At 37.9% G+C, this 55,775-nt stretch overlaps 1 protein-coding gene across 2 annotated transcripts; it reads right to left on the reverse strand.

The window, feature by feature from the left end:
* Positions 1-17,942: 17,942 nt before the first annotated feature.
* On the reverse strand, positions 17,943-38,725 carry LOC149840840 (Transducin/WD40 repeat-like superfamily protein). Of its 2 annotated transcripts, none has more exons than XM_090003372.1 (4): positions 38,336-38,725; positions 37,531-37,712; positions 37,253-37,448; positions 17,943-19,133 (listed from the first exon to the last, which is right to left on the reverse strand). In XM_090003372.1, exons 1-4 carry the CDS (start codon positions 38,456-38,458, stop codon positions 18,111-18,113), a joined length of 1,524 nt encoding a protein of 507 aa, XP_089859498.1. In that variant the 5' UTR covers positions 38,459-38,725; the 3' UTR covers positions 17,943-18,110. The 2 variants fall into 2 exon arrangements, with proteins under 2 accessions (XP_089859498.1, XP_089859499.1); XM_090003373.1 differs by having other exon boundaries at positions 37,253-37,458; positions 38,336-38,669.
* Positions 38,726-55,775: the final 17,050 nt, after the last annotated feature.

Genomic DNA, 55,775 nt, shown 5'->3' on the forward strand with positions numbered 1-55,775 from the left:
ACTTGTGGTTTTTGGACCAGTTTGATGGCCAGCCCGTGAGATCATATTTTTTTCTAAATATAACAGCAATCCTGCCCTCATTTTTGCAACAAATGACCCACAACCACTTGACAAGAATCCCCAAACCCCCACGGTTAAGGGGTTGAGAAAAGGTAGACCAAATAACCAAAGGGGTGAATGAACCCTTTGATTTGCTTGACCAAATGAAGTTATGATGCCACTCTCATGAGGTTGTTCTGGGGATAAAATCCAAAGAAAATATCTTCGGGCTAAGCTTATAGAGAGTAGTCTGTACCTATAGGTATTTTTCTCATCCATCAAAGACTAGATCGTATACTTTCAAGCTGGGCATGATTAGGGATGTAAACGGTTCAGATTCGGATTTGGATAGTGAAAATCCCATACCAGATCTGCTTTTTTACATGTAAGCGGATTTGGATATCCATCAAATTTGAATATTTGTTTGATTCGGTCAACGCAGTGAGAGGATAATTTGATCTCATACCGCAATTAAATGAAAACCGCATTCACATCCTATTATATATCTAATCTAGTTTTGGTTACCAAATGCAACTAAATGGAATCGAATTGAGTGGAATATCCAATAAAATTCGATTTATTGACTTCCCTTGGCACAATGAAGTAAACGTTGGATGAACTCCAGTGATTGTTGCTTAGAGCAGATTCAGAAACTCCATAATTTTATTGGTTGAGAGATTGTATGATCCACTATTGGCTTTCTTACATAAGCTCCTACCATCTGAAATATACGGACATATATTGGTTGAAGCTTTAATTCTTGCAAATTACCATTTCCTTAAGTTCAGTAAAAAGAAAGTATATGGGCTTGCCAATGGAATTACAACACACCGCCAGCCATTATGATGATGTAATTTCTCTTCTTCACCAGTATGAACACTGTAAAAGAAAAAGGGATGTTCTAATCTCTACTAGGCTCTTTATGAGATTGAATGATGGGAGTATAAGGACCCTCCTATTTATAATCCCAAATGTGTCTCTTCTCATCATATAAAATACCCCTTCAATGTGAAAGGATGTACCTCTTCAATGTGAAGAGACACTTAACCACCATGGGAAGACACTAGAACCGTAAGAGTTGCAACTCTTGAACTCTAGCACTCTTTTGCCAAAAGGTGCAACCTTTGGCTTTATCACCTCTTGGCAAGATGCCAAGAGATGCAACTTATGTCAAAGGTGGCAACTCTTCATCTCTACATAATATGGGCCACACTACATCAATCATTGAGGCCCAACAGTTGCTTCAACAAACCCAAGCACAAGGCTTGGGCTTGGGCTTGGCTTGTTTAAACAAATGAGTCTAAACTTAAGCACAAGGCTTGGACTTGGCCTGTTTATGGAAATGAGGAAGCTCATGCCGAGGGTGAGAAGCTCAGCTCATTGTGTCAGCCTAATTATGGAAAGGAACAATATGAAGGCATGAAGAGTTGAGTGGAGATCCATCAACCATGCTTTCATTTTGGACTTTACATGAAAAACATGTATTGTTGTTCTAATGAAATTTTTTCGATCTCCATTGCCCCTTTTTCCTTTTCCTCGATTTTTGGTTTATAAAAAGTGAATAAGGGAGACTTGGGGTTTTTACACTAATGAGCTTGTGAGTGAATGAGGTGGTTTTTCCCGAGTGCAGATCCAGTGTTCAGGTAGAACACCTTATAAGATGTTCCCCTAAACCCTCATTAAAGAGGGAGCCCAATGTACCGCCCTCTATTAAAAGAGAGTGTTTGGCTTGAATACAAAACCATGCCTCGATGTCCCCCCGCTATCCAAAAAAGAATGTGGGTTTAATATCATGTCCATGTGATCACCTAAGCACTACACATTGAAAGAATTAATTATGAAGCTAGATATTTTTTTTTTAGAAAAAGGCAAGATTATTCATTCATTTTTAGATAAAATTAAACATATTCAGTATACATGTTACAATTCATAGTTTACAATGTATTCTTCTTCAAAGTAACAAAACAATGATAATGACTGTGAATGGGATCTGCTACCCCACCCCCACCCTCCCATACTACAGCAGCAACTCAACTCATTCAGTATTGTTGTTTTTCCTGAGTTTCAACTTGACAACCTGATAGTGTTCACTTCATATTATGCAAGAAACCTTTTGCAAGCATGATGTCACCCCATGAAATGTAACTTTATTTCGATGCAGCCACAGTTGCCTCCATACAATCAGCACCCAATTGTGCATTTGTAGTCGCCCCTGCTGCCTGCAGGTGGTGGGACAAGAACAGGTCATGCGGGCTCGCACAATGTTGAGGAATGGTTTTTCTCAAGCATAGAGGTGCAGTTCAGAAATCTATTACATTGGGCAAACAAGTGTTGTAGGCTCTCCTCAGTCTGTTCACACAAGCGACATTGTTGGGTGTTCAGCCAAAAAATGAGAAAAATTGATTGGAGCCAAGATTAATTCTTGATTCATTCATCTCAAACTAATTTATAGCTGAGTACAATATTCTAGGTTCATTGAAATACGCAGAGATAATTATAGACTAGTCACAACATTCTAGGTTCATTGGAATACTCAGAGATAATTCTAGACTAGTCACAACATTCTAGGTTCATTGGAATACTCAAAGATAATTCTAGACTAGTCATAACATTCTAGGTTCATTGGAATACTCAGAGATAATTCTAGACTAGACACTTGCCAACTAACTCATTAACATCACTTTCCAACTACCTAAGTTAGCACATTACTCAACATATTCCCCCCTTAATGTGTTGCTCTTGAACTCCAAGCATTTCACGAAAATAGTTGAACTTGTCTTTTGAAAGTGCCTTGGTAAAGATGTCTGCAACTTGATCTTCACTCCTGCAAAATTTTAGCTCAATTTCACCTTCTTCAATTGCATCTCGAATGAAATGGTGCTTGATGGCAATGTGGCGAGTTCTACTATAATAAACTAAATTTTTGGCAATGTCAATGGCTGATTTGTTGTCACATAACATCACTGTAACTTGCTTTTTCTTCTCACCAATATCTTCAGGAATTCTCCTAAGCCAAATGACTTGAGATGTTGTCAAACTTGCTGAGACATATTCAGCTTCAACGGATGATTGTGCCACACTTTGTTGCTTCTTTGATGCCCAAGAAAACACACCTGAACCAAGTGAAAAACAATAGCTTGAGGTGCTCTTCATATCATCATGACATCCATCCCAATTACTACCACAATAACCATGCAAGTTTATAGGAACTCCTTTGCTGAATTTGATGTCATAGTTGAGTATCTCTTTGATGTATCTTAACACTCTCTTGGTTGCTCCAAGATGCATTTGACTGGGATTGTGCATAAACCTTGATAATAAGTTTAAAGCAAACATAATATCCGACCTTGTAGCTGCAAGATAAAGCAAATTTCCCACCAAACTTCTATACAAAGTAGAAACAACTTTCTTTTCTCCATCTTCTTTAACAAGTTTTTCACTTACAACAAGTGGTGTAGCCATAGGCTTGCAATCATCCATGTCAAACTTTACAAGAACATTTTCAACATATTTCTTTTGACAAATAAGGACTCCATCATCATATTGATAAATCTCCATGCCAAGAAAATTATGTAACAATCCCATATCATTCATTTCATATCTTTTCATCATGTCTTTCTTAAAATCAGCAATCAACTTCTCATTGTTACCGGTATAAAGTAAATCAACAACATATAAAGCAACAATGAGAATGTTTGAGTTACCTTGAGTCTTCACATACAAGGTTGGTTCACTCTTGCTCTTCTTGAATCCTTGATCCATGAAGTAAGAATCAATTTGGCTATACCAAGCCCTTGGAGCTTGCTTCAACCCATACAATGCCTTTCTTAACTTGTACACTTTGCCTTCTTCTCCTTCTTTGACAAAGCCTTGAGGTTGTTGAACATACACCTCCTCCTTCAATTCTCCATTCAAAAATGCAGATTTGACATCAAGTTGGTAGAGATTCCAACCTTTTTGGGCTGCCATGGCAATGAGGGCTCTAATTGTGTCAAATCTTGCAACCGGTGCAAAAGTTTCATTGTAGTCAACTCCGGGCTGTTGTAAATAACCCTTAGCAATAAGTCTTTCCTTCTTCTTTTGAATTGAGCCATCAGGATTCAGCTTGACTTTGTAAATCCACTTGACACCAATGATTTCCTTGTCTTGAGGCTTCTCAATTAGCTTCCAAGTCTTGTTCTTCTCAATTGCATTTATCTCCTTTTCCATTGTCTTTCTCCAATCCTTTTCTTCGTATGCTTCTTCAAAATTTTCTGGTTCAAGAATGCAAAAGTTGCATCTTGCATAGACATCACTCAAACTCCTCATTTTCTTTGGAGTTGAGCTTGAGGAACTTGAGCTTGAACTTGGAGATGAAGTTGGGCTGGTTGTTGGAGTTGAATGATCATCACTTCCTTCTTCATTTGCTGAATTTTCTTCTTCATCATGATGCCAAACATCCTGCTTTTCAATCTTTTTCTTATCCCAATTCTAAGCAGTATTTTCATCAAATAAAACATCTCGACTAATAATGAATTTGTTAGTCTTCAAATTAAACAATCTATAAACTTTTGACTTGAAACTATAACCAACAAAAATATATTTTTCACTTACTTCATCAAGCTTGTACCTTTTTTCTTTTAGAATATGAGCATAGCAAATGCTTCCAAAAACTTTCAAGTGTTTCACTGAAGGCTTCCTTCCACTCCATGCTTCAATTGGAGTTTGATTCTACACGGCCTTTGTGGGACTTTGGTTGAGCAAATATACAGTTGTATAAATAGCTTCGGCCCAAAATTCTTTTGGTAAACCTTTATCATGCAACATAGATTTCGCCATCACCATCATTGTTTGATTCTTTCTTTCAAAAACTCTGTTTTGTTGTGGTGTGTAGCCAACGGTCAGCTGCCTTTCCATGCCTTCATCTTCGTAAAATTCTTGGAATTTGTTTGAAGTATACTCCTTGCCACGATCACTTCTTAACGTCTTAATGTAGTGGTCACTTTGATTTTCAACAAGGCTTTTGAACTTCTTGAAAATTGAAAACACTTCAGATTTTTCTTTCATGAAATAAACCCAAGTCATTCTTGAAAAAATCATCAATGAAAAGGATGAAATACTTGTTACCTCCATGAGAAGTGGTTCTCATAGGTCCACAAACATCCGTGTGCACTAGCCCCAAAATTTCCTTGGCTCTCCATGCAACTCATTTAAGAAATGGTTGCCGGTGTTGTTTTTCAAGTGCACAACCTTCACACACTTCATGTTTCTCATCAATCCTTGGTAAGCCATACGTCATCTCATTTTGTTGAAGTACTTTGAGGCTATAAAAATTCAAATGGCCATACCTCTTGTGCCACAACCATGAGTCTTCAATGACATGTGCTTTCAATGCTTGAGTTCCACTATATTTGAAGTTGATTGGAAAACTTCGATTGGTTTGTATTTTGATTTTCATTACAAGTTGTCTACTATCCTTTTTGTCATAGATACAATGCTCATAATCATCAAAGTTAAATGCATATTTATGCTCAAGAAGTTGTCCAAGACTCAATAAATTTTGGTCCAAATCAGGAACAAATAAAACATCATGAATGAACTTCATACCTTGCTTGGATTAAACTCCAATGGTTCCCAATCCTTGTGCTTGAGTTATGACTCCATTTCTCATCTTCACTTTTGTTTTTACAGATTCATACAAGTCCACAAAAATGGTTTTATCTCTTGTCATGTGATTGCTACAACCGCTATCAAGGTACCACACATCATTCTTGATTTCGATGGCCATGTGACAGGCATAGAACAAGCTTCCTTCCCCTTGTTTTTCTTCTGAAAATTATGCTTGTTGGTTGGTCTTGAACCTGCAATATTTCTCCAAATGGCCAAGTCTCTTGCAATAATAGTACTTTGGTTTGCCTTTGTGCCAACAATCTTTCTCAAGATGATTGCTCTTGCCACAATGGCTGCAATGCTGCAAATTTTCTACATTAGAGGTTCTTTGAAAGTTGTTTCTTCCTCTTCCTCTTGAATTTCTACCTCTACCTCTTTCACGGCCATATCTTCCACCTCTTTGTGAGTCTCTTCCTCTTTGATAGCAAGTAGAGGTCTCTCTTTCATTGGTCTTGGGGTTGAAATTCAGATTTGATTGAAAAGCACTTTCAATGGATTTTTCAGCATGTCTAGCCATCCTTCTCTCATGAGCCTTCAAGGATCCCAACAACTCTTGGACACTCATTGAGGAGATATCTTTTGTCTCTTCAATTATGGACATCATTGGATCAAATTTTGGGGGTAAACTAACAAGAATCTTCTCTATAATTCTGCTTTCATTAATTTCTTCACCAAAGGTTTTCATTTCATTTACAATTTTGGTGATCTTTGTGTAGTAATCTTGAATATTTTCAACATCACTCATCTTTAAATTTTTAAGCTCTCTTTGAAGAGTTTGAAGGGTGACATTCTTTACCTTGATGTTTCCTTGAAACTTCTTTTGTAGAATCTTCCATGCTTCCTTGACTTTTTCGGCTCCCATGATTCTTGAGAAGATATCCGGAGTCACACCTTGTTGGATATATAAAAGAGCTTTTGCATCCTTCTTCATATTCTCCTTGAGAGATTTTTGCTCTTGATTGGTGAGACCTTCTTCACCTTCTGGTTCTTCATAGCCATTTTCTACATATTCCCACAAGTCTTGTGATATGAAAATTGTTCTCATTTTTACAAACCAATGGTAATAATGCTCACCAGAGAATATGGGAATTGGAGGACCATCACTAGTATGATTGGCCATCTTGTATAGATGAAAATTTACTCAATTTTTTTGGTTTTAGGGGATGAACAAGGCTATGGAACCGGGCTCTGATACCAATTTTGTTGGGTGTTCGGCCAAGAAATGAGAAGAATTGATTAGAGCCAAGATTAATTCTTGATTCATTCATCTCAAACTAATTTATAGTTGAGTACAACATTCTAGGTTCATTGGAATATGCAGAGATAATTCTAGACTAGTCACAACATTCTAGGTTCATTGGAATACTCAAAGATAATTCTAGACTAGTCACAACATTCTAGGTTCATTGGAATACTCAAAGAAAATTCTAGACTAGTCACAATATTCTAAGTTCATTGGAATACTCAGAGATAATTTGACACTAGTCACTTGCCAACTAACTCATTCACATCACTTTCCAACTATCTAAGTTAGCACATTACTCAACAGACATCTACTCAGAATGTGCACTCCCCTACATTGCAAGTTATCATCAGTTTTTGTCCGGCCATGGAGAAGTAGCCAACCAAGCATAGCACGCTAAGGCAGATTGTTCTCCCATAAGCTGAGATTAGGCAACCATATCTTGGATGGCTTATCTGTAGCCCTGTTGTAGGATGCCACTATGAAATTCCCATATGTTGTGAGCACCCAATGTAACCGGTCATTCTGTATATCAAGTTGGTTTCCTTACACTAATCTTAGTCGTTGTTGCAGTTGTAAAGTTGTGATCTGGTTAAAAGAGCATCTGACTTGAATTTGCCAACCATTCACACCATACCAATAGTCCTTGATTGATTTTTTGGTTCTCCTAGTATATGAAAGAGATTGGGGAATGTATGTCTAAAGGGGCTTTCGCTAGCCTATGCATCTCCTCAAAAAAATTGTGCAGCTTCCATCACCCACTTCCACTTTTACATTTTGCACAAAAAACTTCAGTACCTTCACCAAACCTTTCTAAAAGCCTGACCATGTTTCCTATTTTGTGTTTCCAACCCAGTTCCATGGCCAACGTTTTATAACGTATTTGCAGTAAAGAAGAGTGAAAATTGGCTCATCCCCATTTGCTATCAACCACCACCATTTCACCTATAGTGCAATGTTAAACCGACGCAATTCCTTGATCCCAAGTCCCCCTTGCGAAAGTGGCTTAGTGATCACTTCCCATGAAATTAGTGCCATGACTTATTTTTTCGATTGACCAATCTATAAGAACCTTTTAATAACCTTAGTTATTTTCTTCAAAGCTAATGTCAAGATTGCAAATAGGCTCATGAAATGGTAGACAACCATGGTTAGTATAAGCTTCACTAGGACTACCCTATACCCTAGCCTTCCAAGAGTCCACCTTGTTCCTTACTTTATCCTCTACCTGAAACCATAGGGCAGCCCTCGTAACATCCTTACGCAATTGGATACTTAGGCACTGCATTGGCAGGTCATGTTTCTCACTTTAAAAGATATGCCTCTCCTTAGTCATAAGATAGCCATCATCATCCTCATTAAAAAGACAAAAATTGCTTTTTCTTTTGTTAATTTGCACCTAGAGATTTCTGAAAAAACCTTTAGGATGATTGCTAAGCTTTTCATGTTCTCATCACTTGCCTCCTAAAAAATTAAAATGTCATCTACAAAGCGGATATGCGTGAAGTTTTTGATACCCAACATCACCACCCCTTTGAACAACCCACTTTTGCATGCTTGACTAAGCATGTAATTCAGACCTTACATGGCAAGGATAAAAAGCATGGATAAGATTGGGTCCCTTTGCCCGAAGCCTTTCTTGGGCTTGAAAAGGGTCCCTTGACTACCATTAATACAAATTGAGATTGAGGACCCCCATATTGTGATTACCCACCGAATCCACCGCTCGCCTATTCCCATTCTTCTCATGATATGTGAAAGAAAGCTCCAACTTACCGTATCGAAATCCTTTTGTAGATCCAATTTTAAAAGGAATGACTTTCTTTTTGACAAAATCATCGAGTGCACTACATCATGTGCAAGTAGACATCCTAATGAATCCTTCATTTGGGAACAAAAGCAAACTGTGATGGGCCTATCACTTGGTGAATCACCTGGCTAGGACTTTTGTGATGATCTTCAGAGAGGTGCCCAATAGTGATATAGGTATGAATGTGTCTACGTCATTTTCACCATGCTCTTTAGGCACCAACACCATGTATGACCCCCCCCCCCCCCCTTACCTAGTAAGCATGCATTCCAGTAAAACTTGTCAAAGACTGCCAAGAATTCCTCCCTACATGTTGATCAAGTCGCTTTAAAGAACTCAATCAAGGACCCATCTACCCCTGGCACTTTATTACTCGGTAGTTCCCTGACTAGTTGATTAATCTTGTCCGCAAGAAACTGACCATTTAATGTGGTTTGTGCTCTCACATCAAAAGAACACAGATCAACCTCACTCAAGTCAAAGGAAAGTAGAACTATCAAGGATGTGAAACTTTCCTTAAAAAATGTTGTGACTTGCCCAATGATTTCCCTACTCTCGTATGTGCAACCCCTTATTGACATGGATGAATGAAAATTTTCTCGCCTTCGCGAAAAAGCATACAAATGAAAGAACTTAGTGTTTTTGTCCCCGCTTTCCCCAACTACCATATTCGTTTGCAATACTTTGAGCTCCTCTTCTCATAATGCAATTTGTTGAAAGTGTGCTGCCCCTTCATTCCTGGACCACGCTATGAGGTATCGTCTAACTAGATCCATTCGTTTCACAAATCTAAGGGCCACTTGGGGTTGCACCCTCCAATGTCTCAAATTTTTGACAAGTTGTTGGTCACTTAGCCACCATGACTCCAGTTTGAACTTGCGATTGCTAGGCCATCTAATCCCCCATTTGAGTGAATTTGAGGTGTGCTCAGGTATGATAATGGCCCTATTGTTGTTCTTCCATCATCTAGGCCCTCCCACCATTCTCGCTTGACAATGAAGTTGTTAAGCTTCCTCAAGCAAGGGTTCCTCCTCTTACTCAACCAGGTAAAGAGCTCGCTTGATATGTGCAAATCCACCATGTCCCGTTTTTCTAAAAAAATTGCAAAATTCATCAAACTTGAAGTATATCATTGCTTTTTATTAGATTCAAACGTATGCAAAAGGCAATTAAAGTCTCCTCCCACACCAATTTTTAAAGGTCAAGTCCCCCAGCCCTTCGAGCATATCCCAGAAACATCACTTAAGATTAGATGTTGTTGGGTCATAAACTGTAGTAAGAGTTCATTTTCCCTTGGAGTTGTCTAATTTGAAAAGCCATAATATGAAGGCGTGAAGGATCATAATTTGATGCAAACGGTCGGGGCCCACGGCAGACAGCCTTAGAGCGCACATCATGGTTGCTAGTCATAATATGATTGATACCAAAAGTGAACATTTGTCAGTGAAATCACCAGCCAGTAGGTTAAAACAGCAACTTGGTAGCGCACAACACTATGGAGACCAGTCAGGGGTTCCGCAGCGTAGTAGCTCCAGCATGGGCCAGCCAAGACACACACGATCAACTAATAGCTCGGTGGTGAGCATAAACCAGCCTGCACCCAAGCCTATGAGGATGTTGGCACTGTGCATGGTAGATTTACCTTGACTATGCATGCTTTCCAAAATCGATTCATACTTTCTCTATTCTTTGATTCCATTGAGCTTGCTTACCATAGTCTACCCATTCTGATCTTCAGCTTGCATCTTTCCTAGTTTATAATCAACCTTACCTTGTTTGCTCTTTCCTAGTTCATACTTGTTGGATTCAACCTTACCTTGCTTGTTCTCATTCTTACCTTGCAATGTAATCTTACCTTGTTTGGTTTTCAATACAGACTCATTTTAATCTGGAGTTCTTATCTTTCCTACAAGAGAATGATTCAAGATTCAATCAAGGTGTTGACCTAGATATGGATCAAGATGGCATCGACCTGGATCTGGTTGTTGACCTGGATCTGGATCAATATCAATCTTATCACTCCCTCTCAAACGATGTCGTCTACACAGGCTAAGTTTGTTTCATAGATCAATGAACTGGGCTTTGGTTATAAACTTGGTAAAAATGTCTGCAAGCTGCTATTTGGAAGTATTTGGGAACAGGGTTCCTTGTGTCACTTTTTCACAAACATAATGATAATTGATTTAGATCTTGAGCGAAAGCGTCAACTAGGGCAGTCTATATATCTCTTGACATTTTCAAACCAACCACTAGGCCAAGGACGCTCTCAGAAAGAGTCTCTGTGATCCATCCTCTGAGCTATGCAAGATATAAAGGATTTAGTACCTTCAAAGCTTCTTGTTTTCTTGAACAATCTACTTGATTGTGACCTTAGGCAGGGTATGTCTCCATTGATGAAACCATGCAGGTCCAGGCTTTTCACAAGTGCAAGGACCTGCATTTTTCATAGCAATAAGTTATTATGGTTGAGTTTCAAAGTCATGAAATTCGACACATTCAGCATGGCCGGGTATGAGAATGGTGAAGGAATCGGAGATGCGAAAAAAGAAGCCATGAAAAAAATAATGAAAGAGGAGAAAAAAACATGTTGATTTAACGTGGTTCGGTCTATGCGACCTATGTCCATGATCAGAAATATCCATCTCTTCACTATATGTTATTAGTCATCTCATCCATTATTTTTATGCAGAATGAGCTAAGTAAAACAAAAGGCAAAATTTTACAAATGAGAAAATGATATTGGATCCAAAATCGGTAGAAATTTTTTTTTGTCTCTACCACTATCCGTGTCTTATAAGACTGCCTTTGGCATCCCCTCCATTTTCTTAATTTGAAAGTTATTGACAGAGGAAATGTTGGAATTGTGAATGGTAGATTTACCTTGATTGTGCATGCTTTCCAAAACTGATTCATACTTTCTCTATTCTTGGATTCTATTGAGCTTGCTTACCATAGTCGACTCATTCTGATCTTCAGCTTGTGTCTTTCCTAGTTTATACTCAACCTTGCCTTGCCTTGCTTGCTCTTTCCTAGTTCATACTTGTTGGATTCAACCTTACCTTGCTTGTTCTCATTCTTACCTTGTTTGATTTCAATCTTACCTTGTTTGGTTTTCAATACAGACTCGTTCTGATATGGAATTCTTATCTTTCTTTCAAGAGAATGATTCAAGATTGAATCAAGGTGTTGACCTCGATATGGATAAGGATGGTGTCAACCAGGATCAATATCATTCTTATCAGCATGCAAATGCAAAAATGATAAAATAAGATTGGTTAATATGACAAGTATGAACATGAAATCTTGAGGAGATAGGCGTAGGAGGAAGAAGAAGGGTCAAGAAAAGAAGAGAGAGAAAGAGTGGGAGAGAGAGATTGGCTGACCGGGCTGGCACGGTTGTGCTAGGCCTAGGCTCTGTTCAAGTCAGCCCATTAGGCTTGTGGGCCGAGCCTATATACTATACATATATTGTATATGCTAATATATATAATTAAAATGATTATATATATATATACACACATAAAATGATCATACTGTACGACAAAAATGATGCATTTTTTTAAATTTTTAAATTCACCCGTTGTCTAAATTGGCAATTTTTTTATTATAAAAGGACCTTTTTACCCTTCACACAAGTAAATTTTCTTCAGATATGTGAACTTTCTCAAATATCCAAATACGCAAATTTTCTCCTATATATAAGAATTTCTTCATATCCATTTGCAAATGTCCTTCTGCCTATGTCGCTTATGTGATTTTATTAAAATGTGGTTCTTACATTTTTTAGACATTTGCAATCATGAGTTGCGAAGGTTTTCAAAATGTGTGTACCTTTTTTAACTAAATACTCTCACATTTGTGAATGTCCTGACCTTCGCATGCGAATGACCTCACACATTTGTGAACATCCTCACATATTTGTGAACGTCCTCCTGATTGTGCTACTTATATACTTTAATAAAAAGAGTTTGTACATTTTGAGGACCTTTGCAACTCATGGTTGTGAATGTCGTATTGTACTTACGAATGTTAGAACATGTCGTGCAAAAGGCCTCCTTCCTGGTATTTGCAAAAGTGCCGCTAAAGATAAAAAAATCTTTTAGTGGCAGTCATAAAGCACCACTAAATCCTTTAGCGCCGCTTCAAAAGTATCAATAAAGCCTTTAAGAGAAATTTTATATATTGAAAATAAAATTTGCATACTTAGGAAGAAATTCACATATTTGAGAGAAAATTCTTATATTTAGGAGGAAATTCACATATGTGAAAAGAAATTCACATATTTAATAGAAAATTTGCATATGTGAAATAAAATTTGCATATTTCGATATTTGGGAGAAAGTTTCCATATCTAAAGAAAATTTTCTTTTGTGAAGGCTAAAAAGGTCATTTTATAGCTAAAAATTTGTGAATTTAGACATTAGGCAGATTTCGAAATTTGTAGGGCATTTCAAAAAATGCATCATTTTTGGCATACATCATGATCATTTTTCATATGTATATATATATATATATATATATATATATATATATATATATATATATATATATATATATATATATATATATATATATATATATATATATATATATATATATGGGCTGGGTCGAGCCAGCCCATGTCGGCCTGCTTTGGGTCTGTTCGGGCCGAGCTTGTGTCTAATTTATATGCCCAAGCCCGGCCCATGAAGGGGATGTAAACAGTTTGGATTCAAGTCGGATATCTGAATGAATCCGAATCTATTTACCAGATTTGGTAGCCAAAGTTGAATATGGTCAGTAATTGGATTTGGATTCAGTGTTAAGTTTTGCATCCAAATCCAACTAAAATCCAAATCTGAATATGTACATAACTTTTTTTTTCATATGTAAATGCCAGTCAGGTTTGGAGATTCTATGTATCACTTAGCATAGTCCCATAGTCTACGCCATGAAGCAACTCCATTCCTTAATGTACTCTCAATTCATAGTGTTTTCTATGAGTGTGTATCAAGTCAGAGCGAGCTCTTACAGTAATCCTTCAGAGCTCGTTCTGATGCCGTTCATCCAGGTGATGAATGGCATCCCAAATACCATGTGTTGAACTATTTTTTTCATCTGTTCATTTTGCTAACTTTAGATGTTCATCTAGGGCATCAACAGCTGTATAAAACAATGTGGGACACATCTAGAAGACACAGAGTCCATACATGGTATTTGGGATGCCGTTCATCACATGGATGATTGGCATCAGAGTCAGCTCTGATGGATTACCATCAGAGCTCGCTCTGACCTGATATGCACTCTTCTATTCTGTGTCCCTTTGCTTTTCCCTATATCCTAAGCTAATGCAATTTCGGTTCATAACCATTCTTTGGACCTGATGTCAACCCAAATATGATTTGATAGAACCCAAGCTTGTATTTAATGTAATGGGTGAGAAAATTAATCCCGGTTAGGTTTGATAAAACCCAAAACATTTGGTTTCCACTCATATAGTGGAACTTTTTGTTGGACCCTATGGAGCATCATTAATGAATAGGGAAATTTTCAAATACTCAAACTTTTTGTTCTAATTCATGTGCACAACAAAAGTTTGAGAGTTTGCAAATTTTCACCAAAGTTTTACCTAAGTTAATTAAATGGCACCCAGTTTAGTTATCTCTAATAAATTCTGTTATATACTTATTAAAATGACGGGTAAACCTGTCAATGACCTTGACCCTAGAAATTACATTTACAACCCAAGGCTAAGCAAACACCCCCCCAACCATTTTTTTTTTTTTGAAAGTCAAGCTGGGGTTGGGCAGCCCCCTACCAGTTATACAACGATACCAGTGGGATTCAAACTTGCAACGTCCCAACACAAGGTGGCGTGCACTAGCTGGTAAACAACCCAACCAATTTACTCACATCCTTAACCCATGATTTTGTGCTAATTAAGCTCTTTAATTAGACTAGTAAATGCTGCGATCAAATAAACAAAATCATCCGGATATCAAGGACCCATAGTTGCCTCATGCTCTGCTAAGTATCCATTTCAGTTGGACCCAATCATGGACGTGGACCGTGCACTGTTCTACGTACCTTTCTCTCCTTCTCTCTAACCCTCCAAACTATAAGTGCATCACCAACACACCCCATTGCTCTCTCTCTCTCTCTCTCTCTCTCTCTCTCTCTCTCTCTCTCTCTCTCTCTCTCTCTCTCTCTCTCTCTCTCTCTCAGCATAATTAACCAGGAAGAAATAGCTAGCAATGGACACTTCATCTAGCATCAAGCATGCAGGCATGGCAGCTCTCTTGCTGATATGGCTGGCCATGGTGGAGGCCTCAATCTATCGGACCATGGTACGGACCACCGAAACTGGGATCAACAATGATGATATGGTGGAGTCTGGCCCTGATTGGGTAGCTCCATCCGAGTGCCAATTAGAGAGAATGGATTTGGATGAGTGAAGGAGGTATGTGGAGCATGGGAGGAGTGGCTTGCTCATCATGCTGGCCTCCAGGAGTGGCGGAAGCAGTGAGAGGGCACCACGCCAGTGCTCCCAACAACTCAGACAGACAAGGGAAGAGTGCCGGTGCGAAGCCATCAGGCAGTTGGTGTCTGGAAATCAGAGGTGGAGGAGGGAAGGTGTGGAAGAGAGAGGTAGAAGGGAGGATGAGGAGGGCTGAGAACCTCCCTAGGACTTGTGGCCTTAGCTCCCAACGTTGCTCCATCCGTGCTAGTATAATCTCTCTCTCTCTCTCTCTCTCTCTCTCTCTCTATATATATATATATATATATATATATATATATATATATAGAGAGAGAGAGAGAGAGAGAGAAAGTGGTAGCTGCCTGCCCACTATCTGGCCAGTCGCTAATGGACATGGGTGGCATCTAGCCAGGTGAATGGTAGGCAGACACCACTCAATATATATATATATATATATATATATATATATATATATATATATATATATATATATATATATATATATATATATATATATATATATATATATATGCAAACAACTTTATTATCCTGTCTGATATATCATAAACTTGTACATTTAAAAATTTATTAACACCGTTGGTATCTCATGCAGGTGTTTAAGAGTAACTTTTGGTAGAGCGTAAAAGAGGCCATGTGGTCAATTCGCCAGTTGTCTTATTTCAACTCAGAGTAGACGATGAGTTCGAGAGCAGATGAAGCACATGATCTTGTCTGGTTTCTTAGAGGAAAATAATCAAGAACTGGCCGAATTTGATGTTTTTGTTGGTTACAATAAATATGTTTAATGCTCTCTTCCTATATGATGGGCAACCTTGCATTGTGTGGACTGTGGAACTGTTAATTCGTCCAGCAAAACTTTTTAGTTTTTCTGTGTGTGTGTGTGTGTGTGAGTGAGAGAGAGAGAGAGAGAGATTAAGGTCATGTGGTCAAGTTTAAAAGCCCCCATGAGCCTTACTCTGCTTAACATTGATTGACATATCTCCATCATACGACAAACATTAACAGCACCCATCTTAATAAGTTAAATCACCTAATAAGATGGGTTGGTTGCTGTTTCCCAATGGATGTCTAATAGCATGTTGTGTTTTTGTTTCTATAGTCCAAGGGACCCCCTTCCCCCAATCAATGACCGTGCATTGGCTGGCCTCCAGTTGGTAAAACCTTAGAGGTCCCCCCTGCCCACCAAGGAGTACACCCAGTTTCGACCTTGCAGCAAGGGATACCACCTGTGGGTTTCAAACTTGTGACATCCCGACAACTTGGTGACATTCACAAGTCTCCCCTAGCAGATGAGCGGAGACCTTGTGGGGCAGCATGTTGTCTATTTAGTTAGAAGTGATTAGCAATTAGCAACATGAAGACTGGATAGAAATGACCAAACAGGAAGGGGAGGGATGATGAATCTTCTAATGTACATCACTTTTTTACATAATATCATAATCTACAACATGAACTTGATTGTTCTGTTCAAAGAATATTTGAATCTTGTTGGTCATTTCATTAAAAATTTCACATAAGAATATCATAATAGATATTTACAAAATAAAAGCAAAACTCTCATCCGACAACGACTAGATCACACATTTTCAAGTGCCCAATAAAGCAAATGCTGGATGAACTGCAGCTACTGTTGCTCGGATTAGATGTAGCGTTCAATAGCTGAAATTTTTCATGATCCACTAATGGCTGTCTAAGACTAGACATAAGCTCCTATCATCTAAAGTACAAGGACATACAGACCAAAAGGTCAGTCAGGAATCAATTGTGCACGGGGAGTGGAGAATGTAACAGAAAATGAGATGGTTGAAGCTTTACTTTTTCTTGCAAATTACCACAAATATCAGGTACAGATCTCTCTCTTATAATAACATGAAGAACGTGCATGGAACCTAATGCGGAAAAAGGAATTCAAGTCTGAAGAGCATAACAACATACTGCACCAGGCGAAGCAATGATGAACACCTCAATATATATTTCCCTTGGTTGAGGCAATTTGTGCACTTTTTTGAGGAAGGCCGAAGCAAACAGTGCACTTGACAAATGCAAATACTTGATCCAAGAAATGGTGAAGATAATGCTGTGAAAATTTTGCATAGAATCAGCCAACTGTAGCAGTCAAGAATGTAAGCTGCTTAATAAGGGTTAAATCTATGCTTCTCGAACCAGCAAGTCATGCACGTGTCCAATACCAGGCAGCACCGACACTCCTTGCACACCTCAGCTTACTAATGGACAACAGACATCTGAGTACTGTGGAACTTTTTTTTCTTTTGGTACTGGACGAAATATAATCTTTTGTGGTTAATTTTTTTAATTGTATAAAACTACAATGCATATTATTTATTTTGTTTTGAAATCATATATTCATGATTTGATGTAAATCCTCAAATCAAATAATCATGGAATGAATATGAAAAGTTTCTTGTACGTTATTTTACTAGTTTGTGGCCTCTCTTAGCAGTTCAAACTTCAAATTTATCTTTACTCGGTATATGTGTGTGTGCATTACATGCACATCTCTGAATGCAGTTTGCAAAGCTTAGACGTGCCCAACACTTCGTAACCATGACCAACACCCATATTCATGTCCAGGCAACACATGCAAACGGAATCATACTTCACTAAAGTGAAATGCCAATGTGAAAGTCCTTGAACACTTTAGTCTAATCTCTGAGAAAAAGGAACAGTCGAGACAGTAGATGTCTAAATCAACAACTAACGAATTTGAAACTGAAGTCAGGAAACTTTATGCAGATAATAAGATTAGAAGCTTAATAACTTCACAATCATGGAAAAAAAAACAAATATACATGTGATAAGTGTCAAAAGATGTTTACCATTTACATAAGAAGAAAACAGCATACCATTTCTGTTGTGAACACACAAACATGTCATGCCCATATGCATATCGTACCATTTTTATCAGCTGATGCTAAAGGCTTTCCAAGCTCACTCCAGGAGCAAGCAAGAACTGGAGCAGTGTGTTCAACTAATCTAGTCACAGTGTCCGCTGTTAATCTGGACCAGACATATACAGAACCATCAGATGACCCTGCTGCCACATAGTTGTCATCAGAGCTTATGCAGGAACGGCTCCAATTAGTTGCAACTTTGAAGCCATTCGCTTTGAACGTACCACAAACCTCCAATGTCCTTATATCAAAGAGATTATGCAGGTTATCTCTACCACATGTTAAAACAACATTGCCACTACGAGATAATGTGACTGATGTCACAATTTGAGAGTGAGCTGCAACTTCACTCATTAGTTTCCCAGTTCTCATATCCCATAACCGTAGGTTTCCATCAACATGACCACTGCATATTGTCTGCCCATCAGAACTGAAACAAAGTGCATTGCAATTGCTGTGTGACATGATTGTATTGAGGCAGTAACCTTTCTGAAGATCCCAAATCTTGATTGTTCGGTCATAAGCAGCACTCACTAAGAAACGGTTAGATTGTCTGCCAATATCAACAGCACATACTTTGTCAGTATGCCCAGTTAAAGTATGACGGATTCGACCAGAACCCACATCCCACATGTACAAGTTATTGGAGCTACTTGCAGCTATAACAGATTTGTTGTCATGAGCAATGGTTAGGTCAAGTACAGAGCCAAGGCAGCCGGATAGGGTTCCACATAAAATGCCAGTGTTTGTATCCCAAAACTTGACAGTCTGCTCCTGCCCACCACTGATTAACTTATTTGAGTTGTGCTCAAAAATCACTGAAGTACAACTACCCTTATGGGCAGGAATCTTACGCTTGCAAGTAGATGGAATGACAGACTCTGCAAAATCCCCAGAAACTGCTTCACTTTGCCGAACTATACCATCAACTTGCTGCAGTGCAAGTTGCTGTAAGCTACTTGCCCTTAGCCGATCCCTCAGATCTTCATATAAAGCATTAGCCTGTAAAACACAAGGAATTAGCTTTCATAAAATCAATACCATTAAGCCAGGATCCGTGATTTTTCTCCTGAATCAACAAATCAATTTAGTGTTGCAAAGACAATGCAGCCAGTCAAAGCTTTACAAGGAGCACAGGCCAGAAAAATCAATAACTAAAGAAAGTCCTCAAAGTCTATCGCATGGATCAAAGAGGAACGTTAATTCCAACAAAAAGAGATAGAACCTTTATTGTGTGGAAAAATCATCTCCAATCATTGTTCGTGAATCCTACTGTAGCACCTACTCATATTAATACCCTCAGACACCACAAACCCAACACACAGATAAGCAGGTTCATTTATAATTATGATAAATAATCATATTCCATTGGGTTCATGCTCAAAGCCTAGCTTTACCAAAGAGATGCCTCACACGGCCCTAATCAAATGAATGCCCAAAGGATCGTGCAGTAGGAAATAAGGTGATTTGTCCAAAAGTGAACTAAATGCAGCAGGTGTACATATAGAACATCTGTTGTGAAAGACCAAACTCCAAGCTCACGTATGATATACAATTCGCATGAGTGGTCAGCCTACATGCATGCAATTCACAATAATGGTGCATGACCTCTATTACTCTAGATATTAAAAGATGCCACACAAAGATAGGCATCACTTACACTTAGCTGTCAGTCATCAACCATGCCTTTATCTTGAATTTTACATGAAATGTGTGCTGCTGTCCCAATAAAGCTCATGTAGTTTCTATTTTTTCCCTGTTCTTCTGTTCATGGCATCATGAAAAGTAGGTAACAATTATGCAAATGTGATTGCACAAGGACTACGTCATGAAATATATAGATAGGGCTGCACACAAGCTTACTCAAGCCAATCCCAGCCTGTTCAAGCTCAGTTCAGTTCTATATGAACCAAGTTTCGGAAAGAACAAGATATATATATATATATAGAGAGAGAGAGAGGAATGAAAACCTACCGAATAGAAAACCTCCCAAACCTACCCAATAAGAAACATTTATCAGAGTTTCAGTGTTTTTTCAAAATTCCGACCTTGAAGATGTGATCTATGTGTTAAAATGTAAAACTGTACATATATGTATATATAATAATATTATATTATTATTATATATATATATATAAATACATTTTTAATTTCTTTCTTTTCTGTATTTTTTTTTCCTTTATTTTTATTTTTTGTCTTTATGTCATCTAGTTCAGTTTGAACTAGAATGACTGTTGCTAGTCAAGTCCTGTCCAGACTTGACTAGCAATAGAGCTGTTGGACTGACACAGTCCAACAGCTCTTAATAGAGCTGTTGGACTGTGCCCAACAGCTCTATTGAGTCCTCTTTCAGCTGTGTATATAAAGGGGTGCAGCCCCTCTTGTATTTCACTCCAATGCTTCTTAAGCAATTGGTTTTTCATATCAATAAAGAATACATTTTTATTTTTATTTTGTTTCCAGTTATACCCTTTTTAAGGGTTATGCTTTAGTGTCATTCTTGACACTTGCTCTTGTTAATCAAAGCTCGTGTTTCGAAGATCCCCATTTCATTTCATGGTATCAGAGCCGCGGAAGTAATAAATCTTGAGGAAAAGCTGCCTCGGTTTCCGTGCCCGTTTGCAAAAGTGTTCGCCACTTGAAGAGAAGTGTTTTATCACTTCATTGGAGAAGATTTCACATCTTGTTGCATTGTTTTTTTTTCTTTCTTTCTCATTTTCCTTCTTGTTTCTCTTCTATCCCTATTCTTTCTCTCCTTGTAATCGATGGATGACAATGATAAAGTCACCATCATGCCTATGAAACTAAGCGATACGAACTATGTAACATAGGCTTCAATCATGAAGCACCATATATGGGGAAAAGGCTTATGGGGGATTGTGGATGGTTCCGATTCGGAACCTAAGCTATCTCTTACTAAAAAGGAGGGAGATAAAGACGTCCCTCTATCGGAAGAAGAGAAAATCACGGCTATTGCCTCATACGAGAAGAAATGGAAAGAATGGAGAATATCTCATGCGAAGATAATGTCATGGCTTATCAATAGCGTTGACATTAAAAAATGCTCAAGTCTTGCCAAATTTGATCATGCCGATAAGGCATGGGAATACCTTAAGAATATGTATTCCCTTAAAGATATTGCACACGTGTGCAACCTCCAAGAAAAAGTTCGAATGATGACACAAGGAGACAAAACTATTCGTGAATATTACAATGGGTTGTCCGAACTTTGGGAAGAACTTTCCCTTTTAGAACCAAAGTGGCATTGTGCCAAAGACATCGAGCTTCGTCAGAAACAACTCGATGTTGAACATTTTTACCAGTTTATCACTGGATTAAGGCCGGAATTTGAAACCACTAAATCGGCCCTACTTCACCGGGCAAAAATTCCTTCTATTGTTGAAACTATTGAAGAGTTAACAATGGAAGAAAATCGTCTCCGGAAAGGTTCTTTAAAAATTGAAGATGATTCCGTTTTAGCCGTGTCTAGACCAGGGAATCATGTTCGATCATATAGGCCTCCTCACTTTAACCGACAAAATGGTGACTATGATAAGAAGAAAGTTATTTGTCATCACTGTCATGAACCGGGACACTACAGGCCACAATGTCCCAAACTTAAGGAGCTGAGAGAAAAAAGAGCTGCAATTGCTGGATCGGAGCCTAAAGATCAGGATGCACCAGTTTCCCTGGCCCAACTAATGGAGATCCTTCAGCCTCTCATCAAAGGTGCCTCTTCCTCATCTGAAGCTTCAACCGGCGCAGCAGCCTCATCTTTTTCTGATTTAGGTAAAATTTCTTGGCTTCTTGACTCTGGTGCATCTTTTCATATGACCCCAAATAATCAAAGTCTATCCAAATGTGTTAAAAATAAAACAAGTGTGTCAAAGGTCTTTACTGCTGATGGGACTTCTCTTGAAATAGAAGGAATAGGAGATTTTGAAAAAATTTATAAAACAAAAAAAAATTTTATTCCAGAAATTAGACATGTTCCCAAATTAAATTTAAATCTTTTATCTGTATCTCAAATTTCTGATTATGGGTGTAATATTTCTTTTTCTTCTCATGGTTGTTGGGTACAGGATCGCCAGTCAGGCAAGCTGAATGGGGAAGGCCATAGAGAAGGAGGACTCTATTACATGGATTTTTTGGAAATGCCGAAGAAAGCTTTTTGTTATAATATTCAAAAAATAGAGTTGGAACTGTGGCATAAGAGACTTGGTCACCCACATATAGCCAAAATCCAACATTTTCCAAATCTAGGGAAATTTTGTAACTCTGAATCATTTGATTGTAAAGATTGTATTCTCGGCAAAATGAAAAGATTACCATTTCAGAACAGAACCTTTTTCTCTTCAAGACCACTTGAATTAATACACTCGGATGTTTGGGGTCCTGCACCAGTAATTTCTAAAGGAGGATTTGTTTACTATGTTATTTTTGTCGATGATTTCTCCCGACATACGTGGATGTACTTTCTCAAACATAAGTCTGAAGTATTTTCATACTTTCAAACTTTTCATAATATGGTTAAAAACAAATTTCAAAATGATATTACTATTTTTCGCACAGATTCAGGGGGAGAGTTTTTATCCACAGATTTTCAAAATTATCTTAAATTGCATGGCATCACACATCAAAGATCTTGTCCTTATACACCTCAACAAAATGGACTGGCAGAACGAAAACATCGCCATATTATAGAAACCACTAGAACTTTATTAATAGCAAATCAAGTCCTTAAAGACTTTTGGGCAGAAGCTGCCTTAACTGCCACCTATCTCATTAATAGGATGCCATCTTCGTTACAAAATATCACTCCCATTGAAAAACTTATGAACATTTCTCCAGACTACTCTAGATTAAGAATATTTGGGTGCAAATGTTTCATATTTACTGACAAAAATGATAAACTTTCCCCTCGTGCGATTCCCTGTGCCTTTTTAGGATATGCTGAAAACCAGAAAGGTTATAGATGTTTTGACTTCAAAAATAATAAACTATATGTGTCTAGAAATGTTTCCTTTCTTGAAAAGGAGAGCTTCTTTGATTTTAGAAAATTAAAAGACGTCACTGAGTACTCCTTTTTGCTAGATCTAACATCAACATCTGATGAATATGACCTTGATTGTAACTTTGATGATGATCCAAGAATTATTGATCTTAATATTGAAAATGAAGAAGTTCATAGAGATACTAGTATTCAATATTCCAGGCGACAAGAGTCTAATACTCCATGTGCACTTGAGAAATATTCTAACATTCCAACTAGACAATCATCCCGGATCTCGAGGCCTCCAGAAAAGTTTGTATCATACGAGTCTTTCTCACCCACATATAGGGCAGTTATTGCATTAATTCACTCATATGAAGAACCATCCACATATTTTCAAGCAAAAAATGATATCAAATGGATAGAAGCCATGAAAGTTGAATTAGATGCACTTGAAAAGGCTTCTACATGGAATATTCAAGATCTTCCTCCAGGGAAGAAAACTATAGGATGTCGATGGGTTTATAAAATTAAAACCAAGAGTGATGGTACTCTTGAAAGATATAAAGCCCGTTTAGTAGCCAAAGGTTATGCCCAAGAATATGGGATTGATTATGAAGAAACCTTTGCTCCGGTGGCTCGTATGACTACTGTCCGAACCTTAATTGCCTTAGCTTCTATCAAAAAATGGTCTATTTTTCAAATGGATGTCAAAAATGCTTTTTTAAATGGAAAGCTAGTTGAAGAAGTATATATGGAACCCCCTCCTGGTCTAAGTATTCCTAAGGGTAAAGTCCTTCGCTTAGAAAAAGCTCTTTATGGACTTAAACAAGCACCAAAAGCTTGGTATGATAGGTTTAGTCGTGTTATGATTGATATTGGTTTTCAATTCTGTTTAACTGACACTGTTTTGTTTATTAAGAATTCTGATGCAGGGATCATTGTATTTCTTCTCTATGTGGATGATATGATCATCACCGGAAGCGATAAACAGGGAGTTGAAACAATCAAAACACTTCTTAAATCTCATTTTGAAATGACTGATTTGGGCTTGTTGAGATATTTTTTAGGCATTGAAGTTGCTTATTCTCCTAGAGGATATTTATTATCTCAGACTAAATTTGCTTTTGATATTGTTTTCAGGTCTGGTATTACTGATGATAAGAAAGTTGACACTCCAGAAGTTGTTAATGTTAAAATGAAGATTGATGATGGAGAACTTCTTGCAGACCCTACTCCTTACAGACAGCTTGTCGGGGCACTTTCCTATCTATCCATTACCAGACCAGATATAGCACATGCTGTTCATACAGCAAGTCAATTTCAACATGCTCCTACTTCTGTTCATATGGGAGCAGTCATGCGTATTATCAGATACATCAAGTCCTCTCTTTCACGAGGACTTTTCTTATCTTCCTCCTCTTCTCTTGATTTAATTGCATATACTGATGCTGATTGGGGAGGTGATCCCAATAACAGACACTCAACCACTGGCTTTTGTGTCTTTTTAGGGGAATCATTAATCTCGTGGAGGTGTAAAAAGCAGCAGAAGGTATCTCTCTCATCCACCGAAGCTGAATACAGAGCCATGGCAACCACGACCATGGAAGTAGTTTGGCTCCGACGACTGCTTGCTGACATGGGAGTTGAAGCAACAAAGGCTTCACAAATGTGTTGTGACAACAAAAGTGCGATCTACATTGCCAGTAACAGAACATTCCACGAACGCACCAAATACATCGAAATGGATTGTCACTACGTCAGAGAGGAATATCTACACGGGATAATTGATCTGTCATATGTCACTTCAGAATATCAGTTAGCAGACCTCTTTACAAAGCCTCTCGCTGCTCCCCGATTTCACTTTCTCTTAGACAAACTTTCGCTCATTGTACCGTAAGTTTGAGGGGGAGTGTTAAAATGTAAAACTGTACATATATGTATATATAATAATATTATATTATTATATATATATATAAATACATTTTTAATTTCTTTCTTTTCTGTATTTTTTTTCCTTTATTTTTATTTTTTGTCTTTATGTCATCTAGTTCAGTTTGAACTAGAATGACTGTTGCTAGTCAAGTCCTGTCCAGACTTGACTAGCAATAGAGCTGTTGGACTGACACATTCCAACAGCTCTAAATAGAGTTGTTGGACTGTGCCCAACAGCTCTATTGAGTCCTCTTTCAGCTGTGTATATAAAGGGGTGCAGCCCCTCTTGTATTTCACTCCAATGCTTCTTAAGCAATTGGTTTTTCATATCAATAAAGAATACATTTTTATTTTTATTTTGTTTCCAGTTATACCCTTTTTAAGGGTTATGCTTTAGTGTCATTCTTGACACTTGCTCTTGTTAATCAAAGCTCGTGTTTCGAAGATCCCCATTTCATTTCACTATGCACTTGTTTTTATAGGAATCAGTTCTTGGGGCATTTGATTCCGATGCATGGATATGTTTTTATACAGTTTCAAAAATCAACGGCCTACAATTTCATAAATTTTTGAGGCTCCAAATACCATTTTTTTCATCCAAAATGCATTATCCTAGTGTCAAGGTTTTCATTTTCCTATATATATATATATATATATATATATATATATATATATATACCATGACAAGATGGAAAAAAAAAGCAGATGTGAGGGATTCAAGCCCACCACCACGAAGCCTAATGCCCTAATCAGTATGGCACTATGTCACATGGGTGCGGGTGCGACATAGTGCCATACTGATTAGGACTCGGTCAAAGTTGTGCCCATTAGGGGACAGGTGATGAGTTGTGAAGCCTGATTCAGGGTTTTTTTATTTACAGGAGGGAGGGGGGGGGGGGGGGGGGGCAGCGCGGTCAGCCGGCGGGGGTATAAGGGGGGGCGCCCCTGACGGGGGGTTATAGGGGGTCAGCGCCCCCCCCCCCCTCCCTGTAATGAAGTGCCAAATGAAAAGGGGCAAAGTCTTCAAGCAAAAGCACGGAAGCACGCACATACACAAGAGGCCACAAAGGGGCAAAATAAACCACAAAAGTGGTCAAGCACAAAGAGAGGTAAAAAATATTCTTCACTTCATAGAATGCTTCACAAGAAGCTTAGGAAATACATGGGGTTGTGCCCCTTATTTATACACAGCAAGGGACCCAAGGAGGGGCTCCCATAGAGTCGTTGGAGCCCCTCCAACGGTCATATTTATGACCGTTGGAGGGGTCCAACGACTCTATGTGGACCCCTCTCAAATGTTAAAAAGAAAAAAGTAAAAAATAAAAAAAGGAAAAAGAATAAAGGAAAAAGAAAGAAAAGAAAAAGCATATCAATGATATGCGTGTATAGGTGAAATGACAGAAATACCCCTGTGGGGTTTTACAAAATAAATATATATATATTTATATATATAGATAGACACGTAGACATATATATATCATATATATGTATATGTGTCGTAATCTATATATATAGATATATATATATAAATATACATCATATTTTAACACCCCCCCTCAAACACACGGTGAAATCACCGAGAGTTTGCTAAGGAGAAAGTAGAAGCGAGGCGAAGGCAAAGCTTTGGTGAAGAAGTCCGCCAACTGATATTCGGTAGGAACATATGGGAGTTGAATGGTGTCGCGTAGGAACTCATCTCGAACATAATGACAGTCCATCTCAATATGCTTCGTTCGTTCATGAAAAGTGTGATTGCTAGCAATATAGATGGAGCTCTTGTTGTCACAACACAGCTTTGAAGGAGTTGAGAATGAGACACCCATATCTTTAAGTAAGCTTCTTAACCATATAATCCCAGTTGTGGTAGTGGCCATCGCACGATATTCTGCTTTGGTAGACGAGAGAGAAACTTTACGTTGCTTCTTACACCTCCAGGAGATAAGCGACTCCCCAAGAAACACACAATAACCTGTGGTAGAAATACGATCATCGGGGTTACCCCCCCAATCAGAGTCAGTATACGCAAGTAAAGTAAGAGGTGAAGAAGAGGAGAAGAATACTCCCTTAGTTATGGAATTTTTTAAGTATCTGATAATCCTCATTACTGCTGCCATGTGAGTAGTGGTAGGAGCAGTCTGAAATTCGCTTGCACTATGAACTGCATGTGAAATGTCAGGCCTGGTGATAGATAAATATGTTAAGGATCCAATTAATTGACGATAAGGCGTGGGGTCTGCTAAAGGAGTGCCATCATTGGCTCTCATCTTGGCATTGATTACTTCTGGAATCTCCATCCTTTTGTCATCTGTCAACCCAGACTTAGCAATAATGTCAGAGGCAAGCTTCATTTGAGATAGGACATACCCCTTGGGGGAGTATGCAACTTCAATTCCTAAGAAATACCTTAGAAAACCCAGATCAGACATATCAAAATTTTTCTTAAGAATATTTTTAATAAGATCAATACCTTTCTTATTATTACCTGTGATAATCATGTCATCAACATATAATAACAAAATTGTTATGTATTCATTAGAAGATTTAACAAACAAAGCAGTATCTGTGTAACATGAGGAGAAACCATTATCAAGAACTACTTTGCTAAAAAGATCATACCAAGCTTTTGGTGCTTGTTTTAAACCATAGAGAGCTTTGTTTAATTTTAGAATATTACCTTTCCCAATTTCAAGACCCGACAGAGGGTCCATAAGGACTTCTTCACACAGAGTTCCATTTAAAAACGCATTTTTAACATCAAGTTGATATATTGGCCATTGTTTTATGGATGCTAAAGCAATTAGGGTTCGTACACTAGTCATTTTGGCTACAGAAGCAAAGGTTTCTTCATAATCAATCTCATATTCTTGGGCGTAGCCTTTTGCAACCAAACGAGCTTTGTATCTTTCAAGAGACCCATCACATTTGGTTTTGACCTTATATACCCATCTACACCCAATTGCTTTTTTTCCTAAAGGTTGAGGAATAATGCTCCAGGTTTGGGCCTTGTTAAGAGCCTCTAATTCGATTTTCATAGCTTCAATCCAATGTGGGTGATCTTTAGCTTCCTTGAATGAGGTAGGTTCATGATACGAATGTATTAACATGAGACAGGCCCTATAATTCGGCGAAAAAAATTCATAAGATACAAATTTTTGTGGTGGCCTACTAGTACGAGAAGATCTCCTAGGTGGATTGTTATCAATAGATTCTTCTAAAGAGAAGTCTTGAGAGTATCTGTCAATGGCAGGTTGATGTTCATTTCCTATCCGCCGGGTATATACATTTATATCATTAAGGTTTTCATTTTGGGAAGTATTCTCATGTTGTGGTATATTATAATGTAAAATTCCATCACAACTAGTATCACAAGTGATTGCCTCAGGAGACTCAGTCCTAGGAGCTAAGTCGAATAGAAAAGAATAATCGATGTCTTCCTTAGATGTGTGGATATTGAAACCATTTTGATCTTCAATAAAGTTTACATTTCTCGACACATATAATTTATTGTTTCGAATATCGTAGCATCTATAGCCTTTTTTATTCTCACCATAGCCAATGAACACACATTCAATAGCTTTAGGTGACAGCTTATCTTGTCCTAGATTAAGAACAAAACATTTGCATCCAAAGATTCTTAGTCTATTAAAATCAGGAGTAATTTTAAAAAGTTTTTCAAAGGGCGAAACATTTTTTAAAGAAGAGGAGGGCATACGATTCACAAGATATGTTGCGGTAAGAAAAGCTTCGGCCCAAAAGTTTTTAGGAACATTTTTAGACACAAGAAAAGTTCTTGTGGTTTCGATTAAATGTCTATGTTTCCTTTCCGCAAGACCATTTTGTTGCGGAGTTTTAGGACAAGATCGTTGGTGCAAAATTCCATTTGTTTTAAAATAATTTTGAAAATCTTTAGACATGTACTCTCCTCCTGAGTCGGACCTAAAATTGGCTATATTGTGTTGGAATTGATTTTGAACAAGAGCGTGAAACTCTTTAAAATTAATGAAGACATCGGATTTATTCTTGATCATGTAAACCCATGTGTATCTAGTAAAATCATCAATAAAAGAAACATAGTAAGAGAAGCCCCCTTTGGACATAACGGGTGCCGGTCCCCATACATCGGAATGCACAAGTTCAAAAGGCCTTTTTGACACAAAATTGCTATGAGAATATGGAAGAGAGTGAATTTTCCCAAGAATACAATCATTGCATGTAAATGTATTTGTATTACAAAATTTTTCCAAAAACGGAAAAAGGTACAACTTGGAAATACTAGGGTGTCCAAGTCTCTTATGCCAAGTCTCAATATCTTTGGATTGAACGTGATTACAAAATGATTTGGATGGCAAAGACAAAAAATTCATATAGTAAAGGTCCCCTCTTCTATGGTCTTGCCCAATCCGCTTCCCGGACCGGAGATCCTGCACATAGCAATGGGTTGGTGAAAACGAGACATTACATTCAAAATCGATAATTTGAGAGACGGAAAAAAGATTCAAATTAAGTTTTGGAATAATTCGGATTTTGGGAACAAAAAATTCTTTGTTTTGGTCATAAGTTTTCTCAAGGTTTCCAATACCTTCAACATTTAAAGATGTTCCATCGGCGGTGGATACATATGATTTAAATTTATTGAGACTTGGTTTTGATAAAAGTGATGCATTTGGAGTCATATGGAAAGAGGCACCCTAGTCAAGAATCCAAGAGGTCATACCTGGAAAAGAGGAAATGGCGGCACCGGAAGTGGAAGGTGAGGAGGATGATGTAGAGGCGCTCATCTTTATAAATTGTTGAAGAGTTTCGGTAAGATGAGCAATGGACTCCTTTATGTCACCATCCTTCTTTGAATCTTCATTGATGATTGGAGGAGTTTCCCCCACGGAAGCCACCTTCTTCTTGAATCTAGGGCAATCGGGACGAATATGGCCCGGTTCATTACAATTATGACAAATAATTTTTCTTCCTCCACCACCATTATTCTTCCAAAAATGTGGTGGTTTACATGTTCTTACACTGTTGCCGGGTCTAGACACGGCATGCACTTCATCAACATCTCTTTTCAAGGCCAAACGGGTTTCTTCTTGACATAAATCGGCCAAAATATCACTTAGAGGGGTAGAGGCCCTATGAAGTAGAGATCCTCTAAGTTGTTCAAATTCGGGACGAAGCCCATGAATAAATTGAAAAAACCTCTCTTTTTCTATTTGCTCTTGTCTCATAGCAATAGCACTTCCTTCTCATTGTGGTTCGAGAAGGACAAGTTCATCCCACAAAGAGGATAGGGCACTATAGTAGTCCCTAATGCTCATATCACCTTGCTTGGTAGCTCTTACCTTTTCTTGTAGAAAAAAATGCCTAGCAAGGTCTCTTTGGGTGTACATGCCTTTCATAAAAAACCATGCTTCATTAGCCTTTTTGAATTTTGCAAGGTTTGCACAAATCTTCAACTCGACATTATTCATGAACCATGCTAAAATTTTAGCATGTTCACTTTCCCAATCTTCCATTTTAGAAGAATAATCAAGAATAGCTTTTTCCTTTTCTTCTTCATTCAAAGCTTTTTCCTCATTTCCTTCAAATTTAGTTAACTTCAATTGTGGTTCCGGAATGGTTCCACATACATAACCCCAAAGCTTTTTACCTTTGAGATTATTCTCCATAGCGGCGGCCCACATGCAGTAATTGGTCCCATCCAATTTGAAAGATAGATCGATTTTTGCATCTTTGTTGGCCATTTAGAAAAACAAATTAATAAGACAAGAGAGAGGAGAGGTATTACTTGTCAAGGTAGAATCCGATGAAGCCTTCTTAACCAAGGCTCTGATACCATGTAATGAAGTGCCAAATGAAAAGGGGCAAAGTCTTCAAGCGAAAGCACGCACATACACAAGAGGCCACAAAGGGGCAAAATAAACCACAAAAGTGGTCAAGCACAAAGAGAGGTAAAAAATATTCTTCACTTCATAGAATGCTTCACAAGAAGATTAGGAAATACATGGGGTTGTGCCCCTTATTTATACACAGCAAGGGACCCAAGGAGGGGCTCCCATAGAGTCGTTGGAGCCCCTCCAACGGTCATATTTATGACCGTTGGAGGGGTCCAACGACTCTATGTGGACCCCTCTCAAATGTTAAAAAGAAAAAGTAAAAAATAAAAAAAGGAAAAAGAATAAAGGAAAAAGAAAGAAAAGAAAAAGCATATCAATGATATGCGTGTACAGGTGAAATGACAGAAATACCCCTGTGGGGTTTTACAAAATAAATATATATATATATATATTTATATATATAGATAGACACGTAGACATATATATATCATATATATGTATATGTGTCGTAATCTATATATATAGATATATATATATAAATATACATCATATTTTAACACTCCCCCCCCCAAGAATTTTTTTTTTAAATTCTGTAGCCCAGAAATTTCCCAGAAATTTAAAAAAAAAATCCAAAAAATGGACCAAAATGATCCTGGGTGCATTGACCGCACCCAGGGTCGGGTTGACCGAGTCCAAGCCGCACCTGTGTCGACGCAGGTGCGTCGACCTTGGAGCCGAGTCCGTGTGACATAGGTATGGCACTATTTTTTTTCGAGTAGTGTATGGATTGTAATAAAATAATCTAAGATTAACATATATTTTCAAAAAAAAAGTGAGATTAAACAAGATTTAACAAGCCCAAGCACAATGCTTGGACTTTTAAGCTATGTCACACGGACCGGCTGGGGAAGCGACGCACCCGCGTTGACACGCCCCGACATGGGTGCGGCTTCGGACTCGGTCAACGAAGAGTCGGACTCGGTCAACGCACCGAGTCCGAGTCCGTTCACTTTATAGACTTGGTCAGCTTTGACCGAGTCTATTTTGGTCCATTTTTAGGACAAAAAACTACAAAAATATATATTTTTTTAAAAATATATATATAGCCAGACTGTGCAATGCAGTTGCACAGTCACAGACTGTGCAACTGCATTGGGTGTGATCAGGCATGTGTTCAGGATTTTATTTTGATAGGCAGGTATTAATCTCTACATAGTGGGCATTTTTTGTTGGGATAATCACATATATAAGATTTTGAAGGCCCATTTGTTTACTATTGCTGTTTACTTTTATATAAAATCAGTGAATCTTATACATATCAGTTGTTTACTTTTTAAAAATATATATACATATATATATATAACCGAGTCCCCGTGTCCAAAATTTTTGAAATTGTGCCGCACCCATGTCGCACCCGCACCCATGTGACATAGCTTTTAAGCGATTTCAAAGTAATATGAAGGAATGAAGAGTCAACTAGAGGTTCGTCATCCATGCTCTGTTTTTGAATTTTACATGAAAACATGCTGCTGTTCTAATGAAGTTTGTGCAATGTTGATCTTTTCTTTTGTCTTTTTTTTTTCCTTTTCTTCTGTTCATGATCTTATGAAAAGTGGTTAAATGTGATCAACCAAAGTACTACGCCATGAAATAACTATGGAACTATCGGATTTCAAATATTACAAAATGAATAGATGAAGGATCAATTACATTCCATCACATAGCTCCCAAACACAATAGAATTCAAATGAGGGCATGATCGTGACTGCTCAATTGGTAAGATACAAATAGGTCATTTCATCATCATGATTCCTAAACAGCACATCCAATTACAGTGATTAAGAGGCTAACCCCTCTAGCTTCTAGAACCAACATTTTCAACTAAAAAATCAACCTACTGCAATAACTTCACCAACTTTTTACTCCACACACTTCCCATGCAAATTGCTTTATTACTCGTGACAAAAAAACAGTTTCAAGATTAAACTTAATAATCCCCTTTTTAGGTTCAAAGATTCCAAAAAACTTTCGGGAAAAAGTATAGTTCATAGATATACTTTAAACAAATATTCACTTTGAAGCAGGGTCATTTGAGATTTGGAATTACAAAATGCATCAAGAGTTGGTAATTCTTATTTCATGTCATTTCACTCCAATAAGTGATGCATACTTAACTTCGATAAGCTCAAAGTTTATTTTAGGATAAGCAAAGCATGGTTTAGTTAATTGAATACAAACTACATGTATATCAATGTCAAACCTTGGCTCCATTATAAGCTAGCCAGTTTAATTGGCAGGTAGGTTTTCTCATCATATAAGAACATATTACACTTAAATTGATGAGAAAGTCCATTTAAGTTCATGAACATATTGAACCCACACTGTGACCAGACTTCTCGGTTTCATGAAATATTTAGAATCCTTTCTTGAGAAGTACAGAGGGTAGGTCATATTTGAGATGACCAACTCTCACAAGGTCCTTCAATACATGATATTCCATCAGCCAATAGCAACTAAGTGTGTTCAGATATACACTCTTTTTCTACTTTAATAAAAGAAAATTTTAAAACTTTATGGAGGCTTGTGAAGCGAATCCCATAGGTTGCCTAAACCAATAGAATGTCTTTTCTGGGTCCTTAGAAAGGAGCAAGACAACGTCAGTATCTGCCCTAGTTTAATAGTTGTCCTACTTCTCTACATTTCATTATTTGTAACCTTATTCCTATTTTTTAACTGTATAGGAAGAATAGTTATGTAATATCAAATTTAAATGTTTATGAAGTCCACATGGAAGACACTTGTCCTTTTAGTTCCTCCTAGTTTTGTTGTTAGCAGCATGATCCACCTATTATAAGATAACACACTTCAATCTCCTATTCAATTCTTCTTTCCACTCCTTATGAAAAGCTGCCAACTTGGATGCTCCGAATGCCAAACTCCACAGTTTTCTTATTAAAGTGGTCATGGTTTGAGAAATTCAATGTTACAATGCATCCAGCTGATTTTAGATCTTGGTACACTGGATACCTAATCTGTATGCACTCCTTCACAGGGAATCTCTTTCTCTCTTTCCTTTGTCTTAAATTAATATAGTTTTCTTGTTAATGATACTAAGTTTATCTCCATGATAAGCACTAACTCCACAACTGGTTGAGATGATTGATCTAATTATCACACACAATTTCTTGGTATTGATGGTACACCTCCCGTGCATACATGCAATGTGCTATTTCAGATGAAATTCGCTCTGAGCTTGTGCTGGACCCATGTCGCAAATGCCAAGGGTGTTAATGCTCCATAAACCTAAAATGCTAAGCTACTCCACGCTAGTGACAAACCTCTCATTCTGGTCAACTGCTCAACATCTTGGAGCTCTCTCACATGCTTCACGTTAGAAAAGAAAAAGGAAGAACTGATGTTGCCCTTATTTATTTTCCTCGGTCAATTTTATCTTGCAAAAATTAGTATTTGCACTTCAGATCACCTGTTACATCAAGTCTACCCTTCCTCCCCTTAATTTCAGCATTCAAGCTAACAGCCCATACCAACATTGATTCCAAACACAAATTTAGAAAACATAATTCAACTAACAAGTTCTTGGTCACAGTCTCCTATTCCATGGAGATATAAGAAGTCCATCCCTTTTCTGCTAATAATAGGATGTCTTTTCTACATCCCTCCATCTTTTGGGATAATTAAAAAGAGAGCTACAGTATCCTTCAACAACACTTTCATGAAAGTGTCCATCATATGAAGTTGGAATGCAACTTTTTTTATGAATAAATACTAAATAGTGTCACATACAAGCCATATATTCCAGCTTAATTACTTATGAGTCCATATTATCCGTACATTTTCTTCTTTCACCTAGCTAAAGTCTTTTCCATCTTCCTATGAATAAGCCATTCTAACCAGTGTATAGGGGATCTTAACTCCTAAAGATATTATGGCCATTTGACAAAGCTATAGCAGTGATTGTGGTGGATCAATAGTATGTAAATATTATATGAATTTTGGCTTACTTTGAACTTATGAAACAACATCCCTTGTCTCAGAGACTCTTCATATCAGTCACATCTAGGGATGCACACGAGCCGAGCTCGAGCCGAGCATGGCATGTTCAAGCTCGGCTCGCCCACGTAAGCTGGTGTTCAAGCTCGGCTTGAGCTCAGACCAAGCCTAAACCACTGATGTTCAGGCTCGGCTCATGCCGAGCCCGAGCCGAGCTCAGCTCAGTTCGTTAAGCTCGTCCTAAGCACAACGAACAGAGTTGACCCGGGCTCAACTTATTAAGCTCAGTTGGGCATCAAAAGGCAAATGCAAGTTCCAGTTGGGACACAAACATGGAACCATCACAATTCACAACCAAAAAGGGGTTTCTAGTTTATTGAACCAACTTGGGAAGGGTCGCCCTATGTGTCATGATCTTTCTTGTCAGATGTCATAGTTGTCGAATGGGAGAAAAGGGAGTCAAAGAACAACATTAAGATGGTTGGGCTCCGTGTAGAATGTATGGGCGACCTCTACAAGCGACCGGAGGAGCAGCGCCGACGAGTTGTGCTCCTTCCCAGGTGTTGAGGAACCAAGAAGCTTCTCCTCCAACGGTCTCCGACCATCGGATAATGCAAGTTGTGGTAGTGGTGGCGGCGGAGGCAGTCGGACCACTGCTGCTGCTGTTGTTGCTGCCTGGGGGGGGGGGCGAGACTGTCGCACATGGTGATGCAGATGTGAGGGTTCTCCACTGTCTGATGGAAAGAGGGAATAGGGGCCGCAACAGAGAAGAGGGGAGCAGTTGCAATCCAAGAACTGCAGCCACTGCTGGCGAAGCCAGGGCTAAGGTTTTGAGAGGTGGGCTCGGCCAGGATGTGGTCGAGATTGGTGACCATCTTCCATGAGTCTCCGATGGTACAAAGGAGGTTAGAACTCTCTGTTGATTCACACGGATTTCTGGTTGCAGCAACAATGGTGCTCTCGAAGCAAGACCTGCGCCGCCACCACCTTTGATCCCCTTGAAGTCGTTGATAAACCCTTCCATCCATTTGTAACCATCGTTGAACCAGGAGCTACTTAAAGCCACCTGTGGATCAGACACTCTGAACTGTCCTCTCGCTCTCCCAAATCGCTCTTGGGGTGCCCTCAAACAGCTTCTACTCCTCGTCCAATTTTAGCACCTCCTGTGTCAAACGAACGCAGGGGCGTTTGGAGGAGGAACCCGAGTACTCCTCGAAGACGGATGGGTAGCTCCCGATGAACTTGATTGCCCTGGTGGGCAACCCATCTCCACATCCAAAGCCACAAAAATGGGGCACTCTTTATCAGGTTCTTAAGGGCAACCATTGCCTTGAGATGCTTCTCCTTCTCCACGACGTGATTGAGGCCCCTGTCCCTCACCCACTTCATCTTCACAAATCACGTCCACAAATGATACCCTCCTGATGAGTCGGTAACCCTATGTCTCCTCGAGGAGGTTAGCACGACGACAGAGGAGTGGCGAAGAGGTTGGGATTCCATGGATAGACCTTGAAAAAGATTGGAAGAACAAGAGTGGAAGAGAACAAACGGCGGAGAGAGAGAGATGGGAGAGAGAGAGAGAGGATGGGGCTCGAGAGAGAAGGACGAGACCCGAGGGCAAGGACGGAGCTCGAGAGAGAGGCACATGGCCCCAGGGCATGGACGGAGCTCGAGACAAAGGGATGGGGCTCGAGGATGGGGAGATTTTAATTTTTAAATATTTTTTATATTTTTTATATTTTTTATATTTTTTATATTTTTTATATTTTTTATATTTTTATATTTTTATATTGTTTATATTTTTTATTATATAAAATAAAATATGAGTCGAGTCTTATCGAGCCTACCGAGCCTTATCGAGCTCGGTAGGCCAATCAAGATCGGCTCGTTTGCTCGGTCGAGCCTAGGAGCTTAGTTCAAGCTCGGCTCATTTACTGGATGAGCCGAGCCCGAGCCGACTCAGTTTGTTGTGCATCCCTAGTCACATCCCATCCAAATGGAAGGCTTTTCCTAGCTGATCCACATTCAGGTAGGAAAAGAATCATTGTTCATAAGAAGCTCTAGTTGTTACCATACCGTGGCAGCATTTCTCCTTTTAGAGTGAAAGAAAGGTGCCAACAGAAGTCCTTGAATATAGAATTGACGTTACAAACATAAGACAAGGTATTATCAATTTATGAGTCATATAACGTCATGAATCAAAAGGGAAAATGATAAGCAAGAAACTTGTATCATAAAGAGCATTATGAAGGGCACTATAAGAGGGAATGACACCAAGTAGCAATGGTCATGGATATCATAAAACTGCAAATATTGGCTCAGATTGCGCAGATTAGGGGCACAATCAATAGTACCTCATTGAGCTGTTCAGCATGTTGCATCTTTTCTGCCATCCAACGATCAATCAACATCTTGTTTTCTGATTCTACCTTCATCGCTTTCTGCACAGCATCGTCCAGACGTTCTTTAAGTGCCTGGTTCTCATCCATAACCAGGTCCAAAGCTTTTGATCGCTCCTCCAAAATGATCTTCAGCCGAGATGACTCCTCCCTGCAAAAGACTGCCACAAGTCAGGCATGATACAGCTCACTGAGCAAGTAATCAGAAAGTAAGCTTCAGGTGCTATGCAAACCTTTCTTTCTTAAGCTCATCTTGGAGCTTACTCATTGCTTCATCCTTTTCTTGAACCAAAGCTTTTAAGGTTCTGCACTCTGCCACTTCCGTTACAAGCTGTTCCGACAAACGTGATTGAGCTTTGTAGCATTGTTGAAGCTCCAGCTCAAGGCCTTCCAATTTCTCCTTCCAAACTGATGTCTGAATCAAGTTCATGAATAAGTCACAATTTTCTGACACACTAACGGGGAGTTTGAATTCACCCACCCTCCAGAAAAGTGGGATAGGTTGGGGTTCTGAATCGAATACAATAATGCAAAATCCCAACTTATCCCAGGGCTAAGGATTAGTCGGTTCATCCAAATGGCGATAATGGAAGCACTTGAAATCCCAGAGTGAGAAGAAACGATAAAAATTTCGATTGGCAATGCCCCATCTTCCAAGAACTCTCGCCAAAAAATACTACAACTCTCATTATTATATTTCCATCAACGAGGATAAAGATTTTCACATAAAAAGAAACCAGAAGGTAGAAATAGTAAAAATTAGAACACATGAGATATCACGTTGAATATGGAATACCATCAACCAGAATTTATATATACTCTCAGAATGTGATATAAACGATTAACAACTCTTACTGAGGAAATGAAAATTACCTAAGAGCGACGATAACCCACGAAAAAAAAAATCAAAACCATGATATGGGTGTCTCATTTTATGTAACAAAATAGAACTATTTGATCGAAATTGTTACATAAGAAGCCATTTTCACCCACAAAAATTGACGAGAGAGAGATAGAGATAGAGCATGTTATGCATACGGGAGATAAAAGTGGGAGCGAGAGAGCGATGAAAGCAGGGGCGTGGGCTGCTTCCTCGAGCAGGTGGCGCTGCTTCAGTGCCCTCAGTGCGTGTTTGATCGCGGCCGCTCCAACCTCGTCCATGGCTCCCCGATTTCACGATCCGGCAAGATTTTCCAAGAACTTTTCTTTTCCTGATTCCCCTTCTTCTCCCGCACTTGGATTTTTCCGATTCATGGAAACAAAATTACCCCAATCATCCCTCAACCAAAAGACGACGGGAAGGTGACGACGCCGATCCTTTCCCTTTTTCTGCAGCAACAGTGGCGGCGAAAGATCTCTCTCTCTCTCTCTCTCTCTCTCTCTCTCTCTCTCTCTCTCTCTCTCTCTCTGCACACAAAACGGGTTTTCTTGTTCGCCTTTGAAATTAAGCGTTTTAAATGGCCAACTCTCGCGAGGTATTCAAAATATCGCGACATTTTCCCAAAAATGTATATATCGCGTTTTCATTGTGATATTACATTTTTAATGGCTACTTTTTTGCAATAAAGCATGTGGTTTTGTTTTTATATATTTATATGTTTATTTCTTTATAAGAAACTATTGTTACATTTTTCATCTATTTATTGTTTTCGATATTTTGTCAAAAAAATGCGAGAAATATAAATATGCAATCTTCATAAGATTTTCACTTTAAACTTTTTTTCGGATAATCCAATAGAAAAAAAACCATTAGCGGTTGCACCATGGCTGGCCTCTGGTTGGTAAAATCCTTAAGGTCCCCCTGCCCACGGGGGAGTACACTCAGCTTCGACCTTGCAGCAAGGGACGCCACCTGTGGGTTTTGAACTTGTGATGTCCCGTCAACTTGGTGACATTCACAAGTCACCCCTACCAGGTGAGCAGAACCCTTGTGGGCCACTATAAGCAATTGGTCACCTAACCTGACCTGTATCAAACCCTATAGTGTGGTTTGGTAATAAATGATAAGGTTGAAGGGTCCGATTAATATATGGATCCTGGTATAGTTTGTAAAATTTCATACGAGACCCAGGCCAACCAGAGTTCTGACTAAGAATTACAATTTTTCAATGTAAAAAAGATAAAAAAATATATTATTTTACCTGTTCGAGTTTGGTTCTTGTAATCCTTATAGGATTTCGATATGGTTTCTCTTATGCTGGGTTCAATTGGGACCAAACCCAGTCCTGATACCATAATCTCAAATCAGGCTTGGGTCTGGTTTCATCTGGGTCTGAACCAAATTCAACCAGTTGACACCCTTACTATACACCTTTCTTTTTCTGCTTTTCCTGTTGGAAAATAGAAAAATTAGCAACTTTTGATTGTATCATGCTCTCTGTTCGAAACGACCTGTATTATTAGCAACTTTTGATTGTATCATGCTCTTTGTTCGAAATGACCTGTATTTTTTTTATTAAACGGAGAAAAATGACCTGTCTTTTACCATGTTGATATTTTTTGGATCAAGCTCAAAACTCATCTACATGGTTTGTTTGGTCAAAATTCATGTTTTAGATCGTTTGATTGCATTGTACAAGAATATTTTTAAGAGCTTCAAAAATCAATGAAATCAAACTATCATTTTGAGCGAAAGAATTTCTTATGATTTTTAAGAGACAATGCAATCAAAAGATTTTCATGGTTCTGGAAGAAAGCCCAGCAACGTGGTGGCCAGGTAAAAATAGGTAGGGTTGTTTTTGAAATATGATCAACATGCAAGAAAACAGAAGGCTCTAATGACCTAAAGAAGTAGAATTTTGAATAATTTATGAGAAGCAAACATTGTTTTCAATTAATTCCTAAAATGAGGAGGATTGTATTTGACCAAAGTCGAAGTGAGCATGAATAATGTCTCCTCAATCGGTCCTACCAAACCATGCCTAAGTTTACATGCAATTCATGTCAGCTGGGCTTGATTCTAGACTCCTAGGTTCACATAAAATAGAGTTGACATTGTAGAACATGATTTTGACAAGTTGAATAGAGCAAAGCACAAGATTGATCAGGCGAAGACAGGTCCCATCTCGGTCGTCAAACCTGTTATCATTGCAAAATTTTATTTTGCAAGTCAAACTGACCTTTGAAAAAAAAATTGAAAATAACTCGCCTCCGTTTTAAAATGTGAAAAAAAACTATAGAATGGGACTCGTCTGTCGATACGAGATTCAATCGTTCCTGGCGCCATAATCATGGGAAATCGAACCAAGGATCAATCAAGTGCTTTGTTTTGCTCAACTTGTCTAAACCAGAGTTCTATTTTCTAAATGCACAAGGAATCAGGCATGTGCTATGAACTTTGGAAAATTTTGACTGAAAATATGATGTTTGCTTCGAATATTGGAAAATACTTGAAAAAATGATGCTTTGAAAATCGTGAATCACATTGGGAAAATACTTTTGAAGAAAAGGACACTTAGAAAATTGTGAATTTGGATTTAGAAAATTATTTGGGAAAGGAAAAAACTTTGAAAATCAATTTTGAGGAAAAGTCAAGCAATTTTGAGAAAATAGATTTTTCTGAGATTGGATTTGAAAAAAAACCCATCAGAGATGGGCGTGTGGCCCTATGAAATCTTTTCACGATGCCATCTAAACCTAAATGATACATGAATGCCATTTGAGAAAATATTTTTCTGAAGAACTTGAAGAAAATTATTGATAAAAGGAATTTATGTGCCTTATAGAATTTAGATGAAATATATTTGCCACATATCCCTGACTATGGCCACGAATACGTATTGAATATAGTTCATTTGATTCTAAAAGGGAAAAATACTTAGAAAAGTTTTGAAAATATGGAATGATTTCTGAAAATGCCCAAGAATGTAGACCATTTGTGGCTTAAAAGAAGATGATAAATTTGGATATTGTTCGTATTCTGACTATGGCTACAAATACGAACTCAATCAAGTTTATTAACTCCTTAGAAGCGAGTGCACGTGCCATTCATGTAGACCATGGTGGAATTAAAATATGCATGAATCATCATCCATCACACGAATCATATTATTAAAAATAAACTATATGCAATGCAACCCTAATCTAAGCAGGAAAAGTAAATTCTTATTCCAAATTTATAATTACAATTTACATCTTTCAGTTGAATCAGGACTCCGCAAGCATCCTGTTTTTATGATTTAACTAAATAATGCATCAAATGAATTCCAAATTCTTGGAGCTTCAATGGAGAGGGTTGGAGGAGAAGGGAACCACAAATTGGAGAGAGAGAGTGGATGAGAGAACATGTGGGGGTCGACCAAGAGGTCCCCTATTTATAATTTTTCAAAACCCTTTTGATTAGGGTTAAAGAGTTTGTTTTTTTCTAAATCTCTTCTTAATTGATTTAATTAAGGGGGGCGATTTTGCTTGGGAATCCTACCCTAACTAAACTCTAATTAGTCAACCCTAATCAAGACTGATAATTAGTATTAAAAAATCTCAAATGTGGCACCCCCCTTGTGGGCCCACATTTGGTTTTAAAAGTCCTAATTACAAGTTTTAAAAATAAGGTTTTAAAAAAATGAAAATAAAGGTTAGGTTTTAAAATCAATTTTGATCTTTTTGAAATTTTAATTCAATTAGGAGACTACCAAACATGAACTAGCCTAGACTTCTTCAAATGTGGCGCCACCTACTATGTGCCCCATTTGATTTTTCAGAAAAATAATTTTTAAAACCTGAAAACAAAAGGGTTAAAAACAATATTTTCAAAAAGGGTTTTAAACAAATAGTAAAAATCAAAATTCTAAATCCTCTAGAGTCCTAGATGAATTAAAAACCTCTCAAATATGGCGCCAAGTATGTGGGCTCCACATCTGAGTTTTTGAACATGTTAAAATAAAGGTGAAAAGAAGTTTTTAAAATAGATGGGAATGAAAGCAATGAACAAATTTGAGTCCTAAACCAACTGAAACTCCTGACTAGAGTCCTAAAATTTTGAAACTCTTAAATTTTGGTTTTTGACAGACAAACGAATAGATTTTGAAAGATCTTCTAAGATATTAGCAAAAATGAACAAAAAGACGAAACCAGGGTTAAAGTTCTAATCAACTGAGACTCTAGAATAGAGTTCTAAAATTTTGAAACTCTTAGAATTGGATCAATTTTTGAAAAATAGGTAAAATAAGAGTAAAAAGATGAAATCAGAGTAGAGTCCTGAACCAACTGAAACTCTGGACAGAGTCATAAAATTTCGAAACTCTACAATAAAGTCCTAGATTTTTGAAATTTGATTTTTTAAAAGATAAATGAAGTAGTTTTTAAAAGATTTTCTAAAAATTGAAGTCAGAGTTAGAGTCTTAATCCAACTGAAACCCTGGAATAGAGTCCTGATCCGACTAAAACTCTAGGATTGTGGTTTCTTTTGAAAGATTTTCTTGAAAATAGGTAAAAATAAAAATGAGAAATAGAGTCTTAATCCAACTGAAACTCTGTGATAGAGTTTTAGTCCGACTGAAACTCTAAAATTTTTGTCTTTTTAAAAGTCAGATGAGAAGATTTTTGAAAATAAGTGAAAAACGGGAATAAATGATGAAATCGAGATAAAGTCCTAATCCAACTAAAACTCTAGGACAGAGTCCTAGTCTGACTGAAACTCTAAGATTTTGGCCAAAATAAAGGAAATGGATGAGGGGTAAGGTTACCTCTAATTTAAAACCAAAATAAAATTTTGAAAAGGTTTGAAAAAGTGAAAAGACAGAGTCCTAAATCAACTAAAACTCTGAAATTTGAGAAATCTGGATGAAATGAGGGATCTGGAAGTGACACCACCTAGATGGGTCTCATCTGATAATTGAGATGAGTTAAAATTTGATTTCAAAATAAATCTAGATTGTTTTTCTAAGAAAAATGTTTTTGGAATGAAAAATGCAAAGCCCTGAGGTTGGCCAAATGGCAAATATTGATCTAAAACCCATTTTTTTTAAATTGATTTTAAAAGAAAGGTTTAAAATCGAATCTGGATTAAAGATTTTTTGAAAAACAAGAGTGTTGGATCTCGAGAATGGAATGCAATGCGATAAAATGTAATAAAATGATAGGAAATGATATGCAATGTCATGCAAAATGCAAACCCTAGATGAGAGATTTAAAATCCCAGACCTCTGGCAGAGACAAGGAATTGGAAATTCTTGTTCGAGGATAAAAAATTGATAACTAAAATTTGGCCAAAATGGAGATTAAATTTTGAAATATTTGAATTTAGGGTAGAATTCAGGCTCTGAATAGCCCTCGCTCAGATGTCGACCAACTGGTTTCCTGAAAGATTTAGAGAGTGGGTCCCAGTGGCAAAAGGAAAGGGTTTGTGAGCGAGGGTGGAAAATTTGGGGTGTTTACAGATGCCCCTCTTTGCTACTAAGCCGGTTGAAAGTCGAGCTTAGTGGCAAAGAAAAATACACCAAAATTGAGCTATAAAAATGCCTCAGTTAGAAGAATCTGACTGGGTATGAAAGAATTTGCTCTGGTATTAATGATAGATATAGAATGGAGAATGAAGAAAAAAATTTACCTCATCAAAATGAGGCTCAGGCTTGACCCTTACCTGAATGGGAAGAAGGTACCTCACAAAGGAGACTCTGATTTAACCCTTACCTGAATGGGGGGAATAGGATAAAGAAGAAAATTCACCTCATCGAAATGAGGCTCAGGCTTGACCCTTAACCTAGATGGGACAAAAAATATCTCATGGAAGAACAAGGTTTAGGCTTGACCCTTACCCTGGATGGGACGAAAAATACCTCGTGGAAGAACGAGGTTCAAGCTTGACTTTTAACCTGAACGGAAATGGACAAAATATCTCACGAACTGAGGCTCAGGTGTAACCCTTAACCTGAACGGGCATGGACAACAGAATCCTCGGATGAAAAAACCATGATAGAACCTTCGGATTTTGCACAATAAATCCGAGAGAGGTTTGTAAAAGAATGAAAATGGGGTTCCTTAAATCTTGAAAAGGGGTTGATCTTGGGTGTCTCATTGCTGAGACTGAATGACTTTTAAAATAATAACCTTTTGTAAAAACAATTCAGGTTTAACCCTTACCCTGAACGAGAAAAAGACAAAATCCTCAAAAGAAGAAACTATGATGAAACCTTGAGATCTTGCATAATAAATCTGAGTAAGGTTTGCAAAAGAAAGAAAATGGGGTTTCCTAAAGCTTGAAAAAGGATTGATCTTCGGTGTTTCATTGCTGAGACTGAATAACTTTTGAAACTGATGACCTTTTGTTAGAGAAATAAATATTGTCTCGACCTCGAACCAAAAACAAACTGTTTATGTTGGGACCGTGGAGAACATAGGAAAGTGTGTGAATCTAAGAGCCCTTGCGCTCAGATTAAACCAGAAGGGAAGGATCTTGAAAACTCGTATTATCAAGTTCTAAAGAGGGATAACAACAACGTCAGGATATATCAAAATGGGCATCAAATTCTTACTTCATATCGGGATAGCTGAAAAAGATTGCCAAAATGTTAAAAATTGTAGTTGATTCAAAGTTATTGAAAGTAAGCACATTTGTGCAAAAAATATTTCCTCTTCTACCTAGAGTATTACCTACAACTGGGCTAACTCCGTAGAATCTAGAATCAAATTCAAGTTTGTTGTTGTTAGGTTTCTTCAAGGAAGCTAACCATTTCCTTGATATGAAAAGAAAGAAAATTGCTCGCAGTATCATAAAAGCGTTTTATGAAAGAATATTTATAAAAGAATTTCACATGAATAAAGAAGATTCTTGGCAATTTGGGCAGTTTGATATCTGAGGTTTACCCATGATGTTCTTTTTGCACTCTTTTTGAGACATAGAGATTGAGCTTCTTGGGGTTTGATGAGAATTTAATCGCATCAGCCTTCAACTTGGTGATGTTCTGATTTTCCCTGAAAGAACATGTCACAAACTTCTTCAACTTGGAGATGATCTGAGTTTTCTTTGGTCTCAGAAATTATATTAATTATATTGTCTCTTGAATTGGAATCTTTTGATAATCTTTTGTGATCTTTTGAGACATGAAAGTGGGCTCTCTTGGGATTTGGCAAAAATTTTACCACATCAATCTTCATCTTGGTGATATTCTGATTTTCCCTAAAAGGACACGTCACATACTCCTTCAACTCAGAGATGATTAGAGTCTTCTTTAGTCTCAAGAATTATATTAATAGTATGGTCTCTTTGGATGAAAATTTCTTAATGATAACAACGATCAAATATCTTTTAGGGATTGTCGGGAGGTTCATCGCTTTCACCTTTAACTTGGCGATGATTTAAACTTTCCCTAAAAGGACACGTCACATACTCCTTTAACTTGGAGATGATCCGAGTCTCTTTTGGCCCCGGGGGTCTAACTCATTCATCAGTCTTTAACTTGACGATAGTTGATAGATCCCTTTTTGCATATAGTTAATTGCAGCTTGAATGGTTCTAGAGATATTGAGTGGATTCTTTTTATCGCGTGGGATATTTTGACTGCCTTATTATCAGAAGAATAATCTTTAAAAATGTGTCATAGCTATGATCAATATCAGTTCACTTATGACTTTTCAATATCATTGAATTTTTTCTTTGCTAGTCATATCGAGCAGTTGTCTTCATCCTTTTGGTTGACCAACAGAAAAGCTTGAATTTTCTTCTTTCTTCGTAAAAGTCTTGTCCTTTTGAAAATAATATTGAAGGTAATTTGAGGTAAAATTTTATGTAATAAATTTTTTGAGATCAACAACTATTTTTATGACAAATTGGAAAATGTTTCTGAAATCTTTGGTGAAAGAAATTACTTGACATCTGATTGACATATCTGTGACTAAATTCTCCTCAAAAGACTCAATATAAAATTCAACTCAAAAGTTGAATTTTGAAAAGACCAGCATAAGACTGGATTTGGCGAGAGGACCAGCACAACTGGATTTGGTAAAAGGACCAATGCGAAGTTGGATTTTGTAAAATGACCAATGCAAAGCTGGATTCTGTAAAAGGACCAACGTGAAGCTTGATTTTGTAAAAAGACCAACGCAAAGTTGGGTTCTGCAAAAGGACCAACGCAAAGCTGGGTTTTGTAAAAGGACCAACACAAAGTTGGATTTTGGTGAAAGGACCAACACGAAGTTGGATTTTGGTGAAAGAACCAATGTGAAGCTGAATTTTGTAAAAGAACCAACATGAAGCTGGATTTGGTAGGACTAGTGTTAAACTGGGTTTGGCAGGACCAGTGTTAAGCTGGATTTAGAAGGATCAGTGTTATACTGAATTTTGAAGAACCAACTCAAAAACTGGATTTTGTTTGAAGGACCATTGTAAAATTAGATTTTATGGAAGGACCAACTCGAAAGCTAGATTTTATGAAAGGACCGATGCTAAACCGAATTTGGAAGAGCCAATTCGAAAATTAGATTTTGAAGGACCAATTCAAAAATTTGATTTGGAAGGACCAGAGTAAACTGGATTTGGCAGGACCAGTGCTAAGCTGGATTTAGAAGGACCAGTGCTATACTGGATTTTGAAGGACCAACTCGAAAGCTGGATTTTGTTTGAAGGACTATTGCACAACTGGATTTTATGGAAGGATTAACTCGAAAGCTGGATTTTATGAAAGGACCGATGCTAAACCAGATTTGGAATGACCAATTCAAAAATCGGATTTGGAAGGACCAGGGAAAACTGGATTTGTAAGGACCAATTCAAAAATTGGATTTGGAAGGACAAGGGTAAACTGGATTTGTAAGGACCAATTAAAAATTGGATATGGTAAAAGGACCAGTGCTAAACTGGATTTGGAAGGACCAATTCGAAAATTGGATTTGGAAGGACCAGGATAAACTAGATTTATAAGAACCAATTCGAAAATTGAATTTGGTAAAAGAACTAGTGCTAAACTAGATTTGGAAGGACCAATTCAAAAATTGGATTTGGAAGAACCAATTCGAAAATTGGATTTTGAATGACCAGGGTAAACTGGATTTGGCAGAACCAATTCGAAAATTGGATTTTGAAAGGACTAGTGCTAAACTGGGTTTGGAAGGACCAACTCAAAAATTGGATTTTGATTGAAGGACCAATGTAAAATTGGATTTTAGGGAAGGATCAACTCGAAAGCTGGATTTTATGGAAGGATCGATGTTAAACCGGATTTGGAAGGACCAGTGCTAAACTGGATTTGAAAAGACCAGTGCTAAACTAGATTTTGAAGGACCAACTCGAAAGCTGAATTTTGAAGGGCCAATTCGAAAATTAGATTTGGAAGAACCAGTGCTGAACTAGATTTTGAATGACCAATTCGAAAATTGGATTTATAAGGACCAGTGATAAACTTGATTTGGAAGAACCAATTCAAAAATTGGATTTGAAAGAACCAATTCAAAAATTAGATTTGGAAGGACCAATACTAAACTGGGTTTGGAAGGACCAGTGCTAAACTGGATTTGGAATGACCAATTCGAAAATTGGATTTTGAAGGACCAGGGTAAACTGGATTTGGAAGGACCAATTCAAAAATTAGATTTTGAAGGACCAACTCGAAAGTTGGATTTAAAAGAACGTTCGAATCAGAACTTGAATCTTCAAAGGAAGACTAAAACAATTCTTGGATTTGAAAGAAAGAAAATTTGAGTTGAAACTCAAATTATGAAAGAAAACTGGAAAATTTGAGTCAATGCTCAAATCTTTGAAGGAAAACTAGACCAATTCGGGTTTTAAGGAAAGAAAATTTGAGTCGAAACTCGAATCCCAAAGGAAAGTGGAAAATTCGAGCCAGGACTCAAATCTTCGAAGAAAAACTATACCAATTGAAGGAAATAAAATTTGAGTCAGAACTCGAATCTTAAGGAAAAAAAGAAGTCAATTAGGATTTAAAGAAAAGAAAATTTGAATCAGAACTTGAATCTCGAAGGAAAAACTAGACCGAATTAGGATTTAAAAGAAAGAAAAATTGAGTCAGAACTCGAATCCTAAAGGAAAAACTAGACCGAATTAGGAAGTTGGGAAACTCGAGACGGAGCTTGGATCGTTAAAGGAAAACTGGACCAACTCGAAAGTTGGATTTGAAAATTGGCTTGAAAGCTGAATTTTGAAAGCTCGATCAGTGTGAAAACTGAATTTTGGAATAGTTCGACCAATGTGAACTGGATTTAGAGAAGGCTTAACCCGAAGGTTAATTTTGATATGACTGACAAAACTAGCTTCGGTACGAGACTCAACCCGAAGGTGAAATTTGAAAAGGACTGGTGCTTTGAAAGCGCTTGACGATGGTGATGGAAGGTTTTCAACCCTCACCCTCACGATGACTTTGACAATCGTCGGGGTCTTAGGATTTATCTCTTATCCTGAATAAGAAATGAATTGATATAAAATGATACAGATGGATGTGAATGAATGCAAATGAATGCAAATACATGGTGAAAGATTTTGTTTGATCTTGCCTGCATACATGACGTTTTGAAGTAAAGACAAATTTTTTAAAAAAATGCCCCTAGTACAACTAGGGAGTAAGACATTGAACGAAATGATAAATAATTGATATTTGATGAATGCTTTCTGAAGATAACAAGGGAAAGATTGATGATGCACTTCTTGATTGATTCGAGAGGCACTCTGAAGGAGGTCACTCCTCACAAAAAGACATTTTGCAAAAATAAGATGGGCCAAATTATGAGAAAAATAGATAATTTTATTGATGCTTTAAAGAAAGGATGACAAATCAAGGAAAACTAGGTCGTCCTTTTAAAACCACAAAAGCAAGATGAGAGAGCATTGACATTGTCATTTGCTTGAATGATCAAGGAAAGGCTTGGTCAAGACGGCCGACTGATCTTCTTCTTCATCTACCATAAGAAGCATTTTGTCGATGCAGTCATGAATGATGTTCTTGAGGACGAAGCAACATTCAGTATCATGCTCCATTGCTCGGTGAAACTTACAGAAACGATCTTTCCATTTCCCTAGGGTGACTAAAGGATTGACAACCATTGAAAGTTTGATCATATCTTTTTCTAGCAGGTATTCAAGAATTTCCTCAAGTGGTTGATCTAAAGGAGTGAACTCGTTGTCATAACCCCAACCATATTGCTTTATTTTCTCTCGAGTGCTTGGTTTCTGCAAGGAGCCAGAAGACTTGTTATCATGCTTGAGGGTATCACCTTTTTTGCTTTTCATGTTGCTGCTATTGTTTTGGCCCGTGGTGTTGGTTGCGTAAGTGGCTCGTACTTTTTCCTTGGCATCTGAGCTATTCTTCGAGAGCGTGAGGCTCTCATATACACCATTTTCTATCCTCATTTCGAGCCATTCAGCTCATTCTATTAATTCGACATAGGATCATGCTGGGGAGGTAGAGATCAGGTCCCTCAAAGGTTGGGAGAAATTATTTAGGATCACCGACAATGCATGACCTTCTGATATCAGATCCCTTATTCGATTGTAAGTGGATCTTCATGTGTGAATGAAGTCTCTGGCCTTTTCGCCATCTTTCTGTCTCAAGCTGCAGAGATGGTTCAATGTGGGCAATGCCTCAGTATTAAATAAGAATCGTTCGATAAAAAGGTTGACCACCTTATCAAACTCTCTCAGCTCTATTGGATTGATGTGCTCGAAATACCATTTGGTTGTTGTGCCTTCTAAACTGCGATGAAAACATCTGAACAAAGCCCGATTATATCTCTTGAATCGATTGCATTCTGCGAAGAACATGGCCATATCAACCTTAGGATCGCCAGTCCCATCGAATTTAACAAATTTGCAGAGAAGATCTTTCAGACTATCATCCCCTTCAAGGCCATCATAGAAGTCCTCACTAGTGTAGACTTTTTTGCCCTTGTCACGAGTCTGCAGGTCCTTGACCATCCTGGTCATTTCCTTCAGCTAAAGCTAGATTGGATCATCGACCTCTAGGGTCTACTTCTTCAACTGGTTAATAGATTCGGGCTCTTGAATGAATAGCTCCTGTTCTTCTACAGAATCTTCTTCCTCTGAATCTGCTCCTTCAGACTCGCTGTCCTGTTGAACCTTCTTCCAGGCGATTTTGACGTGTTTCATGATGGTTTTGCCCTAAGTTTTCTTCCAGGATGGAACCTTTGCTGAGCTAGCCTTAGCTTGCTCTGATTGCATCCTGGTCATCATCTTCTGGAATAGATCATACATGGCAGGATCGATGTCATCGCCATTCTGCTGACCATGTGCTCTAGCTGAACTTGGGTAACTCATCCTTTCTTGCTTGCTGCTAATATTGCCAACGTCGACACACTGATATGGTGCAATCTTCTTGCCTAATCTGGTCTGAACCATTCAACAATGTCGATACCCTCTGTAGGACAAAAGGGATGGTCAGGATGGGAAAATTTTTTTGAGGGCAATAATTTGAATAAAAAAGAGAAGAGGAAAATCTGATGAGATTAGGTTAGCAATTCTGAAATGATATCCTATTACCAGGGATTGAGTCATCGCTGGAATTACGATAATTGCGTTGTTACTTCAATGAAAGAAGTATGCAACAAAGGTAAACCCAAAAGGGAAGGTGGGCGAATAATTTTTCACTGCCATGATCATGGAATTCACTGAAAAATAAGGTAAAGAGATTTTGAAAACAATATTTAAATCCATGAGAAAAATACATAAATTTTTTTGAGGAAAATAACAGGCAGGATCAAAATAAGGCCGAAAGTTCGAGATTCAGAGGAACCGAAGTATAGGATTCGCCTGAAGTTTTGAGGAAAAATAAAGGATTTCTGAAAAAGTATCAAGGGTTTGACAAAATAAAAGGGAATGTTAGGTAATGAAAATAAATAGAAAATAGGGTGTTTTGAAAAATCGTCTAGTATTTTCTAGAAATTTGTTGAGGAAAATATAAGAAAATAAAGGGAATAAAGAAAAATAACTGAAATACATTCAATCACATCTTGCACAATCAAGTATGCGCATACACCATTCTCTAAGAGGCTGACTCTAAATGCATAAGTTTAAAAATAGTTGTAGGACCCTAATCCTAACTCTAAGACTCAGTTCATCTGTGTCCAATCATGCTATGCCGATATACTCAAGCCGAGGCTCGATGTACGTGGCATAAAAATAATTTCTTCTGTTTTAGGCTCATGTTTTCCAACATCCTTGAGCGCCTGTCAATATACTTTAGACTAGGCCCTCAGTACGTGGCAGGGGGGATCAACCCAAATAGGTGGACCAATAGTGAGGCTTTATCCCGAATTATGGTTCTGGAAGAAAGCCTAGCAACGTGGTGGCTAGGTAAAAATAGGTAGGGTTATTTTTGAAATATGATCAACATGCAAGAAAACAGAAGGCTCTAATGACCTAAAGAAGTAGAATTTTGAAGAATTTATGAGAAGCAAACATTGTTTTCAATCAATTCCTAGATTAAGGATGATTGTATTTGACCTAAGTTTAAGTGAGCATGAATAATGCCTCCTCAATCGGTCCTACCAAACCATGTCTAAGTCTACATGCACTTCATGTCAGCTGGGCTTGATTCTAGGCTCCTAGGTTCGCATAAAATAAAGCTGACATTGTAGAACACAATTTTTGATAAGTTAAATATAGCAAAGCACAAGATTGATCAAGCGAAGACAGGTTCAATCTCGGTCACCAAACCTGTTATCATTGCAAAATTTTACTTTTGTAAGTCAAACTGACCTTTGAAAAAGATTTTGAAAATAACTTACCTCTGTTTTAAAATGCAGGAAAATTCTGTAAAATGGGACTCGTCTGTCGGTACGAGGTTCAATCGTTCCTACCGCCATAACCAGGGGTAATCAAACCAAGGATCACTCAAGTGCTTTGCTTTGCTCAACTTGTCTAAATCAATATTCTATTTCCTAAATGCTTAAGGAATCAGGCACGCGCTATGAACTTTAGAAAATTTTGACTGAAAATATGATGTTTGCTTCGAACGTTGAAAAATACTTGGAAAAAGGATGCTTTGAAAATTTCGAATCACATTGGAAAAATACTTTTGAAGAAAAGGACACTTAGAAAATCATGAATTTGGATTTAGAAAATTATTTGGGAAAGGGAAAAACTTTAAAAAACGATTTTAGGGAAACGTTAAGCAATTTTATGAAAATCATTTTTTTTGAGATTGGATTTGTAAAATAACCCAGCAGGGATGGGCGTGTGGCCCTATGAAATCTTTTCACGATGCCATCTAAACCTAAATGTTGCACGAATGCCATTTGAGAAAATATTTTTCTGAAGAACTTAAAGAAAATCATTGATAAAATGAATTTATTTGCCTTATAGAATTTATATGAAATATATTTGCCACAAATACGTATTGAATATAGTTCATTTGATTCTAAAAGAGAAAAATACTTAGAAAAGTTTTGAAAATATGCAATGATTTATGAAAATACCCATGAGTGTAGGTTGTGGCTTAAAAGAAGATAGATCTGGATATTGTTCGTATTCTGACTATGGCTACAAATACGAACTCAATCAAGTTTATTAACTCCTTAAAAGCGAGTGCCTGTGTCATTCGTGAAGACCATGATGGAATTGAAATATGCATGAATCATCTTCTGTCACATGAATCAGTTCATTAAATATCATCTGGACCAACTAAAAATCACTAAATCAACTATAGACACATGGATATGCAAAAATATGATTAGGTGTGGATGAATCCGGATCCATTTCTCACAACAAGGTCATGTCCAGATCAACTTCTACCCTAATCATTTCCAGTAATATATATCCCAATCTGGCTCAAGCTCTGTGAATGGACCCTATAAGATACACTGTTGGATCTATGCATAAAATATGTATACAATTCCAGGTAAGAATAGGACATAAACTGATCTATACGAATCCCCAAAAGGTAAGACTGTGGATCCAATTAGAGATGCACTTAGTTTGGGATTCCATCTGGGTCAATATGGTAACCTATATATATGTATAGTCTGAAACACAATAGTTTGACAAATCGCTCACTTTAGATTGCTTTTTCGCATCATAATATCTATGAACTAAATACCACGAGTTAGGCCACCTACCCTATCTGTCGGACCTTTTTTTTGTTTTTTTAAAGGCAAGCTCGGGTACCCACCAGTTATTATTCAACGTACCACTCGGTTTTGAACCTGCACCGTCCCACCGCAAGGAGACGTGCACCGAAAGCTCCTACCCACCACGCGGAGCCCAGTTGGTTAAAGCTCCTTGTTCTTTCATTTTCACCAATAATAGTAAAAAAAATATTAAATATATAACTCCATGCCTTTAAAGTTAAAGACTGGTAAATGAACTGGGCATCTCTAACTCTATTCGTGACCCAGTTTGTCACAAACTCATTTGTGATCAGTTCGCATGGTCTAGTTATGCACAACCAACTAAGAACAGCACAGCCAGGTAAGGGTGCATCGGGTCAGCCTCTAGCCGGATCCTATCATATTCGAAATTTAAATAGTATATCCGAATCCGGATTTGGATCTGAATCAGATTCAAAGAGGTTAGATTGAATCCGGTTTTGAAATACATGTGGTAATATTGGATCTGAAAAAAAGTAGAAGAAAACAAGCTATTTACACATGCACGTGAGCTCGACCTACCTTTGGCATAAGCCCACCAAATCCGGGAGTCAACGCGTGCGACTCTGGGTGCTGACCAGACCCACACATGCACGTGAGCTCGACCCACCTCTCGAGAGCGTTGCCCCCGTCCTCCTCAAGCCATCGATGTTGACAGTTGACCCAGGCGTGTGAACGACGTCTCCGGTTCGATTCCCGATCCCACGCATTCTCAATAACGACAATTCATTTAAAAGTTTTGGATAAACCTCTTCTTCCAGTCCTTTGGCCTTTCTTAAGATGTCTTTTGATGGTCTAGGGTTTCAATGCGACCTTCACCAATTTAGCCTTGTAAATTTTGCTTATCGGGTTGGTTAGCAAAACTCTATTTAGGACACTTTTTTTTCAATAAATATGTAAAAATGAAAAGAACAAATGAAACTATTTTTTTTTCAAAAACAAAAGGATAAAAGAAGCGTTCTTCTTAGGGGTGTCAACGGGTCGGGTTTACCCAGACCCAACCCAAACCAAACCCTATAGGGTCCGGGAATGATGATAAATATTAAGAACCGATTAAGACCCCGATCTGGACCCGAAGGTCCGATTAATACATGGACCGGGTATAGTTTGTGAAATTTTATACCATACCCATACCCAACCTGAGTTCCGATTAAGGCCTACAATTTTTCAATGTAAAGATGATAAAAGTTATGGTTTTACTGGGTCTGGTTCATGTAGTTCATATCGGGTCTGGGTATGGTTTTTCTTATAGTAGACCCGATTAGACCCGAATCTGGACCTGATACCATACCCAAAAATTGGGTCCAAGTCTGATTCCACCTGGGTCCAAACCAAACCTGACCCATTGACACCCTTAGTTCTTCTAGACAAATAATGTTTAGGACATGAAAAATTGCATTTATAAAAAAAATACTGAATGATGGGATCCAATTGGATTGAATCTCGGGTTCGAATCACAAGGGTTTTTTAATCTGAATCTCGCAGTCCCAACACCCTAACTTATTTCTCTAGGGAAAATATCATATATTCCTTTTATACCCTGTTTTATAAAATTAAAATGGAATTAAATCTGTCTGTTTCGTTGGCTGGTTTTCTTTAATTGTTTTTTTTTCTTTTATGTTGTCTCTTTCGTTTGGCCTTTTGAATGCAAAACTTTTCTTTCTTTCTTTCTTTTTTTTATGAAGATGAACCTTTGCGGAAGCGAGAGAAAACCCTAGGCAGGGATTTGATCGCCTGCCTTAAGTGGCCGGCCTCTGAAAGCTACGGACACACCCATGCACCAGCGGGATTTGATACAGGGCCTTCAACTCAACATCTTCAAAATTCCCCGTTGGCCAAGCGGGCAACCCCGCAGTGGTTTTTCCATTTCATCTACTGCTAATTATACTATGGATTACACACAAACATATCATATTCAAAATCTACTTTTGAGATTTTCTAAGCAAGTGAAAATCCTGTGATAAATTTAATTTTGTTGCTTTCTTGCGAAAAATATCTGAAAATATTGTAAAAAATGTAAAAATTAACAAAATGCTGGAAAGTATTAAATCATGAGATATTGAAAATTCATGAGATTTTTTTTAATGATCACAGTAAGCCTATGAAACTCTTGTGAAAATATGACACGCTTTGCAAAATCTTGGCAACTTTAGTGACACTAATTGTGCTGAGTCAGGGTTGATTGAATATGAGCCTATCGAGCTCACGGGAGAACTAATTCTTTGGATTCAAAGTTTAACCTTAGCCCAGTTGCGTCAGGCTTGATCCTCTTCTGGCAAGGGCTTGCCTGGCATGGTGATTAGGCAACTGGGCTAGACCCAACCCCGGTCCAATTTCACTAGCAGTCCAAAGGTGAACCTGAGTCTATATAAGATCCAAGGGGAAAAAATGGATGTCTTGTGTGAGAAAGCATTTGCTCACTAGGTCCAAG

Source organism: Nuphar pumila, chromosome 4 (assembly GCF_984573655.1).
Source record: "Nuphar pumila chromosome 4, dmNupPumi1.hap1.1, whole genome shotgun sequence".
NCBI classification, from domain to species: domain Eukaryota; kingdom Viridiplantae; phylum Streptophyta; class Magnoliopsida; order Nymphaeales; family Nymphaeaceae; genus Nuphar; species Nuphar pumila.

Bases quoted from the DNA above. Each gene is read 5' to 3' on its own strand.
- LOC149840840 (XM_090003372.1), bottom strand. From the start codon at position 38,458: ATGGACGAGGTTGGAGCGGCCGCGATCAAACACGCACTGAGGGCACTG. The intron at 37,449-37,530 runs GTTTGCATAGCA...AGTCTTTTGCAG, and splicing joins GATGAGCTTAAGAAAGAAAG to GGAGGAGTCATCTCGGCTGA. The intron at 19,134-37,252 runs GTACTATTGATT...TGTGTTTTACAG, and splicing joins ATGCTGAACAGCTCAATGAG to GCTAATGCTTTATATGAAGA.